The 62,349-nt window shown below is 42.6% G+C and overlaps 2 protein-coding genes across 2 annotated transcripts; one reads left to right on the forward strand and one right to left on the reverse strand.

Annotated features, from left to right (window-relative positions):
* Positions 1-3,697: 3,697 nt before the first annotated feature.
* Positions 3,698-18,395, forward strand: LOC121952950 (beta-galactosidase-1-like protein 2). The gene is made up of 19 exons (XM_042499836.2): positions 3,698-3,817; positions 4,684-4,869; positions 4,952-5,020; positions 5,927-6,022; positions 7,247-7,355; positions 7,453-7,545; positions 7,689-7,770; positions 8,224-8,288; positions 8,383-8,467; positions 13,456-13,593; positions 13,803-13,883; positions 13,977-14,086; positions 14,187-14,333; positions 15,925-15,996; positions 16,120-16,198; positions 16,300-16,387; positions 16,472-16,583; positions 16,705-16,821; positions 18,269-18,395. The coding sequence occupies exons 1-19, from the start codon at positions 3,726-3,728 to the stop codon at positions 18,353-18,355; spliced, it is 1,908 nt and encodes a 635-aa protein (XP_042355770.2). The 5' UTR covers positions 3,698-3,725; the 3' UTR covers positions 18,356-18,395.
* A 99-nt stretch (positions 18,396-18,494) lies between these two features.
* On the reverse strand, positions 18,495-50,074 carry LOC121952766 (galactosylgalactosylxylosylprotein 3-beta-glucuronosyltransferase 1-like). Its single transcript, XM_042499593.2, has 8 exons — positions 49,834-50,074; positions 32,095-32,357; positions 28,468-28,560; positions 27,218-27,360; positions 25,010-25,515; positions 23,420-23,716; positions 22,981-23,086; positions 18,495-21,154 (listed from the first exon to the last, which is right to left on the reverse strand). The coding sequence occupies exons 4-7, from the start codon at positions 27,327-27,329 to the stop codon at positions 23,000-23,002; spliced, it is 1,002 nt and encodes a 333-aa protein (XP_042355527.1). The 5' UTR covers positions 27,330-27,360; positions 28,468-28,560; positions 32,095-32,357; positions 49,834-50,074; the 3' UTR covers positions 18,495-21,154; positions 22,981-22,999.
* Between the last annotated feature and the right edge of the window lie 12,275 nt (positions 50,075-62,349).

A 62,349-nucleotide genomic window follows, 5' to 3' on the forward strand; every position in this document is an offset into this window, starting at 1 on the left:
GCCACCAGACAAGAAGGCGGCAGGGATTGTGTCAGGTGCGTCGGTTTCCTCTTCTACCAGACCAAACTGCCTTAAGAGGGCATCTGGCTTAATGTTTTTGCTACCGGGACGGTAGGTGAGGGAGAAGTTAAAATGACCAAAGAATAAGGCCCACCCGGCCTGCAGAGAGTTGAGCCGCTTGGCGGACTGGATGTATTTGAGGTTCTTATGGTCGGTCCAGACCACAAAAGGTGTTTTCACCTCATCCAGCCCATGTCTCCACTCCTCAAACACCAGTTTAACAGAAAGCAGCTCTCAGTTGCTGACATTGTAGTTCCTTTCAGCCAGTGCAAGTTTCCTGGAGAAAAAAAGCACAAGGAAGTAACCTGTTGAACGCTGAGAAAGCACCACTCCAACTCTGACGTTTGAAGCATCCACTTCATCGATGAACTGGCTGGAAGGATCCGGTTGGACGAGGACAAGCGCCAAGGAGAAATGGTCCTTTAAATCCTTGAATGACTTTGCAGCAGCGAGGGACCATACATACGGAACAAAAGGAGAGGTTAGTCGAGTCATGGGTGCAACCACCTGACAGTAGTTGCGAACAAAGCGGAGATAAAAGTTGGCAAATCCCAGAAAACGCTGTAGCCGTTTCCTGGTTGTGTGCGTAGGCCACTCCGCGACTGCTTGTACCTTTGCCAGATCCATCTTCACCTGCCTGCTCTCAACGATGTACCTGAGGAATGACACTGAGGAAGTGTGAAACTCACATTTCTCTGCTTTCACATATAACTTGTTTTCAAGCAGTCTTTGCAACACTTGGCAAAAATGGATTATATGTTCCTAAACAGATTTGGAAAAGATGAGAATGTTGTCCAGGTAAACAAATACTGACTGGTTGAGCAGGTCCCTAAGAACATCGTTGACCATGGCTTGATAGACAGCGGGGGCGTTAATGAGTCCAAAAGGCATGACGAGGTATTCAAAGTGACCAAGGGGGTTGTTGAACGCTGTCTTCCACTCATCTCCCTCCTTGATTCGGACCAGGTTGTAGGCTTTGCGAAGATCCAGCTTGGTAAACACTGTGGCACCATATAGGGGTTCAAAAGCAGAGTCGATTAAAGGCAAAGGGTACTTATTTTTCACAGTGATATTGTTCAACCCCTGGAAATCAATGCGCAGGGTCTTAGGGTCTTGTCCTTCTTGGCAACAAAAAAGAAGCCTGCACCTAGAGGTGAGGAGGAGGGACGGATAATACCAGATTTGACGGAGTCACTGATGTACTGCTCCATGGATTCACGCTCAGGTGCTGATAAGTTGTAGAGTCTGCTGGTGGGTAACGGAGCTACAGGCAACAGGTCAATTTGACAGTCATAAGGTCGGTGAGGTGGTGGTAAACAGAAGGTACAGTCAGGAGGTTCTGATGGGCTTGATCTTGCGACATTAGTACAGCTGGTCTGGGCTGATCGTAAACACAAGGAATGACAGTGACTGCTCCAGCAGCTAACCCTCCCAGTGGCCCAATCATGGACAGGATTGTGGCAAAGGAGCCAGGAAAGGCCCAGAACTACTGGAGCATTAGCAGAGGACATAACATGAAAACTTATGAGCTCATGGTGATTGCCGGCTAGTAATAAAGGTAACGGAATAGTATCATGTGATATGCGAACTAGGACCTCACTGTTCAGCGCTTGTAGAACAAGGAATCTAGTGGAATGGTAGGAATCTGGTTTAGCCTGGCTAGTTCTGTGTCAATTAGGTTAACGTCAGCACCGGAATCAACTAAAGCAGTGAGGGACACATCTTTACCATTGATACACAGAGTAGCGTCAAAATGTACTATTTGGGAAATAGGAACCACAGATTGACTCACCAGAACCCCGTCTGTGACTGGTAAGACCAGGCATTTAACTGGTAGGGACAGGTGGCAAGTTGGTGATTGGGTTCCCCGCAGTAGATGCAGAGCTTTTCCTTGAAGCGATGGTTCTGTTCCTCAGGGGTTAGATGGCTTCTACCCAGCTGCATGGGTTCCGCTGTAGACGGCTCGGGGGAAGAATTAACACAGAGAATTGAATTGGTTAGACAACCTGGAAGCTAGGTCTTTAGCAAGGGTGGCTGTTAATGTCCTGGCTGGGGAAATGGCCGTCTTTTCTCTGCATGTTTCTCGTTACCTAGTTTCAGACCTCCCAACCAAGCTGTCCTTCATGCTCTAGTTCAGCCCCTTTAAAAATATATTCCGCAAAGCCCTGTCATCCCAACACAACTCAACTGCCAATGTCCTGAACTCAATTGAGTAATCTGCAGCACTGAATGAGCTCTGATGTAAATTGAACAGGCGGTTACTGGTGTCACTGATAGTAGCGGAATGGTCAAAAACAGAGGTGATTTCAGAGGTAAATTGGGGAAAAGTGGAGTTAGCTGTTAGCGGACTGTTCCAGAGGGCAGCACCCCAGGCTCTTGCCCTCCCGTGAGTTAACCAAGCACATATGCTATCTTGGTTGAGTAATTAGCACAAGTGAGTGGCCACTGTTCAAACACAAGCAAGCACTGAAACAAAAATGTTTTACAATCACCCAAACTGCCATCATATCAGTTGTTGAGGCAGAGGAACTGGCGAAGGTTGGGGAGCATTAAACCGTAGTCCTTCAATGCGAGAGACGTTGGACGAGAGCTGGTGGAGTGACTCCATTATGCCTTGGAGCATCTGGGAGTGCTGGCCGAGCAGGACCCCCTACGAGGAAATTGCTTGACGGAGAGAAAAACCTTGTGGGTTATTCTCTGTGTCTGCTGGGTCCATGTTTTGGCCAGATCATTCTGTTAAGGAACGACTGAGGAACACAGGACCCAAGTGCAAGACAGAAACATGAATATACAAATTCAAGTGATTTAATGTGAACAGAGATATCTACAGTGGGATTGTGCAAAGGGACGGGTGACGTGTCCGGGGATCCAGTGGTACATGGTGAGTGGCGGTGAGCTCTCCAAGCGTGCCAAGTGAGTCGGTGTTCCAATCAAAGAAACATGGCGTCCTCAACGTGTTAATGGCGTCCACAGTACAAACAACAATGAACACAGACCAGAGGGGGATCGACAAGTGGCAAGCAAGCAGGCAGGCAAGCAGGCAGACAGGTGATGGTAATGAGGCGTGGAAGCACGAACAAGGCTATCTGCAGCAGAGAAACACAATAGAACATAACTTCACAAGATAGGCACACAGGGAAATGCACAAACCAACAGGGAGCCAGGATTAACAGTGGAGTTTACCACAAGTAGACAGAACGATCTGGCGACGAGTGAGTCTCAAGCCGGTCTTCTTATACTGGAGGGTTGATTGCTGGAATGAGCTTCACCTGGAACAGCCTGCCAGAGAAAGCCACGCCCACCAAACTCACAGACACAGACACAGAGTAGGGGGAGAAACATGAAGGATCACACACAGGTGAAAACAAACAATAACCACAGAAGGGAAGAGGAGGGCTGCCATGATGCCATAATGACAAAATAATTATTAAGAAAATAATTTTATATGCACTAATTTTGCATCCTCACCTGTACATTTTAAAAACAGATGTTCAACAGATGCACATGCAAAGCTTGTTATGTTATGAGGTGTGTTTGATTTCCATGGCACTGCACAGGGGCACTCCCATGAGGTGGTGTGTTGGCGTTGTGTTTTTGTCTGTGCTCAGCTGCTGCTGCTGACTTGACTGCTGCCTCTGTCACAGGACAACGGCTCACATTCATCCATGGTTGTGTTGAGGATAAGAAATGTGCACAAAAGGAAATGTGCCCTTCTCTGTCTGTGCATTGTTGGCTTCATCATGTACAGATATCTCAGGTAAGTCATGTTCACATTTGATTGTTTCAGTTAAAGAAACTGTGAGGCTGCTTGTATCTACTGCAGGATCTTAAAACAGACAAGATAGCATGCTGCAAGTCTTCACAAGACAAGGTGTGATACTCTACTATAAACTGTCACAGACACTTTACAGGAAATCTTGACAAGAATATTCTACTGGCGACATGACAAACCTGAAGCTACTATGAAGTAAAACTATTTCCCTGTACCTAACAAATAAGCATCACTGTTGTTCATAGAACATGTTTAAGAAAAGTATACCAAGTGAACATGTATATATAACATTTAAACTTACTCAAACCTAGAGCAACATCACTTTTTGATTTTATTCAAAAACATGGAAAAAAGACAATGAGCATCTTGAAAAAAAACTGGATTCATACAATTAAAAAGCTAGGGAAAAATGTCTGGGGGAAAAGCTATTACATATTTAAAATTCTATTAAAGAATTACCATAATTTTAAAAGCTTTTTCCAGGTCAGTTACATCTTTGTATGTTTCTTGGTTTTCTTTTTTGTTTTTTGTTTAAATAATTTTCAGGTAATTTTCTTGTGCTCTTTACTATTTTCCTTCTAATTATTTTCTTCTGTCATTGCACATTGCCTTCTTCCTGTTTTTGCAAGAAATAAAGCTAATTTGCCCAGGTTTCAAAGGGCTAAAATGTGAAAAACAAGTGCTAAACTTATCTGCTAAAATCTATCTTGCCTTTAAACTCCAATATGTTTTTGTGCTTGCCAACACAAGACGTCTGCAGATTCCTGTCCAGCATGCCATGTGCTCTATTCAAGCACAATAGCCTGTGTGTTATTTTATGTGAGGGTGACACAAATGAAGGTCTCTTCCAGCGTGCCAGCAGGAGGACGGAGAATGAGCAGGAAGGTGGGTCTGTGTGCAAACTCATCCCAGTTCACCCTGGAGAGAGAACGCTTCCACATACTGGGGGGAACCATCCATTATTTCCGGGTGCCCAGGGCCTACTGGAGGGACCGGCTAATAAAAATGAAGGCCTGTGGCATCAACACACTCACAACGTAGGAAAACTACTTTGGATGTGTTTTGTTTTCCAAGAATGGCTTGAATGTTAGAGACAGAGAACATTTTGCATCCCTGCAGGTCTGTGCCATGGAGTCTGCACCAGCCAGAGAGAGAGGTGTTCAACTTCCACACTCAGCTGGATTTAGAGTAAGGAGTGGGGGGGGGGTACATAAACACACTCATCATTAATCAGCATACAGCTTACTGCTTATGAGAGGGCAGCCCATGCTCTCATTAAACCACATATGCAACCTGAACATGTCTACAATAAGAATGAAAACACCTTACACCTCCTCTCTAGCTCTTCCAACAATATTAGCAGCTCTGAGGCGTGTTGGGAGTACTTTCCTTTCCTGCTCATTGTCTAAGCCTAGTGCTCAGGGGAGAAGCTAGAGGCAGAGAGGTCCCACCTGACAACAGCAGCATCTCTCTTACAAGAGCTGCTTATCAAACAATTAACAATACAGCAGTGATAAGTGACGCCTCAATGTTCTTTTCTATCATTGATATAACTGCTGCTTTTAATCACACTGTTGTAAGGCAGGTACAAGTTTAGTAATATAAGATAATAATAAGAGAGTCAAGATGGTCACTATTGAATGTACAGTGCTATGCTACTATGCCAGCTATTACAGAATAACTAACCCCCCCACTTTTGACTTGAGTGCCTCCTCCCTGGAATATGAAAAAAGTCTCAAAAATGTGCACGGTTGGGAGTGGGTTAAGACACAGCACTTCCTGCAGGACCATTCTCATTCTATACTCATAAATTAGTGAGTGCTTTTGGAGTAAGAGCAGGAAGCTAAAAGCTATCTTTCGCATCCACATGAAATGCTCCTGTAGCTCCTGTAAATAGCAGATATCGAAGGATACCTAAATCATAATATGTAGATGCGGAAGTCGGCTCTGTGGAAGTCCACTGCAAAGCGGCAATATCTGACAACTTGCGAAGAGATTGTGTTGATTTTGCCGCCTCTCGCCCTCTTACCATATGTGTGACTTTGTGTTAGTGCAGACAATACTTTTTCATTGTCCTCTCTCCTTGGGTTTCAGAGCCTTTATTAATCTTGCTGCTGAACTGGGATTGTGGGTGATTTTATGTCCAGGGCCCTATATTTCTTCTGAGCTGGATCTCGGAGGACTGCCAAGGTAGTGTTAGCATTATTTACATGTAACATGAAAAATGTATACATATTGCACTGGTTCCCAATCTGTGGTCTGGGTATGCAAACTTCCACTAGTAACACATGAAGGAATCTTTGAAATATTTTTAAAAATTATTTTAAGTTATATGATGCTATCAGACCTAGTACACATTTCAAATGAAAATACCTATACTATGTGATATCTGAAATGTAATTTATTTTTACCTTTCCTGTAATATTTTTGTTTTGATACTGACATTCAGGAACGTAGCATGTACATACGTCCATGATTACATACACATGCTAAACTGTGATAACAGGATAGTGAGTGGAAGTAAAAACATGGCAACTGAGGCTCCAAACAGGAACTATTTATTAAATAATCTGATTAGAATCAACTTGCCTCTGTCCAGAGCAGAATAAGGTACACTATGGTATTTCAGTGTCAGTCACAGTCGTGGTACTTGGAGAGTCCAATATTTTATGAGGCGGTAATGTGGTGTAAAAACACTGAGAACCACTGCATCATTACATATATACATTCAAACCTACTCTGTGTATTAAAATAGGATGTAGATTTAAACCCAGTTTAACCCTTTGAAACCTGACCAAAACAAAACTAAACAAAACTAAAAAACAAAACAAAACAAAACAAAACAAAACAAAACAAAACAAAACAAAACAAAACAAAACAAAACAAAACAAAACAAGTAAATGACGTGGAAAAAGTGCGTAAACAATTATGTTTGTAAATATGAAGACTTTAGTATGCAGTTATTATAAATATATAATTTTTTTTTCTATTCCCCCCCCTAAACTGTTATCCCTAGCTTTTAAAAAGAATAATTTTATAAATCTACAATTTTTTTGCGATTTGTGGAACATTTCTTACCGGGTTGCTCATGACCTTTTTCCTTGCTCTGTGAAAGCAGCGCAAGAAAGGTGATGTCTGTTTACGTTTCAGAGGGTTGAATCTCAGGGTTAATGCTAAGCTCAACAAGCTCTGACTATTTTGTATCTGTGAAAAATTTAAATGAAATTTGTAAGTGAATTTAAGCGGCCAGCACCAAATCATTTTGATGGGACCCACAAAGTGACAGTGCTCTGGTGGGTGCAATCAGGACAAAGCTCCACACAATGCTCATGTTGACTTAACTATGCCTCTGTTGTGCTTACAGCTCTGGAGCTTTAGTCCTAACTCTGCAGCTTGTTTTCTATCTCTTTGTAGTTGGCTTCTCCGCGATGACAGCATGAAGCTGAGGACAACTTACCCAGGCTTTACTCAGGCTGTCAATACTTTCTTTGACAAACTTATACCGAAGGTGGTTCCACTGCAGGTAGCACTCTGTCACTAAAGCTGTGAAGAACTTTGTTATCACTCCAGTTTGTTAAACCTAACAATTTTCAAAAATGTTGCTGTTGATGTTTTTCCAGTTCAAGAAAGGAGGTCCTATTATTGCAGTGCAAGTGGAAAACGAGTATGGATCCTTTGCAAAGGATGACAGTTACATGCTCTTCATTAAAGAGGTAATGTCATTGGCTTGCTTTGTTTAAATGTGCCCTTAAGACTGCATTTAAACACACAGGTATAAAAAGAGGGAATGAATCGATCTGTGATGCTCATATCCTCTGTTGGGACATTCTGTTTTATTTGTTTTATCTGTTTTTAGGCTTTACAGGACAGAGGGATCAGCGAGCTCTTGCTCACATCAGACAACCTCAATACAATTAAGTCGGGGAGTGTCGATGGAGGTACAGTCTGTTAATCCTTTGAAACCTTAACAACATTAATTTTCATATTCTGCGTTGACACACCTTCCACTTGCATTTAAACAATTGAAACCTGAGCAAATTGGTTTGATGTCTTTTGGAAACATGGCTAAAAAGGCAATGAGAAAATTGACAAGAAATATCCCAAAAATTGCAAGAAATTTAAGAAAACAGACCTAATAATGAGAAGGAGACAGAGAGAGACAGAGAGAGAGAGAGAAGAAGAGAGATTATTATAATAATAACTTTACCTAAAACCTTCCTTTGTTTTGGTTCCTTTTTTTGTTTCCTTTTTACGTTTTCTTTTCTTTTTTTGTTTTTGCTGAATTTCAGGTAATTTTCTTGCTAGTCGTGTGTCAAAGGGTTAACACACACACACACACACACACACACACACACACACAGAACGCTTACCTTGTGTTTTCCGTCTTGTAGCCATCAGATCAGTTAAGTTGCAGAAGCTGAATATGAAAGACATCCAGGATCTGAACGCTATGCAGGTGTGTATCTGACAGTCAAGGAACCATTTAATAAAATACTGCACAGTGAGCTGTGTGAACCAACTGTGTCGATCTTCTCTCTGCTGTTTGTCAGCCCAACAGCCCCACCATGGTGATGGACTACTGGACGGGCTGGTATGATGTGTGGGGTGACCTCCACCACGTGCTGCCCCCAGAGGGTGAGAAAGCTTCTTCATGTTTTCATTGGCTTTATAGGTGAAAAAGACTCTATCAGTGTTAACCGCTTATATTGGAATTCCCCAAAGAAAATAATGTAAGTTATACATAACGTAATGCTGCTTGTGGCTTTTTGAATGCACCCACTTTTTAATATAACTATACTTTGATTTACATGACATTTACATGGTTTAGTCTAAACATGATGTAGACCAAGATGACATACATTTTGTGTGGTCTCCAGCGCCATCTAGTGGCCACAGGAAGTATTATCTCAAATGAAATATCTAACTGAAGGATTGAAATTCTCTGCTTGTTCCGACTTTCACTGAAACGAAAGTTCATGGGACATCAAAAGCTTTTCAAGTCCTGAGTTTTTGTCATACCCTGTCGGTGTGGCTAGGTTTTCAACTTTGATGTTTTGCCTTGAAACAGGAAGTTGTAGTAACTCGGTCAGACAGACATTGTCCAATCTGCCCCAAAGTTTTCATGCTTGATGAAGCCCGACCTGACCACATGTGTTTGGCTCATTTGACTTATCAGCATACTGCCACCTACTGGAAACAGGAATTCACGATTTCTATTTTTAGCTGCATCCACTTACAGGTTGACCACATTCAGCTCAAACTTGGTACAAAAGCTGCTTAAGACCTCCATGATGCCTCCTTGTGAAGATCAGATGTTTTTAATAAACACTGTTGCCATGGCAATGCCGTATTTGCCACCAAACAGGAAGCTGTAACTTCAGTTCACATTAACCGATTAGCCCCAAATTTTTTAAGGGTGCGATCAGGTTGCAGCCCTGAACACATCAATATGTCAGTAAAGCATGATACACAATGTGCCACCTACTGGCAACAAGAAGTATACCTTGTAAAACAATTATTGTTTGATTTACATGGAATTAACATGCTTTGGTCTACAAATGATGTAAAGTCTGATGACTTTTTTTTGTTCTCCAGCACCACCTAGTAGTCATAGAATAATACTACACCGTGTGAAAAAAAATCTCTCAAATGAATTGCCTTTTTGAGGGCTTTAACATATTCAAAAAGTCATGAAACTTTGCAGACCAAAGACTTTGGTCTTGTGCATGGGTGGGAGAAAATGTATCAGTTGTGCCCCCTACTTATTTTCAACGAAGCAGCCCACGCATCACATTTTACCTAGAGCTGTGAAACTTTGGAGGCCTGTGCAACACCCCAGTACCTACAAAAAAGTCTCTTGGGGCCATACCGTAAAAACCAACAGGAAGTCAGCCATTTTGATGTGAAGTTGTAATTTTGGTGTATTTATATATACTTTTCAGGGGTTGTAATTTTTTGAACTTGCCCTAGAGCTTTCATCACATTGACTTCAAATGTTATGGCTACCTTCATAAGACCTTTGACAGCAAAAGTTATTTAAATCATGAGTTTTCATCACACCGTGTGATCTGTATGAGGCCTCTAATTTGCATGCTCTGCCATGAACCAGGAAGTAAACGGTCCAATATGACCCAAACTTCACGTTTGATAGGAGTCCCACCCTGAACACATCTATATGACAATTTTAAGTGATAATGAGAGGGCCACCTATTGGCACAAGAAAGGCAAAGTTTTACACTAAGACGTCTAGCTCCTAGTAGGTTGACTCGATTGATCTCAAAATGGTTTCAAAAAAGTCAAAAAGACATAGATGATGCTTGAAAATAAATATTGTGAGTTTTCGTTGAAAGGTGTTAACGAGGTCGGGTGGACAATTTCAATGGTTCAACATGACATCAAAAACTGTTGTAACCTCACCCTAGATGGTCAGAACTTTACAAAATTTGTGAGATTTTTTTATGAGTCCGGGCCTGAAGACATCTGCAGTGCAATTTTGAATCATAGTCATAGCGCCACCCATTGGTAGCTCTTTGATTTTTCCCCTGTAGCAGGTTAACTCAATAAACCTCATGTTTAATCAGAATACTGCAAAGACCTTCATGATGCACAAAAATTCATCTTTTGAGTTTTCATCAAACGCTGTTGCCAAAGTTACACATTATTTGCCATAAAACTAGAAGCACTTTTTGAGGGGCAAGGCATGCACCAAAACTCAACAAACATGGCTAGAAACATCAAAAATCACTAATTGTGATAGTTGATATGATTTCTTTGCATTGATCTGTCAAAATGGCTCTGTAGCGCCCCCTAGAAATTTTCAATAAAGCAGCCTCCTCGGCGCATTTAACCGAGAGCTATGAAATCTGGGTGACATGTGTAACATACCAATACCTACAAAAAAGCCTCTTAGAGCCATGCCCTAAACCCAACAGGAATCCCATCATTTTTTATTTCATTGAAATTTTTGGGCGAATTTTTAGTAGAGCCCGACTGATTTTTCAATTCACTGATATTATCAGCCGATGTGTTTTACAGACATAATGGAGCGTTTTGACATCAGCGTTTATTTTTTCCAATATCGCTGATAAAAAAAAAACTTTGTTCACAGACCATATAATGCAGAAAATGATGGCTGGTGGTTTAGAAATTGTGTCTACAGTTTGTCCAGCAGAGTTCGCTCTTACTCTATTTTTAAACTACTCTCAGCACTCAAGCACCTTGTGACAGAGAGTTGCAGAACAGTGGAAGGTGGTGCAGTCAGTCAGTGTTTTCACAGTAAGCAACATTGAAATACATACTGTGAAATTAATAAACAATGGCCTCATCATTCTGCGAACATATAAGACGATCTAAGGTCCCAGGGTGACAGGAGGAGAGGACTTTTAACGTCTCCGCTGCGTTTTCACGGGCACACTGCTCTGTGCCGCCGCTCCTGTACCTGTCTGTGTCACCTGCGCGGTGCGCCAAGCCGTCTAGAGCTCTCCTTGTTCTGCGGCTCTGTTTACAGCATGAGACATCAGCTGATCACTAAACTATCACCAGCAGCCGGTATGCTGCGAGCATACTGATGAAGGTTATGAGATATTAAGACAGAGGTCCCCGTAGTTTGAAACATCACAGCAAACTCTTTTTGGCTCTCACATTGACAGTGTCAGTGCAGTAGCTGCACTTTTTCCGTTCTTACCTTTCACAATAAAAGCCCTAGACAGATATACAGCATCACAGCTTGCCAGAGGGAACACATTTATGCACAGATGTTGTGGTGATGAGATGTTCATAATATTTAATAATTTTACTTCAGATTTAGCTCTGACCTCTTCTTTCAGTTTGCATATTATCTCAATTACATTTACTGAAATAAATGTAAATGTGAAGATAAAAGGGCTTTTTATTATTTTGTCTGCAAAAAATATGCTCTGTTAGTAGATTTTTTCTTCCAGCCAAATTGGCTGAATCAAAAAGTTAATTGTGGACAATGACTGTCAGCTGTAGTGGGCAGCAAATTTCAATATTCCATAATAACACAGGAAGTATTGTCATTTGACTTTGCATGGTTCAGTTTGTCTTGAACGTCACATTCTGCTTAAGTGTCACAGCCTGAAGACATCTACATGTCAATATTTGGTTATAGCTTTACCATTCTACAACCAAAAAAAAAACAGGCATCTCCAGCTTCAACACTACATGGAGGAAACACTAATTCACTGCTGCGTGGAGTATTCCCCATTCTCAGAGAAACACGGTCACATCAGTCGGTGTCCTGCCAGAAGCCCTGACATGTGCGGAGATGCGAGAGCCCATTCATCACTACTTGCATCTTTAATTATAATTGCAGTTGAAGTTGGCGCTGAGTAGAATCACAACATTGGTGCAACCATGACCATGATCCAGACGCAGCCATGATCCGGAAATCTAGGAAACAAGGGTGCACCAGAGAAGAAGCCGAGTTAGTGTTATGCAGTAATAGGACATGGCAGATATTATAGCAGATGTGGAATATTTTATTTGCCATGTTGCACCGCCATGTTTCTACAGTAGCTCAGACTAGACAAACCAAATAGAGCCAATCATGTTTTGTGTCAGCCACCGTAGTTAGCAGCCCCTCTGTGACTAGCAGCATTGGAAAAACACAGATTTTTTGAAACCGAAACTGCTTTATTCAGCTCTTTTACCTTTTTAAATCACCAGGGGTCTCATTTAAAAAACAGTGCATAAGATTCATATAGTATTAGAGGATGTGTATTTAACACTGTTGATTCTGTGTTTTGCAGTTATTTCATGCTTTTTTATGTATGCATTTCAACATGAGGGGTGCTCCACAGCCCAGCGTGGGCAGGCATCACATAGTCTGATGCTCTCCTCTGCACTCTGGTAGGATATGTTATTCTGAGACAGTGCTGATGATGCTTATGGAAAAGTTAATGCTCACTAGAACAAATCAAAATGGCTAGAATGAATGTTTATAGTAGACTGGATCCACGTGAGATGATAGGTGAAATTTATTGTGAGTGGCATCATGACACATGTAATGATTCCTCTCACATTTAATGTCTACAAACTGGCCTAAATACATCATCTCACCAGCTGCATCTCAAATGTCCCCTGTCAGTTCCTCTACATGTGCACACATTCTCCCCTCAAGTTTTTTGTTAGAGATCACAACTTTTGCATGGGAAGTGGCTACTTTCAGAGCTTGTTTTGTGTGTATGCAAAGTTTATAAATGAGACCACTGGTCAGTTTGTCTTGCAAAGGAAGAAACCTCTGTGAATAATTCAGCTCAGGGTGAAAACCTCCTTAATGTTTCGATCTTATCTTGGTTATCAGGGGAAAAAGGTGAGCACACATTAGCAGGACCTAGGTTAGCGGCCTGTCTGAAAAGACCCAAACAGCATTACAGAAACACTGATTTGTAACATGACACAGCTTTATTCAGTGTTTTATTGGTTTCGGGGCCAGCCAACTTTTGAGTCGTTGCATTGCAGCCTCTGGGAAAGAGACCAGCAGGGCATCAAAAAGTTCTCAATTAATTGTTTTAAAAACTGTATTAGGACTTTCCTGTTGCTTCATGTTTTTAAGGAGTCAGTATTTTGAACAGCGATCATGTTGAACTTCTTGTCATTAGATATGGTGTCCACTGTGAGAGAAATGCTGAGGCGAGGCATGTCTGTGAATCTCTACATGTTCCACGGAGGTTCCAGTTTTGGCTTCATGAGCGGAGCGCTTGCTGATCCTTTCTACAATGCGCTGGTCCCCAGCTACGGTTGGTCCCTCTGTGTGGTGTACTCTGTCACAAAAAAACTTGCAGTGTCAGTGATGCAAATTTAAAAAGATTTCATTGTAACAATGAAACACTGCTATGTCAGAGCTGGGGAGTATGTTCCGTCATATCTACAGAATAGCATTCACCTTCACACCCAGCAGGTGGCAGCAGAAAACAGTTCATTGATATTACATTATGATGTATTTCAGATTATAATGCTCCGCTGTCTGAAGCTGGGGAGTACACTCCAAAGTACCATCTCCTTAGAGATGTACTTTCTCAATACAACAGTAAGTGACACACTAAATTCAATGAGAATAAAGTATGTAAATACATGCTGCCACTAACCTCAGTGCCTGATATTGTCTGTGACCACTTTGCAGGAGGGGGCAGCTTCCCTGACATGCCGGCCCTGCATTTCAGGGAGGCTTATGAACCAGCTATCATGTACCAACACCTGTCATTATGGGATGCCTTGAGCTTTACTGAGGGGGTATGTTTTGTGTTAGACTATATGTTGTCAATATGTGGAATGAAAATCATTTTGCTTCAATCAAAGTGATCTATTTATTCATTTATATATATTTTTGAAGCCATTTAAGTCAGCCAAGCCAATAAGCATGGAGAATCTACCTGTGAACAACAGGAATGGCCAGTCCTATGGATACACACTGTATGAAACTACCATCACCAGTGGAGGATTATTGAAGTCTGGAGACAATGTCCGAGACCGCGCCCTCGTGAGTCCTCATGGTACATGACACAGACATGTATATAAATAACCTTAATATACAGTCTATGGTACATGATGGCATGATGTCACTCTCTCTGACCTTATGTTGTTTAGATGTGATTGCCCCCCATTAATTAATTTTAAACATCCTGATCATCGATGTGTTGGTTGTTATTGAAACTTTTTTTTAAAATTATTTTTACAGGCTTTTTTGCCCTTATTGGACAGGAAAGATATAGCGTGAAAGGGGGAGAGAGAGGGCATGACATGCAGCAAAAAGCCAAGGCTGGACTTGAACCTGCGGCTGCTGGGGTGCCCATTCTACCTACTGAGCCGCTGGACACCCCATTGTCATTGAAACTTAACTTGAAGAAAAAGTTGGACGTTTTGAAGATTATGTTTTCTTAACACAAGTTAGATGTTAAATTAATACAACACATATGTAATGTACACAAAATATGAAGCTAGAGCAAGCAAGTCTTCTGGCTCTGTCCAAAGGCAAAAAGGTGTACCAGCACCTCAAAAAATCTCTTATTATACCCCATTCCCACCAAAATTAGTGCCTGCAAGTGGGTTTTTCAAACACCAGTAAACCCGCTAAATATGGACAATTAGCTGTATTCCCACTGCCAGTGAAAATCCAGATGTTAGTGGGTGTAAGTGAGTTTTTTGTGGAGTGGGAATGAGGCTTTGTTTACTAGGTTCAAGTCTCAAGGTTATTTTTTGTCAAATGAACAACAATTACAAAAGCAGTTGTTACTATCAAACTCCCTTTACCAATACCATGTAAACATGCAGTACACAGTGATACCACAGGGCAACAGGCAGAACATAATATCTATATCTATATATATATCTATATATAGTGATTTAGGGAGGGAGGAGGTTATGAAGATTTTGACTAACCACTTGAAGCACTTCTTGATGGTGGAGGTGGGTGCCACTTGGTGGGAGTCATTCAGGCAGAAGGCTTTGGTATTTCTGGGGGCAACTAGGGACAATGGTGGTCTTTGTAAAACATGGGGATTACAGACTGGAGCAGTGACTTGTTGAAAATGTCTGTAAGGGTGACTGCCAGCTAGTCTTCACACACACTGAGAGCATGGCAGACAGGTCCAGGCACCAACAGGACTTGCCCCTGTTCTTAAGCTAAGTCAGTTGGAACTTGGCATTCTAAGTGCTAGTTATACCAGTTGCACCATCTGGGCTTAAGCCTTCTTCTTACTAAGACTGAGTGAAAGATTTATGCCTGGTCCAGAGCAGGCATAAAAAGTCAAAATATCAACTGTTTGGATATATCAGCAGCCTGACACACAAGAGCCACAAAGGTTGAACAGCAACCCACGTTGGCTTTCCTGCTAAAGTCACCTTTTTATTCAGCTAACATACAAACACAAGTCTTGTCCTTCACCTCAACTTGTTGAACAAGTAACAAAAAAAAACACTCACTGGTAAAATGTGCACTGTTAATGTCCGTCATCAAGCTAGAAAGTTAGCAAATTAGCTGTTACACAGCAGTTCATTTATTTCAGAGCTAGAAAGTTAGTGAATTAGCTGTTAAACAGCAGTATGTTTATTTCTAGCTTTTTTCTTCCTAGGTTTTTGTCGATAGAAGTTACATTGGCCTTTTCAAGCGCCAAAGCCTGGAACTGGCCGTTTCTGATGTTAAGGTATGGCTATAATGGCAAATGTCCAATAAAATCATTTAAAGTTATGGGATGTGATGGATGCTGAAGTGTTGGCTGTTTGGCTTTTGAAACTTGCTGAGACATAAAGGAGCTCAATCCCTACAGGGACGGCGTACCCTAAGCTTACTGGTGGAAAACTGTGGACGAGTTCACCAGGGGAGGGACCTTGACAAACAGCATAAAGGTGATGAACAGACATTATGCAGTTCATTGTTGTGCCTACTACTAAAGCACTCCAGCACTCCGTGGGTAGTGCACATACCAATTTGATTTATGTTCTTGCAGGTCTAGTGGGGGGCATTTTATTAAACAATATCCCCTTGCACGATTTTACAATGTACAGCCTGGATATGAAACCCAGCTTTATTGATAGGTTTGTATACTTTATTGAATCTAAAGCATTGCATATCACTTTCATTACACTGTAATAGTGTTTGAAGTGGATGCCTTTTTTCAGTCTCTATCAGGCACCTTGGAAAACTTTCCCTGAAACTCCCAGCTTCCCTGGATTTTTCATAGGAAGGCTGTTCGTATATGGCTATCCCAGTGACACATTTGTGAAACTGCCTGTAAGTTAAATTTAACATATCATTTTTATTTTTATGCTATGTATATAATTGGGTGTGTTGGGTGTGAAAAACTTACAGTATGCATATCAATCAATCCATAAACCTGTCTGTGGGCCCACAGGGCTGGGAGAAAGGTGTTGTGTTTATCAATGGTCTGAATCTGGGCCGCTACTGGTCAATAGGCCCCCAGCAGACTCTCTACCTCCCTGGTCCCTTTCTCAACAGCGGAATCAACCAGGTACAGCTCTGCACACATGACAAGTTGTTTGCAAATTGAATAAACATGCTTACAAAAGTACTCCTTAAAAAGATAGTTTGGGATTATTGAAGTGGGGCTATATGAGATACTTATGTATAGACACTGTGTTACATACAGTAGCTGGTAGTCGGCACGCTCCTGGTTTGCAGAAACGGAGGTAACTACCACTTCAAAGCTGAGCATTAACCTGCTGTGGAGGGGAGTTGACATCAAAACATATTTTAGCCACTTTAAAAAAAGTCCTCCCTAAAAAAATCAACATCAGTCTAAATGGACGCTGTATTGAGAAGTCCAATTCAGTCATGCACTGTATTACACAGGTTAAGCAGGTCAGCTGTTTGGGTCCCAAAGTGCTTTTACTGGCTGTCTCACAATCTGACTGAAACAAAACTTTCATTCACTTGTTTTTTTCAGGTCCGTTCAACCCACAGACTATATATAAAGATGGAAGACATGACAGCTGCCCCAAAGTGTAACTTTTCAATCTCAATCGCCCCCTGGTGTCTCTCTGCAGTATAGGTCTTAAAGCCCGCCCTTCCATGTTAGTAAAAGGGACATAGTCCGAACTAAAAACTCAAAGTGCACACCCAAATACATTTTTCCCAAAGATGGTTTCTGTCACTGAAGGTAGTTCTCATCACCCAGATTTTTGTTCAGCTGAGTTTTTATGATACGTTTGGATTTAATGAGTTATTCAATCAACAACGAGAGGGTTTTCCGCCATGATTGACAGCTGTGTCAACTAATCTATGCGCTTGCACTCAATGAGACTGCTTGTAACTGGTCAGAGTGTTGCCACCTTCTGATTCACAAAAATCCTGAGGCTGTGTTATAACAAAGTCCAGGCAGCCGCAGCTCTCTGTGTTTACAGTCCACAGTGAGGTTTGCCTCCACACTCACCTTCTACTGAAAAAGTTCTTCTTCTCTCATTCATTATAGGCTACCTTTGTCTCTTTGTCTCCATGGTGAAACACCATTTTGCTATTGCTGTCATAATCAGTCCTTTTTTTTTCTTTTTTGTTAAATTTTATCGTATTTGTTGTCTCTTCTATAAACTGCTGAGACTTTGACTCAAACAGTTGATCCATGGCTTGATACAGTTCACAGCTGGGCTTCTGTGTAGGGACATGGAAGTGATATGGTTGAGAAAATGTAGCGCCAACAGAAAGGGCTGTGTTATGGTGACTTAAAGCAGTCAGAACACACTACATATAGCGTCCACTTTGACTGATACTGATATATTTTTTTAGGTAGGCCCTTTTAAAAGGGGCTTAAATATGTTTTAAGCATTGTATTGCTGAGCCCTGGGGTCTGAGATCTGGGCTTTCCTTGCATTATAGTGAAGATTAAGATTAATTCCAGAACCACTTTTCAAAACTGTAACTCTCTTCTTTGTCTCTCACTTTTTTCTGTTGAAATGAATCAGGTCCTTGTATTTGAAGAGCAAGAGGGGGACTATAAGGTCCACTTCGAGGACACGCCTGATCTTGGCATGGCAGCAGATATCCAGTGACTGTCATCACCTCTTCAGACAAAGATTCACTTAGTGCCTGTGGTAACTTTAAAATGGAGACATGGTCGATGTCTGTATAATACCTTCATAAATATTCATACATACACAGATTAATGTAAAAACAACAGAGAGAGGCGTGTTTGTGTGGGAGCACTTTATACATACAGTCGCCTTTAGTTTCAGTGACTACACATGGAGCTACTTATAAAGCTTATTCTCTGACCCATGGATATCCACTTAAAGGCTAAAAATGTCTGTTTGGGGACAGCAGTTATATTTGATATTGTAGTTAGATTAGAATTTCTTGTGTTTCTGCAGGATGCAGATTTTGAAACGGACACAAATTAGCCTTTAAAACATAACTTGACTGACTTGTGGGATAATCTGAATTGAGGCAGGGGTGATGTGAACAGCTTTCAAATTAAACACAGGCGGCACTGCAGCAACATTAGGCCTTATGCCTTACCAAGTGAAAGCCCAAGGTTTCAGATGACTAGCACATTGATAACCGACCAAACTCTGAGCAGTCTCAGTCTGAGGACATTAACATTTGTAAGCAATGCAGTGCAAGTCAATGGGGTATAAAATTATCACTTGCAAGCCGACCAGCCATTGTGGGGCTAATTTGTTAAGACAGTTTAATACAGCTATTGATAAAAGATGCACCAGTGGCGGTTAGCACATTTGGTGCCCTGGGCGAGCCTTCCCAAAGTGCCCCCTGCATCCACAACCACAAACACAAAAAGAGCTCTTCACTCAAAAGCACTGCATGTGAACTATCAAAATGCAAATAAACAACTTGGCTAACATTAAAAAATACAACAGAATATGTGCTAATTTGCTTTCAGTAACATATTGTACATGTTACTGAAAGCAAGTAATTTGATCTGAAGAATTAACATTAAAACAATATGTGATCATTTGAAATAATAATAAAAGCTACAAATTCATTTTCTGATTGAACTGGTGAAAGTTAAATTCTTGGTTGGTACCAATATTTAAAATAACAATTTGGGCGATAGTAGATACCAATGCGCTATAAAGAATAACTGACCTGTTTTAACGTCATTAAGCCCTCATTATACTACTACTAAATGAGCACAAGTTTAGTGATGCACATTTATAAAACAACCTTTAATACAGCCTTCTTTTACAAGAAAAACATCTCTAAAAAATTAGCGAAAAGCCTTTTTACTATTTAAAATATCGGTTATCCCCTCTCTGATATCTGTTTCAAATTACTATGAAGAGATCAACAAATTTCTCCTTCAATCAGCTGTATTTATTGTGTGTATTGTGTCAAATGTCTCACCATAAGATACATTTTACAAGATTACATGGAATACATCATGAGAATGTTATAATTAAACTTCACCAATATTCATTTTCACTGAATAGAGCTTGAACGCTTCACAATGACCTTCAGTGCAACCTCAGCAGTTGGTTGCGGCCACTGGCTGCTTAGAGATAACAGTAATTAGCTCTCCCCCTGAAGATGTCAGCAGGCATTGGTTGATATTTTTCTTGTTTGTTTTCATTTACTTTCCCTCCACATACACTCTTCTCAGTGGTGTAGTGGGAGCTGATGAGGTGGGTGTACTACAGGCAGATGGATGGGTTACAGAGGAGGAAGTAGGTATAATCTTGTATGTATTCCAGTGGCTTTTAGTTGAAAAAAAAAAACAGTTGTCTGATGTCCTCTTGACATCAGACACTGTTCAGACTGTTATTTTTTTTCTAGGCGCAAGCCTGGCTCCCTTGAGATGGCGCCCTAAGTAGCAACCTATATCGCCTATAGCATATAACAAGTGAATGGTACCAGTTATTCTAAGAGAAATAATTGTGCTGAGAAACCTTCAGTTACTCAGTGAGACATTAATTAGCTGATGATGCTTTGATGTGGACAGGCCCCCAAGGATACTGAATCTTCTCTTAAATATGAGCAGACCTAAGTGGTGTTACAGCATATCAGTAAATTAACCAGAGCTTGGAGTAAATGTCTGTAAGTGAGGACATGGCTTTCATTCTGCAATAAACCATTTCTCTGTGTTTTTCAATGTGTGCGTGTGTGTCTATGTGTGTATGTGTGTGTGTGTGTGTGTGTGTGTGCTAACTGTGTGCAGTGTGACAGCTGAGCGTGTGTGCGTGTGTAGGTGTGTGTGTGTGTGTGTGTGTGTGTCTGTGTATGTGTGTGTCTGTGTGTGCTCATTGTGTGCAGTGTGACAGCTGAGCGTGTGTGAATGTGTGTTGAGGAGTATCAGGACTCCTAATTAGTGCTGGGTTCAGGGTGCTATCTAAACAGCTCAGTGTTTTACAGTACAGTGGGGGAGGCTGGAATCTTCCCAGTGCAGTCTGTCAGTCAGTGCTGACTCAACGAAGACAAGAGCCCCCTTTATTCCTGTGTGCAGCTCTGTGCTGGATAGCCAGCTTGCTTCAGAACAAAAGGGCCCTATTTAATGCTGATTGGAGGACTGGCTGGTGTTGTCTGTGCTCAGAGGGCTGTGCTTGCTGTGCTGAATCTTCCTGCAGTTAAATCATGTAACATCCTTTGTCACCAGTATCTCCCATCAGCCAGTGCTCTGAGCAGAACAGGCTGGCTTGTGTGCAGTTGTGCTTTGATACTCTGCGGCACGTCGAAGCACATGTCTTGTGCTGCCCTCTCTGCTGGACAGGTGTGCCTTCATCTCTAGACAGTGGTGACGTCACAGCTACGTTACTGTGCTGAGATCATATCTTTAAGACTGGCTTATTGATCTGAGGTTGGTTTGAATCCAGGTAGAATCCAATGGAGAAATGCTCCTGAAAGGATAGAAAAGGAAACAAGACACATGTTAACAGCGCTAAGTGCCGTCTCTGTGAGCTAAATGCTAACTTCTGCATGCTAGCATGCACACAATGAAAATGCTAGCATGCTGATGATAGCAGGCAGGTCTAGTGTTTGGGATTTAAGTGGCATCTAGTGGTAAGGTTGCAGTCTGCAACAAAATGAAACTTCTGTCATGTAGGTCAGGAGTGTCCAAACTTTTTTGGGTGCCAGCTGCCTCTGCATCATGTAGGTTATTTAAAAAAAAAAAATCCATAAAAATAAGACAAACACGACTTTTCATCTCCCAGTGAAGAATTCACTGTTGCCTTACACTTCTTTGCTGTAGGTTTCTGTATTGGCAAGAATGTGGCGATACAATAAAGTACATACCACATCACAGATTACGATTCAGTGTATCAGGATATATATCAGTACTTAAAGTGGGGTGAAATATTGTGGTATTTTTTAAATCTAATGTCAAGGAAAAAAATGTCATAGAAACCACTCCACCAAGTGCATACAATCAGCAGAAAAAAAAATACTTTTTTAATGCAATCAGGGCAGTAGGATCTGTATTTATTACAGCCCTGTGACATGCTGGGAATAAATTGAGAGGTTGGAATGGCAGAGTTATGTTACTGAAGACAGATTACAGCAGTGCAGAGGTTTTTTAAACACAACACATGTAAACTATTAATTACTTAATTGTATTGATTCTCTTGATCTGAAACCCTGTATCACAAAGCATACAATCGTGATACTCTGATACTCTGATATTTTTTAACACCCCTTCTTTGCTGTGTTCATGTCTGCTACCGAGCAGGAAATGTCAGCTGTTAGGTTACTCCTCATTATCTTGTTTGTTGTTTCTTCATGAAAACACATTAGTTCCTCTGTGGGGTTTCCACTTGGTTCATGTCCACAAACTGTATGATCGTCCTACCATCGTGAGGTGAACGGAAAACAAGTGATCTGGCTTTATTAACCAATAATATTTAGGGCCACAACAACAAGCTGTTGCTGCTGTAGGTTGTTAAAAATTGCTCCTTAAGTAAATTTTCAGCTGATTATACAATAAAAAAATGCATATTTGTAATTCTGCCATTACACCCTCCTAAATACTCCACACTGGACATTTAAGCATGTTTATCATCTAAGTATATTAACATGTTTGCATGCAACATTTGATGATTAGCTCTCAACAAAAACTACAGCTGAGGCTGATGGGAATGTCATTAGTTTGCAGGTATTTGGTCAAAATCCAAAGTATTAAACACATTCTGATTTTTATCTGATGACTGTGCAAGAGGAGAGGTCAGACCGTCATCATGGTCATTAGGATTTATAATCAGGGGACCATGAATACCTGTACAAAATATTCAATTCATACAGTAACATATTTAACGAAGAAATACAGAATGCCCTCATTGTGTCGCTAAATGAAAGATTATGAGGATCTCAAAGTCAGTAGGATACATCCTCTGGGGATAGTGAGTGGCTGCACATTAACACAGTAACAATTTAATGGATTGGTATAAAGGTCTGAGTTATTTCAGTTTGGATCAAAGTGGTGAACCGATTCACAGACCAATGTTGCCAATCGTTAGGCCACACTGTGAATAGATAAAATGACTTCTCATAAAACAATCTTAACAAAATGTGGACGAGACAATCCTTTAAATATGTTATGTAAAGGTCAGATATCTATTTCAAGTCAGGTCTGTTATGATGCACATATGAGATGCTTCCTTTTGGCTCATCCCCGAAAAAAAATCATTGGGTGGAATTGCAGCAATTTACATTTCTAAATCTCTATTACCTGTGTCAGATGGAGTCTGTCATATCTCCACATTTGAGTCTGTAAATCCCTTCTTGCCCTCATTTACCAGCAGAGGCTTCTCTGTCCGTGTGTGCCATACTAATACCTACAGGAAGGAGGAGAGGGATAGAGATGAGCACAAATACAGCCAACATGATAAAACACCTACGCACAAAATTTGTCTCACAGTGCTATGCAATTGTAATATACTACATCATACTTGCTACGGAATGTCTAGAAGCAGAGAAGAGCATATTTTAAATGGGCTTTAAGAACGTAAGAGTTGTCCATAAGCTGAAAGTTTGTTGTTTAAAAACAAATTGTTCTGACAGCCAGAAAACCCAAGAAACATCCTCTAACACCAGCAGAATGTACAGATGCAGCTTGTTTCATGCCACTTCACAGCATTTCAAACATGCAGAGAGCCTCTTTTTCTTACCTTAGTGCAGTTAGCAGCTTTAGGCTCCAAGTCACTGAGCGTGACCAGCTCCTTTAATAAACTACTCTCCTGGTAACCTCCTTTCACCCCACGTAACTTGAAATAAGCCTGAGGTTTAGACAGAAGGAGATGCAGGTTCACTGCAAAGCCAGCCATGTCTATGGCGAAGGGTCGGTGTGGGTCAAATACAGTCTTCCAGCCGTACACTTTGCCCAAGGTGTTCACTTTTGGAGACTCATAGCGAAGACCACCCACAAAGGCCACAGGCCACACCGATACTTTTTTGGTTGAACGTATCTAGGAGTTGAAAACAGAGATACACGTCTCTCATGTCAGTAATTTTAAATTCCATCAATCCCAAAATGTAGATTTAGTGGAAGACACAAAACACAAGTCAGATGAAGAGGATACATGCAGCCTCATGCAGGAAATGGTATGCAAACAAATATTCCCTTATTTTTGTTTGTATCCTTGATTTGTTCTTACTTTGTTAGTACCCACGGATTTTTGGGATTCACCAATGTTTTCCTTATTTTTTCTCCTCTCTTAGGTAAGAGAACATTTTATGAGTGGTTGACAGCACTCATACCAAGATTAAAAAGAAAAGAAAAAAACATCTCATTTTCACAGACTTTTGCTCAGCACAAGGAAAATAAGTTTTATATTTGAGGAACATTTAAAAGATGTATGACTATCACTTTATCATATTTAGATGATGATGCTGCTTTAGAGTAATTCTAAGGACTGGATTATTTATTATCAGGGCTAAAAAGTTACTACTTCATTGATCCCAATGACTGTAATTTTGTGACCGTCTGCTGACCAGAGCTGCAATGTAACTAAATACATTTACTCAAATTACTTCAGTACAATCTTAATTTCTTGCCACTAGCCACTTCCACCCCACTACACTTAAGTATTGTTTATACACTTTTTACTCAACTAGGTAACTACTTTATAAATTTAGACTTGTGCACAGCCCATATGAAAATATACAAGTGCAGCAGAAACAATTAGTCAATTAATTAGAAAATTAATTGGAAACTATTTTTTTTATCATCCTGTAAGTTATACTGTATGTATGAGGACTTGCTGCTTTTCTTTTACTTCTTTTAACTGTATTGATTATTTTGATTTATCAAATTTATTTGAACCTTTTTGCATGCCTACCTTTACTACTTTACTACTTTACTACTGACAATTTCCTGAAATCACATATGGTGTAATTTTATTTAGCAGTAGGCCCACATCAGTTTCACTACTGTAGAAGTTCTTCCTCTTACAACCTTTTTTTGGGGGGCTTTTTGTAGTCTAGTGCACAAAATCTGCCCTAATATGGTGTTTATTGTGCTAACAGGTGACGTATGATCAAGTGGGATTCATTATTCAGCACTCCTAGTCAGAATAGATTTGAATGGTTAAGAATGTTTGTGTGCATCTGCAGTTGACTTTTCTGATATTTTCTCTTGGCAGAAAATTAAGAGAAAATATGAGAGAAATTTAAGAGGATGTTGCTGCATGAGGCCCAATATTATCTTAGAGAGAAAGTCAGCTCTATGTCTTGTTCCCTCTGTTTTATTATCTCTGTACCTCCTCAAACAGCTCCAGACTGTAAGTGTTGTCATCGTCTGCAAAGTAAACAACACCAGGCTGGCTGCTGTTTGCACCGAAGGTCTCCCGGAGCCAGCGCAGGGCGAGGTTCCTCTGTATGGTACCCCGAGGTATTCGGGGATCCCTAGTGTCTCCACGCACTTTATAGTTCCTAGGCGTCTCCACGTTGAGGTGGGTGTAGTTGAGTCCTGTGTTCTGGAGGAGACGGCTGACCAGAGTACTCCTCCTCTGGGAGTCCTCCACCAGGATCCAGTGAAGGTTGGGCACGTGCAGCAATGTGTTGGATAGACGTGTCAGCTCTGCCTTCTGTACGGGCCGGCTGTAGGTGGGAGTGATGATGTAGATGGGAGGCAGGATGTCGGACCAGGGTGGAGGCCGGCTGTAGACATACTCAGTGTGCACTGTCTCCATGATGTCCTGGCTCTGAAGTGAGCAGAACTCCTTAAAAGCAAAAGTATTCCTGGAGCGACCATCACGTCTGTCATCTAGGCAGAGGAAATGACCACAATGAGCCTCTGTGTGCTGTCAAATACTGACCTACATATCACGATTTTATATTCAGATTTATGTTTTTTTGTTGACAGTTGTCTCAGACAAGACAGAATTTCATGTGTGGACAATCTGATGCTTAACACTTATAATGTAGGCAAACAGACCCAACCCTCAGAGCACTACAGCCTAGCTTCATGGCATTTCATCAACATGGAAAGAGATTCAAAAAGTGCAAAAGACACACACATCCCATAGTGGGTGCTGGATCCAAGATAAACTAAAATGTTAAAAAATAGAGGTCCACACACCGGGGAGCTCCCCTTAAAGGTTTTTATTTTGCGAAAATAAGTAATGTTTCAAGCTAAAAAACACTCTTCCTCAGACTCATAAGTTTTTGAGTGAGTCACCATCTTATATACACGTCAGCAGTCACGTGACTCAAAAAACAGCTGAGGTCACTCAATCATGGGTGAGGAAGTAAATACAAATATACAAATCACATAAAAGATAGTGAGAATAAATACTATATATTGTGTGTAAAAAAAAACAACTGACAATAGATATGAAGATTCAATAATTGTATTGATTTCATGTCGATTGTCAAATATATTTTTTGCATATATTCTGTGAATGTTCTACTGTATAGACACATTGTTATTAATCTACATACATACTTGTGTGATTCAGAGATGAGTATATGCTTTATTGAAGATGTTTTTTTTCTTTTTACACACTATATATACTATTTATTCTCACTATCTTTTATGTGATTTGTATATATGTATTTACTACCTCACCCATGATTGAGTGATCTCAGCAGTTTTTTGATTCACCAGACTGTTGAGGTGTATTTAAGATGGCGACTCACTGGAAAACCTATGAGTCTGAGGAAGGGCGTTTTTTAGCTCGAAACGTCACTTATTTTTGCAGAATAAAATCCTTTAAGTGGAGCTCCCCGGTGTGCAGACCTCTATTTTTTCACATTTCATCAACATGTAACATTTTTTCCTCAGGTTAGAACACATTAGGCAGATTTTCATTACAGATTTGTGCAAAACTTAAGAGATATTTTAGAAATGTCAATAAACACATTTGCGAGATGACTGCGTCTCCACTGCGTTTTGCGACTTCTCGTCTCGTGATAACATTCCAAGAAGCATGGTGATGGATGTTCAAAACATTAGCACGTCATTGTTTACAATAAAAGGTTACGTAGCTGTGTTATATGAGTGATAACGGAAAGGCAAGCCCCCTAATACGTAAGAGCGGCCACATATGAGGGATTTCTGGGAGCTGATAGTCCACGATTTCACAGAGGAATTGTGGATTCAAAGCTTCCAGGTGATCCGCTCAACTTTTGATGAGTTATGTGATGCAATAACACCTCTTGTAGCTCCTGCTGCATCGTGAGGGAGCCAGTTCCTACTGACAAGCACACAGACACAGCATCATGTGACCTAGAAAAGACTAAAAAGTGTTTTATTGCAGTTTTGTAAAATATGGCTTTTTTGAATCGGCTGAAATACCAGCTCATGCAAACGTAAAAACTTTTTTTTTTCAAAATTGACGTATTTCCATCAGGTGTATTTTATATTCGCACTTTCCATTTACACAGTTTTAGTGTTAATGGAATCCCACCTACTGGAAGACCCGCTGCTAAAAATGATTTCATTCTTTTACCTCTTTCCTTCTTACCCTTTCGAGTAGCAAGTAGAGGAGTGATAGTGCTCTGGTGCCAAACAGTGATGAGCAGTGTCCAAGGCAACACAATCAACACAATGGCGACGATGTCTCGTCTCTTCGGCATCTCCAAGGTCACACCTGAGTCATGTTACTACCTGCAAGTCATATAACATGATATTGTGCAAAATCATCAGAGGCAGAGAGCAGTGAAACAATTGTCTTTAGATCTCACTGAAGAGAACAAGCTGACAACTGAAGGCTCTGTTTAAAAGATTGTTTTAACTGCTGTTAAAAGAAGAAAAGAGTTTTCGGTAATTATTCTGTTGTACAGCTTTTCATTTCCAATACCTGTCTTTTACTTATTTTTTTCATAATTTTTCATTTTCTTTTGAGTTTATTAATTCAATAAACTATTTTGAAATTTTGAGGCATTTTATTTATCTATATAATAAGAGAACAAACTTGAAGTTTGTCATTTTTGTGTAGTGTTGTATAATTGTTTAAAATATGTATTGTTATTTATGCTGTCAGAATGACAGATATGTATGTATGTATGTATGTATATGTATGGCTAGAGAAATTGTGTGAAAAGTCTCTTTCACGGGAATCAAGGAAACATTCACAACTATCTTATTCAGCATGCTGTCCACATTATTGAGCAGAGTGACTGGCTTTCCCAATCTAATGGCCCATTACTATATCCGAATTGCATTTTGAAGTCCATGTGTGGTGGCCCTCTATCAACATACTGTAGCTGCAAGGCACACGCTACAAGGGAAGAGACAATGGTGTAAAGAAACCACCTCAGCCTGCTGGAGCTGCTCACAACAGAAAATAGGTCAGAAATGCTGAGAGCTTTCCTTTGAAAGCATCCTGGAGAATTACAGAGAAGGTTTGAGCTGATGATTTGATGAGGGCTCCAGCTGACTGAAACGGTCAGGTAAACTGTAGTTGCAGATATTGGTGCTGTGAAAGCACCTCTGTGTAGGTTAAGATAAACCTGAAAGTATAACGATACAGCTAAGGTCTATATGTTTGTTATAGTTATATACCCTAAATTCTCAAACTTCAGTCATTTGCCACAGTGGCAGACATAACCAGGCCTTTATCTGAGCTTATAATAAAGAAAGGCCTTTGTTCCTGATTGCCCCTCCTCCCCAACTCAAGCAAATTCCCTTATCAACTCCTCTTGCGCATTTCCCCTGATGGTTTGGCTTTAGAGCTTTGCGTAAAAACACTAAATGCAACACATATTATCTTACCGATGTTTACAGCCAACACACATGGCCAGCTCCAGGACTGATCCTGCAGAGAAGAGGAGACTGTGTCTCGGTGGATAGTTGAGTTGATTATCCCTGCAGAGAGGAAACACATATACAATTAGAATCTGACTGACAGTCTGTCACGTATCTCAGGAAAGTTTTCAGTCTTAAAATCTGTTGAATATTTGGTGTCATGTTTATGTGATCTGTCTGTATGTATGAGTATGCAGTCTCAGTCAGACCCAGCCCTCACTGCTCCACAGCCACAACTATGGAGGTCCACAAACCAATGGGTGACTTCACGTTAGCTAAATTCATTATTTTACAGAATATATCTACAAACCCACCCTAGCAGCCACAAGATGTGCTCACTGCACTATTTCCAGCCTTGCCAACCCTGAAAGAGCACGTTATTTCCCCCCACTTGCCCCTTGCTTTTACAGCCCAGCTCCAGATCTTTTAGTTAAAGGAGTAATAACTGAGTGTGGTCTTCTATACTGACATGGTGCACAGGTATCTGTGATAGTCTGGCAATCTGTCCAGGATGTATCCTGCCTCTCACCCTAATGACACTGACTATTGGTGCTCAGGGCAGCACTTGTCACACATCAGTGTGTTTATTTTGTAGGGGATTTATAATCAAAACCCACTACAGAAAGCACAAGTACAGACCATATACTGTGGTAGGGACAGATACAGTATCTGGTAAACAATGACACTGAGTACTCTGTGTAAATGATAGATGACATATGTTCTTTATTTTCCACCCACCACCTGTCCTATCGCCACCTCCTCATTTCCTGTTATCTCCTATGACAACTTCCTTTTCGGGCCTTTCTCCTATTGAGTTTCCAACCACATGACCTCTTGATCCCATCCATACTCACCCTCTTTAGTCTATCACTCCTGACCTCCTTTCTTTTCTCACCCACCTCATCAAAACACCTCTGACAGCTAGATGTTTTCTGAGCTCTCTAAAAGCAGCTGAGTGAACGCACACTCAACCCATCTGATGTAAAAGACAGATCGGTCTCTCTTCACTTTCTTTCTTAAAAATAAGATGTGTGTTGTTTGTCCTTTATTCAACTCTCTGCAAAACTCCACCACAACAACCTTCTTCACCCACACCTGTCTGGTTTCAATGCAGACCTCTCAGCTGAGACAGGCCTCCTGCCGTCTCAGAGGAGCTCCACACTGCTCGAGAACTCACTCGAGCACTCTGAAAGTAGCAACAATATTTCTCTTCATTTAGCTCTAAAACCTAATTAAAAAGAGGTGTGATTATTTCAGTCTTTTTTTAGTCACATTTAGAGCAATATTTGCAAACTGGTTTTTTCCTGCCCTATATGCACACCAAATCAGAATTCTGCCCATGCTTTTGGACCTGGCACACTCAGTTCTATACCCCCAAACTTGATGAGTCCCACCCAGTGCTCACTGATGATAGACCTGGACTGGATCAAAGAGCCAGGAGTTGAAGAATGGTGAATGGACGATGGTGCCAGCCTCACTCAGCACACAATACAAAGAAAGCTTCTCACTGTTTGTTTAGAACTGACAGCTCATGAACACAATACGTAGGTCTCTCTTGATTACAAACATCTCAGAGATGTGGCTTTACGCTTAGCCAACTGGGAAATCTGTACTACTGTTGTCTAGACTAATGACAGTCTGATGGCAGGGGCTGCAGGGAGCAATGAGCCAGATACAAAGTTATGGCAGGCTGATGAGAAGCCTCTGTGTAAAGACTAACGAGGCTACAGAATAGAACACAAATCTACCAGAAATATGGGCTCCAGGTAGATGGATCTAATGATGCTGAACCACAACACTAATGACCACACCTTTGCATTTCTCTGCTTGTGTCAACCTCCACACATCCTTCACTCCAACAAACAAGTGACAGACAGAGTGACAAACGAACAAAACAATCATTGTCTTCTTTCAGTGTGTATTGTCAGTAACCGAAATATATTTGATACAAATAAATTCATAACAGAGGGAGATAAAGCACTTGCACAAACAAATTTTCCTAAGAGAAGGGAAGTGGCAAAAGTGAAACACACAAAAGGGTCTCTGCATGGGGGTCCTATCAGCATCACACTCTACAGCTGCATACAGTTTGCCCCATCATGGTCTCATCCCAAGTCATGACATGTTTCTGCTTTGCAGTGGGTTTCCACATCTACATATTATGCTCTAGGTATCCTTCTGTGTCTGCTACTTTCATTCCAGGATGCCACCACTGGGATGTCATCACAAGCACATGCTATGTTTAGGCAACAACAGCACATGGCAACCAATGCTGGGACATCAACAAATGCACACGCTGGCATGCAAGATTAGGGGAAAGAGGTACATGGTAAGATGCAGGAAAAAATCAGATTTCATTAGATTCAGATAGGAAGCGAACAACGAACTCCCTCATTGAAGTCCGGGTTTGATTGATCCATCCACCGCCCCTCCCCCCCGCCTGCCCTTTAGGGACTTTGCACTCTTTATACTACGTTATTACATGTAGCATTTTAAGTTGACACTGTCCAGTGGCGTATCATGCGGACACGACAGGTTTCGTCCAGCCATGTTTTCAACTGATACTGACCATCCTCATATCACGCTGCTGTGGCAGGTGCCTTCTACCAGCCTGGCGGTGTACAATAATACAGTGAATGGTTCTGTTCAGCTGTGTTCTTCTTTTTTACTGCTTTACCTTGCTGTAAGACAGCCCTTAACAACAGGAATTTGAAGCTGTTATATCAAAAACACCAGACTCCATTGAGAAATACATCTAATTTACTCCACTAAACAGTTGAGCTGCTGCTCTACTGCTGCCTCCATCACCTGTTGTGTATGGTAAATATTCAATATAATGTACATTTAAAACTGATACTGATTCTTTTTAGGTGGCTTTAAATATGTTTTGCTGTGGCCCCATCCACAGCAGGACATTTTTTAGCTTCTGTGCAGGTAGATTTGGTTTATTGAAGACATTATCAAAGCAACACAGTTCATCAAATAATCACAACAGAAATGTCAGATAAGTCGGACCACTATGTTTAACTCTCTATCTTTATGTGTTACAGTTATGTCTAAAAATGACAACAGAAATAAACAAGTTTGCAGAATTCACATATCTCTGCAATATAAAACTGTAGCCAGTTTTCTAAACTCAAGTGACATTTGTTGTTATCGCGATATTGCAGTAATTCGGTCTAAACCACACACAGCTCCATGTAATGTGAAATATCATTGTTTCTGGTGTTTGACGTTGTAATATTTGCACTATCCATTTCATTTGGTTTGAGATGTAAAAGCTGAATCTTGTGCTTTGGTGTACGACTGGTTTTGAATCCTAATATTCAGGTGCTGTGGGATTTTAGGGATAAGTTTCTCTGAAATAGTTTTCACTTAAGAAGCTGTCATCTCAGCTTAACTCCTTTTTCTGCTCAACTTTTATATTTTGTTGTGCTTTTGTGGCCAAGAGAAACTTGCCTCCTTTCCCCCGTTAGACCATTGTTTTAACAATAATGATTTAACTGAGCATTGACTATCAGCTGAGTTAACTACAATATAGTGTTAATTCAATTATAAAATATGAATAATAAAGCGTAAGCGATGGATACTTACAGAAATTTGTGATGATCCACTTTAGTCACAGAGTGTAATCCTGTTGTACTGTGTTCATGAGGAAGCTGCTAATAGTGTTGCTGGGCCTTGATGTGTCAGCTGTGATGACTGGAGGGATCCATCAAGTTCTCCTCCAGGGAAAGACAGTGTGTGTGGTGCACATATGAGCACCAGAGTTGAAGTGACAACTAGTGAATTTGGTTCACAGCATCCGGCGGGCGCTATGTAGTCGGCGGGTACGGTCGCGTCCTCAGTGCCAGCCCCTACAGAGACAGAGGAGGTCATCCCTCTGGAAGAATGCTGCTTCTCATTGCAAAAACAAAGGCAGGGATTGTCAAAGCTGATGGCAAGGGGATGGGGTGGAGGGGCGCTATGGCCGGAGGAGTCAGGACAATAGAATAAATCACATGAAAAAATATCACTGGCAGACAAATGGAATGCTTAGTTGAGATGAAGCAGGATTGGAACAATTTAGAGAGCCATGCATTATGTGTTTGTTTTTGATCTCATGCATAAACAGGGTCCAAGAGTGACGACATTTCTAATTATTTTGCCTTCATTTCCTGACACGCCTATGAAAGTAGTGCATTCTGAATGGACCACTAATGGGATAGGCTAAAATATGCATTTATCTAAAGAGCTCCAGTACAGCTCATATCTGTAATCAGAGAGGATGGTTATATTTTAGCATGTGCAGATTGAAATACCTGTAAATAATGCTGCTTATAGCAGGTGGCTAGGTGACAGTGACAATTCAAGCTTGTAGAGAATTAGGTAAGTTTAAATTCCACCTACTAGTGTACACTGCCTACATTCAAAGGTGTCAACATTCACCAGTTAAGTTAATCTGAGGGAGGCAAATAGATGTTTCCCAAGTCAGACATGCCTTGATGTAGCTGTGGCTCAGAAAGCAGAGTGGGTCTTCCACTAGTTGGTAAGTTGGGGGTCTGATCCCTGGTTCCTTCAACAAAACTAGGTAGTTATAGAAACAAAATAGGCAGTTGCCTTGAGGCAAGGGCGGCGAAATGTGGGTCAACTGTTCATGACTAAAATCGATGAGTAACCAATAGCAGTAACTGCAGGCTCCTGGTATAATAGGCTTCACACAATGAATTATTGAGATGTGTCACTCGCGCTGCACCTGCAGCCGCCTCCCCCCCCAACTCCTGCCCTCAGATCCCACTAGTCTGATTGTCTTCAAAAACAACAGCAACAAATCAATGTGCATGTATGTGAGGATAAGGAAGCAGGTAACGTTACTGACTGAAAATTTTTTGTCTGCCATTAAAGTTGTATGTTAAAGCCTCTGGGAATATAAATTGCCAAAACTTTCTTAATATGTAATCAAGAGTCTTACAAGCATAATAAAAAGCATGAAAAATGATCAGACATTGCGCCCTCCGGCACAATTTGGCTGTTGGTAAATTCAGAGCGCTGTTGGAATCTACCGTTCAGTTATCCAGAGCACTGCGCTCCGGGAGTGTCAGAGAAGGAGCAGCAGAGTGTGATGTGTGATGAACTTAACCTTCATTAATTCATGGAGAAACAGAACGCTCTGTGGCTTCAAACAACAGCTCTCTCATTTTAATGCCGAGCGTCAGATTGGAGTCAGAGGGCAGAAACAGATAGAGCTGTACCACACTGACTCTGCTTTGCCCCATGGCTGTTATCATGGAGATGAAAGACAGTTGACAAAGGTGGGAACCAAGAAGGGGTCAATCAAAACATGATCTGAAGAAATGCCGTTATCCTCAAAATGAGCAGTTTTAAACTCACTTTTTTAATAGCGGAGAACTTTTTTTTAATCAGATTTTTGTTGGTTTGATATAATATGTGCATTCTTACAGTTTCAAGTCACGTTTCCAGTAGCTTTAGAAAATGGATAGAATCTGAAAAGGCCCTGACTTGTTTATTCTGCAAGCAATGATGTTATGTTTTGTTTCTGTTGGAAACATTTTTTGGAAGTGAAAGAAAGTAAGCTCTTGTAAGAGACATTGTTGAAGACTGTAAAAAATTTTATCGCATACTGGCGTGTGTGTTATTACTGGTATGGTACACTGGAAATAAATGTTTTTTGCCTAGGCAAAAGTGCATGTGCAACTTGTTTAGCTCATGTTCTCACAAGATATATGAACATAAATACATGAACATGTTTGACTCATAATGATCCACTGACAGGTCTTCATTTGCACTCTCCTCTCTTATTTAATCTGTCCCATCATTCCATCAACATTCTGTCTGCATCTGTTTAAAGGAGCTATATGTAAGATATGGGCATAATCTTAGTTTAAAACAGTGTTAGACCCAGCGCTGCTGCCTACTGTGACAGCCCTTGCTAGGTTAGCAGGTTAGCTCTGACTGAATTCAGCTGCTACAGCGACTCTGTCTCTGCCTCTCCTGAGGTGCATGCAGCTCTCCCCACAGCAAAAGTTCCTCATATAAACCAAGTCAAGTCAAGTCCATTTTATTTATAGAGCCCATTATCACAAAACCAGATGTGCCTCAGAGGGCTTTACAGTGCACGACATCCCTCTGCCCTTAGACTCTCACATCACCCAAGGAAAAACTCCAGAAAAAGAACCCCTGTAATGGGGAAAAAAAGGAAAAAACCTCAGGAAGAGTGGCAGAGGATGATGAGGGATCCCTCTTCCAAGACGGACAGAAATGCAATAGATGTCCTAAATGTAGCAGGATGAAGTGCTCTCCCATGGGTGAGTGTGCTGCGTTGCTCTCCCTACCTTATTAGCCAATCCGCATCTGAGGCAGCCACCGTAGCGTCATGTGGGCGTAGTTTTAGGGGGCGTGGTTTATAGGAGGCGTGGTTTGTAGCGGCTGTGGCTTGGTTCAGGGCTGCAGTCAGATATTATTGTTATTTAGGGAGGCAGTGTCCATCTCGCCTTCCTCTTGCTCTTTGGCTCTGAGGCCCGTCCACTTCCTCCTCTTCGCCATCGCCTGTGCAGACGTCCGACGGGCGGACGCTGCGCCTATGGGGCTGGCTCGCCGGTAATCTGCCAGTCAGTCAGCCACGTTTTGCCACTGCCGCTGGGAGACCTGAAGCGCTCCGACCCTCTCCAGTGTGTGTGCGTCATCGACGCTGCCTGATCGATGTTAACTGATGTGCGGTGTGACGCTGTTTGGAAGACCCGCTGCTGCTTTGCTGCATGTTTTGCTTAGTGTGCTGCTCGCATCACTCCTGTGCTGGCTTTATTCTGCTGGGCTTTGCTCGTGCTCGCTGTAGGCCTACGGCTTGGCCGGACAGGATGTTCTTTGCCCACCGACAGAACTTCTTCACCCCTATTTAGTTAGCTCCTTTCTTTTGCCTCAGCCCTGATGCTGCATGTGTTGGTTTTGATTTCTTTATGATGTTGGGTTAATTGTTGTTGTTTTGGTTTTGTTTAATCAGATCTTATTTTCTTTTTAGATTAGTAATTAATTACCTTTGATTGACTGTAGCCCCTTTGTTGTTTGTTCTCTTAAATTGGGATTACTTTGTGATTTGTTTGGTCAAGGTACCTGAGTTTTGTAAACTCTGGTAGCTGGACTTTCATCATTTGATTTATTTTGTGTATAATTGTTATTTCTAGTAAATCATTTGTTTTTCTTTTGCTTATTCACTTTTGCCAGCTCATTTTGTTAATCATTAAATTGAGTTAATTTTGGCAGCTACAGTGACTATTTTGTTAAGTTGGTTAATTTGTTACCTTGGTTGCTGCCTATCCTTAAGCCTCATTTATTTATTTGGTTATTTTGTTTATTGGGTTGTTTTTGTTTGCTTTGCTTGATTGTTTTGAGTTATTCCTTTCGTTAATACTGTTTCCTGTTGTTTTTCAGGTGCTGGACACTTACGGTGGCAGTCCCGATGTCCTGGTGGTGGGGTTCCCCTTTTTGTGTGTGTGTGTGTGTGCTGTACGACCCCTCCTCATTTACTTGGTTTTGGTGTTTGAGTGACACGAGCGAGTGGGGTGCTCTTCTCCCTGGGTTCCTTCACCTCCCCGTTCTCCTAGTCTCCCCCACTGGTAAGCTCCAGCCCTGACTTGTGCACTTTCTTCTATTTAAGAGTGTGACGGCCTCACTAATCTGTGCCTCTCTCCTCAGCTTCTTCCTTTGCTACAGCCCCAGAGTAGTTGGGCCGTCTAAATGGCTGGCCACACCTATAGGCGGGGCCTACCTCTATAAAAGGGCTGCTGGAGTCACTCTGCTCTCTCTCTGGTGGTTGAGCAGCTGACGCCACATGGCTGACATGGTTTAGTTAGTTTGGTTTGTTGCGCACACACACACACACACACCTCATTCCACCTCACACACTGATCTACGGATATGCACCTTATTTTCCTTTTAATTATGTTCAGGTAAATAAACATCTCCTTATTCCCTGGCAAACTTTGTGTGGACTCTCTTTGTTGCAAACCAGTGAGCCAGGTTTGTAACAAGAGCCACGCACAGTCTCTTTTAATATATGTCGGTTTTATGAAAATTGGTAATAAAAAAATATATATTTTTATAACTGGAACCACGTCTCCTGCTCCTTAAGCAGAACGAACCTGAGTGCCTTGGTATTAGCTCCAATAAGGTAAAACAAAACTATTTCCTTGGGTGAAGTTCCCAAGGTGGCGTTGTCTGGTTTGGTTGGTCATTCCCTAATACTCAAACCTCCCACTCATATGCTGATCGCCACATAAATAACAAATGAAATACAATCATGGCAAAGGGGAAAGAGAAAGAGAGAAGGGGAGGAGAGGGGGAGAGAGGCACAGTGTTAATGGAAACAGATGCATGTCATATTACAATAACGATATGTGTGAAACTATTAAATGATTCTATGATGATATTGTGGATGTTGATAAGAGTCTCATGCGTATATTGATAGGGAGGTGTCCAAAGGCATGACCACGGCATTGGTGCAGCCAGAACCAAGACCACAATCAGGGAGAGCAGGGGGTACAGTATCAGTGCAGCCGCAGCACAGCACAGCTATCACCATGGTCAGGCACAGCCAAGGTTGCAGCCAGGATCCCGGAAAACTAGGAAACAAGGGAGCAGGAATGCTCACGAGAGGCAACGGGATTAACGTAGCGCAGTTCAACAGACCTAGGTTCTGTAATCGCGAGCCCCAGGTAGTTACAGTCCCTCATGGCTATCACAGATGCAAGGCTAAGCAAAGCAGTAAGTGTAATGCAGTAAACAGACATGCGTGATTTTCAAATGGCGGTAGTAAGACAAGTTAAAGGAGCTTAGCGTATCATAGAAAGTCCCCTAGCAGTATAAACCTATGTCAGCCTAACTATGGGCTGGTGCAGGCTGCCAGCCCTAATTATAAACTTTATCAAAGAGGAAGGTCTTAAGTCTACCCTTAAAAGTGGAAAGGGTGTCTGCCTCCCTGAACGAAACTGGGAGATGGTTCCATAAGAGAGGAGCATGGTAGCTGAAGGCTCTGGTTCCTATCCTAATTTTAGAGACTTTGGGAACCACAAGTAACCCTGCATTTTCAGAGCACAGTGATCCTGAGGGTTGGTAAGGAACTATGGTAAGGAACTAGCTGCGACAGATAGGATTGAGCCTGACCATTTAGAGCTTTGTAAGTAAGGAGGAGGATTTTAAATTCAATCCTTGATTTCACAGGGAGCCAGTGCAAAGAAGCTAAAACAGGAGAAATATGGTCCCTTTTCTTGCTTCCCATTAGAGTACGTGCAGCAGCATTCTGCACCAGCTGGAAAGACCTAAGAGATTTGTTGGGGCAACCAAATAATAGGGTGTTACAGTAATCCAGCCTAGCGGTGACAACTGCATGTACTAATTTTTCAACATCTGTTTGGGATAGGATATGTCTAATTTTTGCGATGTTACGCAAGTGAAAGAAAGCAGTCCTTGAAGTCTGTTTTATATGGGAGGCAAAAGACAAATCTTGATCGAATAAAACTCTGAGGTTCCTTACTTATGTGCTAGAGGCCAAGGTAATGCCATCTAGAGAAATTACATCATTAGAAAGGGAGTTTGGGGTCAAGAACAATAACTTCAATTTTGTCTGAATTCAGCATCAGGAAATTACAGCTCATCCAGGCTTTTACGTCCTGAAAACATGTTTGAAGTCTACATAGCTGATCAGTTTCATCTGGTTTCATAGATACATTTGCGTATTGTCAGCATAACAATAGAAATTTATAGTGTTTTCTAATAATGTTGCCTAGAGGTATAAAGTAAAAAGGATTGGTCCAAGCACAGAACCTTGTGGCACTGCGAAGCAGACCTTAGTATGCACGGAGGATTGATCATTGATGTGAACAGACTGTGAACGATCTTATAAGTAAGATTTAAATCAGGTTAGTGCTGTTCCTTTAAGGCCAATTAACTGTTCCAGTCTGTACAGCAAGATTTGATGGTCAGTGGTGTCAAAAGCAGCACTGAGATCTAAAAGGATTAAAACAGAGACCAGACCTGAATCATAAGCAATCAATTGTCACGATTCCTGCTCCTCTCCCCCTCCTCAGTACTTTTCCATTCACTCTTTCTCTGCTCACTCTACCTGCTGGCCACACCCACTCTGCCTGCTCTACTCACCTCCAGCTGCATCTCATCAGTAATCAACCCAGTATATAAGCCTGCCACACACACACTCTCATTGCCAGATTGTTCTACGCACTATGCAAGACTCTCCAGCATTCTCCTGCCAGATCTCCGAAAGCCGACCCTGCCTGTCCCCGACCTGCTCTCTTCGCCCGATCCCGTAAACCTACCTGCCTTCTGTCTCGACCACGAGCTCTATTTTGGCGTCCCCTGATCTGCCCGCTGGTAAAGACATCTCCGCCTGGCCCCGGCGATCCTCCTGGTCCATCCCCCATCGGTACCGCTGCATCATCGGACTGCTCACTCGGCTTGGAACCTCCGCCTGTCCCCGACCACGCTTCCGCCTTCTCCTCGTGATGGTAACTCCACCGTGCTGTCGAGCTGTTGGGCTCTGAGGTTTCCTCCACATCCACGCCGAGTGACGTCAGCTTCGGCTCGTTGCTTCGATCTCCCTCCAGAGACTGTGTCGTGGGTTCCGACCCGAAGAACGAACTGTTTGCTGAATTACCTCATCCTGCTTCGTGTCTGAATTGTGTTGGTCTGAATAAAAGTTATTACCAACTAATCCTGGTTACGGTTGTACTGCATCTGGGTCCTCACCACCCGTTACAGTACAATCTGGCTAAACATGGACCAACGAACAACACCGCTCTCCAGTCCCGTCTTGCCAGCGTCGAGGGAATGCTGCAACAGCACGGCACAGCTCACTCGAGCATAACCCGAAGCTGCGCCAATCGGCTTGGCGTTGGGCGTCGCGCAGTTAACCACCCAAGTGCAAGCAGATGGCTTCCTCGCTGACTCAACGCGCTCCGCCAACACCAGCCCCAGCTTCACCTGTTTTGCCACAGACACTCAGCCCGGCATCCGAACCTCGGGTGGGGCTCCTGAAACGACTCGCCGGGGATCAGAGGGTTGTAACCCGTTCTGGCGAACTATTCGATCCTGTTTGCCCTGCAGCCACACCGCGCCACGGAGGGGGCCAAAGTCGCCTTCACCATTAACCACCTCACGGCAGAGCTGGCTTGTGAGGAGCGGCGGAATGGGAGAAGCACGCAACAGCTTGTTCCTCCTTCCAGTCCTTGGCGGAGGAACTACGAAAGGTTTTTTTGGACCAGTACCAGCAGGACCTGGCGCCACTGGGGTCTTCTGGGCAGAGACAGGGGAACCGAGCGGTCGCTGATTTAGCCATCGACTTCCAGAACCGGGCTCGACTGAGTGGAGTGGAACATGCGGCTCAATCTGACGCCTTCCTCAGCGGGCTAGCTCCATTACATTAAGGAGACGGCTGGTTTAGATTGACCTCCCCAACTCATTGGATGGCTTGATCGAACTGACCACCCAGAGGCTAGACAGGCAGTTCAAGCCAGAAGGAGAGCAGCGTTTGGAGGGGCTGAACACGTTTCTCCGTTCATCAGCATGGGCCACCTGCTAACCCGGTCTCCATTCTGAACCCACCTCAGGGGCGAACCCATGCAGGTGGGCGCACGGTTTGTCACCAGAGGCAGGAGAGGCGGCGTCGTGGGAACCTCTGCCTCTACTGTGGCCAGGCCGGCCATTTTGTTTCACAGGTGTCCAGTAAAGGGAGGGCTCAGCGGTAGATGGGGCAGCATCCTGCTGAGCCGATCATTGAACTCTGCCCCTATCAGCCCCTGTTCAATGTCCAGCTTCTGTTGGGTGAGGTCCCACACTCTGGCCTCCTTCATAGACTCTGGAGCTGATGTTAACCTCATTGATGAGGAACTTCGCTCGGCAGCTGGAGATCGAGCTGGACCCTCTGCCCGTCCTGTTCCGGCCAGCGCACTGGGCGGCCCACCTCCTGGGAAGAGGTCACCCACCAGACCACGCCCATCTCCATGCTCCTGCTAGGCACACACCTGGGAGACCATCCGTTTTCATGTGCTGAGGTCTCCCTAATCTTCCCTGATCCTTGGGTACCCCTGGCTGCGTCGGCATAACCCCCCATCGACTGGTCTCACAGGGGTCCATTTTGGGGTGGAGTCCTTCGTGCCATCAGGTCTGCCTTCAACAGACGGTCACGCCAGTACCAGCTCCTGTTCAGTTCCTGCTCCTGCGCCAGATCTCTCTGGTACCCCCAGAGTATCATGACTTTCGAGAGGTCTTCAGCAAGATGAGGGGCCCGCGTCACTGCCTCCACATCGTCCCCTCTGACTGTGCCATTGACCTTCTTCCTGGCTCTGTTCCCCCCCAAGGGACGTCTGTATTCCTTGTCGGCACGGAAAGAGAGGGCATGGACACTTACATTAAGGAGACCTTGGCATCTGGCATCATCAAGTCCCTCCTCCTCTCCCGCTGGCGCGGGGTTTCTTCTTAATGAGCAAGAAAGATGGCTCCCCTGCGACCCTGTATTGATTACAGATGCAGGTCTCAGCGACATCACCGTGAGAACCGTTACCCTCTCCCTCTCATCGCCTTGGCGTTCGAGCTCCTACAAAGGTCCACTATCTACACCAAGTTGGATCTACTGCGCCTACCACCTGGTTGGATCCGTGAGGGGCGAGTGGAAGGCGACCTTCAACACACCAACAGGACATTATGAATACCTGGTGATGCCGTTTAGGTTAACCAATGCCCGGCCGTTTTCCAGGCTCTGATCAATGGCGTGCTCAGAGACCTGCTCAACAAATTCGTGTTAGTGTACTTGGGCAGACATCCTGATCTTCTCCACTTGCCGAAGCAGGAAACCGTTCTGCACGTCCGAACCGTCCTGCAGCGCCTGCTGAGCAACTCCTCTTTGTGAAGGCGAAGTGTGAGTTTCACGCCATCGTCAGTTTCCTTCCTGGGCTACATCATAAGCCATAACCATATGGAGATGGACCCGGCTAAGGTCTCTGCAGTCACCTCTTGGCCTGTTCCTGATTCCCGCCGCAAAGCAACTTCAAGCGTTTCCTGGGTTTTAGCCAACTTCTACAGGCGGTTCATCCGGGGCTACAGTGCTGTGGCGGCTCCTCTCCTGACCCTCACCTCCTGCAACATCCCCTTCCGTTGGTCTCCGGCCGCGGAGGAGTGTTCCGTACTCTCAAGGGCAGCTTCAGCTCGGCTCCCATCCTCCTGATCCCGGACCCTGACCGTCAATCCGTCGTGGTGGGTGGGCTTCCAATGTGGGTGTGGGGGCCGTTCTCTCTCAACGATCTGCCAAGGACCAGAAGCTCCATCCCTGTGCTTTCTTCTCTCGTCGTTTGTCCCCTGCTGAGAAGAACTACGATATTGGTAACCGTGAGCTGCTGGCAGTTAAAGTTGGCCTTAGAGGAGTGGAGACACTGGCTGGAGGGAACCAAGGTCCCCTTCCTCGTCTGGACTGATCCACAGAACCTCAGGCATCCGCTCTGCAAAAGACTGAACTCCCGTCAAGCCCGGTGGGCTCTGTTTTTCGCCAGATTCACCTTCACCCTGTCATACCGACCTGGTTCCCGAAACATCAAGCCTGGCGCCCTGTCCCGTCAGTTTCTGGTTGGAGAGGGGACTCCTCAACTTTCGGACAGTATTATTATTCCTGCTTCCCTGTCTCCTGGCCGCCTCACCTGGGCCATCGAGAGGCCAGGTCAAGCGGCAGTGGAGGACCAGCCGAGGCCCAGTTCCTATCCGCCAGGTCGGCTCTTCGTTCCACAAGACCTGAGGTCCAGGAGTTCTGCAGTGGGCACACAGTTCCCTGCTCACCTGTCACCCAGGCATTGCCCGTACCAAGGAGGTGGTGCAGCAGCCGGTTCTGGTGGGCCACCATGGGCGAGGACATCTCGGGCCTCAGCGCCTGCCCAGTCTGCAGCCAGAATAAGGCTCCCGGAGACTCCTGCTGGTCACCTTCAGCCCCTGCCTGGCCTCATCGTCCCTGGTCCCACATCTCCGTGGACTTTGTAACGGTCTGCCACTGTCGGGAGCAACACCACTATCCTGACAGTGGTAGACTGGTTTAGTAAGATGGCTCACTTAGTGCCTCTGCCTAAACTTCCATCTGCTAAAGAGACTGCTGATTGTTCCTGGAACACGTGTTTCGTCTCCATGGTCTCCCTACTGATGTGGTTTGGGACCGGGGTCCCCAGTTCACCTCCTCATTCTGGAGAGAGAATTCTGCGCCTCCTGGGTGCCTCGGTCAGCCTGTCCTCCAGTTACCACCCTCAGTCTAATGGCCAGACTGAGCGTAAATTCAGCAGATGGAAACAGCACTCCGCTGTGGCATCCAGACATCCCGCTTCCTGGTCTTCACATCTGATGTGGGTAGAATACGCTCTAACACCCTCACCAGCTCTGCAACCGGCATGTCCCCATTCCAATGTCGTATGGGTTCCAACCTCCTTGTTTCCCGACCAAGAGAGACGCCTTCCCTTCTGTGGAGGCCTTCATCCGTCGCTGCCGCCAGAGTTGGACCAGCCGATCTGCTCTACTGGGGTCCGCGAGCGTTACGCCCTGGCCGCTAATCGGTAGCCGTTCCGAACTCAGCCTACCAAGTGGGGCAGAAGGTCTGGCTGTCGACAGGATCTCCTTGAAGGAGGATTCAGAAGTTGGCTCCCAAGTTCATCGGTCCGTTCCCCATCGACAGGTGATCAACCCAGTGGCGGTCCGATTGAGATTACCCCGGTCCATGAGGGTCCATGCCACCTTTCATGTCTCCCGTCAAAGCCCGTTCCGGAGAGCCCTCTGCAACCTCCGTCCGACCTCCTCCTCCTCCCCTGCATCATAGATGGGACCCCTACCCCTGCCTCTGATACGCGCCTGCTGCGCTCTACGCCGTCGTGTGGTAGGGCCTTCAATCTACCGTCGATTGGGAGAATGCGGTCGGAGGAAGCGATCGTGGGTTCCAGCACGCCAGATCCTGGATGACAACCTGGTGGAGAGTTCCGCCGGCAACATCCCGACCAGCCCTCCGGATCCGCCTCGGCGTGGGGGTCCGGTTCTACTTCCGTCCTGCTCCTGTGTCCGCACCGCCGGGGGATGACAGCGTGGGTTCTGCCTCGGACTCCGGTGATGTCGGCCAGGAGTGTGTCTAAGTCTCGGAGGACCCTCCTCCGGTCCCCGCCGCCCGCCCTGCCCGGTGGTTCGTGGTGGGACGTCGTGAGTGGGCCGTCCCTTGGGGGGGGGGGTTCTGTCACGATTCCTGCTCCTCTCCCCCTCCTCAGTACTTTTCCATTCACTCTTCCTCTGCTCACTCTACCTGCTGGCCACACCCACTCTGCCTGCTCTACTCACCTCCAGCTGCATCTCGCTTCGTGTCTGAATTGTGTTGGTCTGAATAAAAGTTGTTACGGTTGTACTGCATCTGGGTCCTCACTACACCCGTTACATCAATAAGTCGTTATTAATTTTTACTTGTGCCGTCTCTGTACTATGATGAAGTCTAAAGCCTGACTGAAAGTCCTCGAATAAACTATTATCTTGAAGAAAGTCACAGAGATGATGAGTAACCACTTTCTCAAGGATTTTAGAAATAAAGGGTAAATTAGATATTGGTCTATAGCTAAAATCTCAGGATTGAGAGTGGGCTTCTTAATGACAGCTACTTTAAAGGACTGTGGTACATAGCCTGTTAATACAGACACATTGATTATATCAAATAAAAAAATGTCTAATAAGGGTAAAGCTTCCTTAAGTAGCCTAGTTGGGATGGGGTCTAGCAGGCATGTTGATGGCTTAGATGCAGAAATCAAAGTAGAGAGTCAGTGACGGTCAATGGGGAGAAAAATGGTCCAAATAAATTCCAGGCCTTGCTGCCATATCCAAGCTGCCTGTGTCCGGGGTCAGGTCAGTTAAGGGCAAGAGGGGATGGATTTTATCTTGAATAGTTATAATTTTATCATTAAAGAAACTCATAAAGTCATCACTGCTTTGGGCCAAAGGAATACAAGGCTCTATGGAGCTGTAATTCTGAATCAGCCTGGCTACAGTGCTGAAAAGAAACCTGGGATTGTTTTTATATCCCTCAGTCCTCCTACAGGACTGAGCAGAGAGGAACCGCAGGGTATCAGCTTGTTTTGATTTTCTCATTTCAAAGCAAAAATCCCTTGGCCCACAAGTACACAGACCATCAATACATTAAGGTCTTATTTTGGCACTTCCGCTAAGTGGCAGTGTGAATTTGCATATTAGCTTAACATTTAGAATAGTGACACAGAGATTTAACTTTTAACATTTAGATTCGACATTTAACATTTAGATATATCATTTAACATTTAGATCTAACATATAACATTTTGACTTAATATTTAACATTTTGATGTAATAAACTTTTTTTTACATTGACATTAACTTTAATATATTTTTTCACAACAGAATAAATCTGACAAAGATCGCAAATATTGCTCTAATTGTGATTAGAAAGTGACTTTGAAAATGTCACACCTTTTAAATTATGTTTTAGAGCTAAATGTGGAGAAATGTTGCTGTTCTTTCAGAGTGCACAACTTGACAATCAGCACCTCATAGACAATAACTAAGATGAAACCTTTTAAACCTACTGGAATTCCATAGGAATCTCAGTCGTAACACTGAGAATGGGTGAAATAACTGCCTCCTCAGTTGGACAGGGGGCCTGAAATTACAGATAGCTGCTTTGAGTGCTGAGGCTGAGAGAAATTCCATTCAGTGTTTGAGAGATGGATGATGTATGACACAGTGATGCAGTTTTAGAGGTGTCACATACAGAAAGAAGTGGAGGTGTGCTATTAAAGTGAAAATCATCAACATTCACATTCAATTAATAGCTTGTGATGAAAATACTGTGAAGCATAGAAGCTCTTTCTTTGTAAGTGTTATTTCTTACATCCTGGTTTACACAGAATACACTATATTACCAAAAGTATTTGCTCACCCATTCAAATGATCAGAATCAGGTGTCCTAATCCATTGGCCTGGCCACAGGTGTATAAAATCAAGCACTCAGGCATGCAGACTGTGAAACAAGACATTTGTGAAAGAATGGGCCGCTCTCAGGAGCTCAGTGAATTCCAGCGTGGAACTGTCATAGGATGCCACCTGTGCAACAAATCCAGTCGTGAAATTTCCTCGCTCCTAAATATTCCACAGTCAACTGTCAGCTCTATTATAACAAAATGGAAGCATTTGGGAACAACAGCAACTCAGCCACGAAGTGGTAGGCCACGTAAAGTGACGGAGAGGGGTCAGCGGATGCTGAAGCGCATAGTGCAAAGAGGTCGCCGACTTTCTGCACAGTCAATTGCTACAGAGCTACAAACTTCATGTGACCTTCAGATTAGCCCAAGTACAGTACGCAGAGAGCTTCATGGAATGGGTTTCCATGGCCGAGCAGCTGCAGCCAAGCCACACATCACCAAGTGCAATGCAAAGCGTCGGATGCAATGGTGTAAAGCACGCCGCCACTGGCCTCTAGAGCAGTGGAGACGCGTTCTCTGGAGTGATGAATCACGCTTTTCCATCTGGCAATCTGATGGACGAGTCTGGGTTTGGAGGTTGCCAGGAGAACGGTACATTTCAGACTGCATTGTGCCGACTGTGAAATTTGGTGGAGGAGGAATTATGGTGTGGGGTTGTTTTTCAGGAGCTGGGCTTGGCCCCTTAGTTCCATTGAAAGGAACTTTGAATGCTTCAGGATACCAAAACATTTTGGACAATTCCATGCTCCCAACCTTGTGGGAACAGTTTGGAGCGGGCCCCTTCCTCTTTCAACATGACTGTGCACCAGTGCACAAAGCAAGGTCCATAAAGACATGGATGACAGAGTCTGGTGTGGATGAACTTGACTGGCCTGCACAGAGTCCTGACCTGAACCCGATAGAACACCTTTGGGATGAATTAGAGCGGAGACTGAGAGCCAGGCCTTCTCGACCAACATCAGTGTGTGACCTCACCAATGCGCTTTTGGAAGAATGGTCAAAAATTCCTATAAACACTCTCCTCAACCTTGTGGACAGTCTTCCCAGAAGAGTTGAAGCTGTAATGGCTGCAAAAGGTGGACCGACATCATATTGAACTCTATGGGTTAGGAATGGGATGGCACTTCAGTTCATAGTATGAGTAAAGGCAGGTGAGCGAATACTTTTGGTAATATAGTGTATCTCTCAACATGGTGGAGCAAGTGCTGCTTTTTAGAGGCTGGCCTCAATGTTGTTCAGGAGCTGGGATGGGCAGCCTAGTCACCAGAAACAAATGTTGGCATTGTATGCTATCACAAACTACAAATACATTACATTAGCACTTTTCATATGCATCGTAAATGTTTCTAAAGTGACGTAGTGTATGGATTGACTTTGACATCAGATTGAGGTGGATGGCGTGTCACTTAGGTGAGATACCTGCCAAGCCAGAGATCAATGCAGATCACTGTTGCAGACCAACAAACAACAAAACCGGTTGTGATTTAGCAAGTCATCACTGTGTTTCTCAACCAAGGGTTTTTTGGTGTCTAAAGCTAACCACATGTTAACCACAGTGTTATTGAAATGTAAATGTCAATGTATTATAACCATACTAGCAACTCTTCTGGTGCTTTAACCTTAATGCTAACAGCAATTGAATTGAAGACACATCCCCTCTTCATAATCTGGCTGCATGTTGATCACCGCCTGGACTAGCTCTTTCTCAAGAGCAAACTCATCCCCAGCATCCTATAATTCCATTGCTGGTTCAGACCTCCAAGCCACCACCTCTTGCTTCAATGGTTTTTGGTGATTATATAGAAACATTATATAAAAAATGGCCACAAAATGTTGCTTCCTTGGAGCTAATGTTTCAGACAAGTTTCAACAAATCAGGTCTCCTCTAAGTCAATATTCTCATGCCAGAATTGTAGATATTGGCACTAATGATACTACCCATCAGCAGTCTGAAGTCCTGAAGCATATTTTTAAAGTCTTTTTTAATTAAACAAGGACTGCAAAAAAAATCCATTTTTATTTCTGAGTGGATCCCATTTCCATCAAGCTGAGAGGCGTTTAAGCAGGCTGCTCAGACTCCATACATGGCTAAAATCAGAATGCTCCACACACAACTCAATGTTGTAATTGATACATTTTACCTTTTCTGGAAGCATTTTTTTTTTTTTAACAGAGGAGGCATTCATCCCGGTCCACAAAGCACCTGTGCCCTAGCTGCAAACATCCTTCATGCTATCTCCACTGCGAGATGCACATGGCACATCATTCTTGCAGCATACTAGGACACGTCACCCATCACTGAATGTAACGCCTCTTCAATGCCACTGACGTTCTCCATTTTTACAGCTAAATGACTCAAAATAAGAAATCATTATAACAGCCCCCTTTGGTTAAAGCACTACTACCATAAACAATATCTCTTGTAGACTGGACACCCTGTCAAATAACGTCAAAAAAGAGGCCTGTAACCTGGCAGTCATTTTTGACTTAAAGCTGTCCTTTGATGCCCAGCTTACTAAAGGGGTGATGTCCTGCTTGCCCATTTGAGATGTTTATCATTTCTTTCCTTTGCTGATTTAGAAAAGATGATCAATGCTTTTTTTCCTTCTAAAATTGATTACTACAATGCACATCATTCTGGCATCAGCAGGTAAAAGATCCAAAGACTGCAACTTGTACAAAACGCTGCTGCCAGGCTTTTAACTCAACCTAAGAGAAGCAACCACATAACAGCAATCCTTGCTGCCCTTCACTGGTTGCCTTTGAATTTTAGAATTGATTTTACTGCTTGTTTTTAAGGCCTTCAGTGGTAAGGCTCCTGCTTGTATCTACCATGTTCTCATCCCAAGTCATCACATATTGCAGCTTTGTCAGTGGACTTCTGGAACTGCATGACATTTTAGGTATCAATCTGTGTCTGTTCTTTATGTTCTGGGATGCTACTACCATGATTTCAATAAATGCACATGGTGGGATGACACTTACAGTATGTTTAGGCAACAACAGCATATGGCAACCAACGTCAGGTGGCAACAAGCTTGCAGGGATAGCTCAGATTATGGGAAGGAGGCACATGGTAAGGTATAGAAAAAACATCACTTTCAAACAGAAAGCGAACACAGGACTCCTGCATCAAAGTTTGGGTTTGTTTGATCCATCCACCTCTCCTCCCTTCCTGCCCATCCTACATGTTCCCATGTGCTCCTTATTGTACTTCGTTACCGGCAGAGTTTCTACTTGATGTTGTCCTGCTAGGTTTCAAGCGAACTTGACAAGTCCCATCTGGCCGCGTTCTCAAGTGATGCCGCCCGTGCACGTCGGGTTGCACTCTTACACCAAAAACAGTGACAAAGCTGCGCTATTTTCAGAGTTGGGAATGACAACGGGCTGCTATATCTGTGATATGCTAATTCCCTATGAGATTGATTGCGGCCTGAGATCCTCCTACAAGGCTCTGCTCATGTTGCCTAAATTCATCTTGTCACCTCCTTGCCTGAGGATCTCAGGCAGACAAACTTAGTAACCTCTTTTAAATCTCTCACTTTTTATCATTCCCTATCCTTGGGCCTTTGGCGAAAAAAACATGTTTGAAAGGATTGCTGTTAATGATCTCCAGCTGCACTGTATATTCACTTACAGAATGTGATCACATTATGATCACATTCTGTGTTCTAGCAAATCACAGCACAGGAGGGCAGGACTTGGCCCCTCCCTTACTAGCATAGTGAAGAAGGAATGCATGAAGAAATAAAAAAAGAAATGAATAAAGTAATGTATAAAGACAACAATACAGAAATAAACAGGTTTGGGAGAATGATTAAGGCTGGTAGGGATGATACAGAGTGAAAATAATACATAAATAGTTCAATACAAGACCTCTGAAGATTATTCAAAGTCTAAGTTGTACAGAGCAAAGGATGACATCTCAGAAAACTAAAGTTTTATGGTAACAATACACACGTCATATTAAGGTATCAGTCTTTTCAACCAGATATTTAGTGTTACTGTAGTGACGGGATTTCTCCAGTTAGAAAAGATTTAATGCTGTTGAATAACAACAAAGGGACAAAGGAATAAGCACAGATGGTTAACAAATCTGCATTCTAATCTCAAGATTCTCAACACACCTAAATAACTTATCAAAATAAAAGTTCTCTGTGATTTAGCCAGCAGAGGTTTTGACATACTCCTCTCTGTTATAGCTTATCTTACTCAACATACACTATGATAGTAGACCCAGAAAACAGTGAGAAAGCATATCCTTTCCCTGCTGCATATTCAAAAGGCTGACAGATCAAACAAGAGAAAAGGTCCAGACCTTAATAGTAGAGCAGAGCATCTCAGCATCCACTTCTCTGAATGTCGCCCTCTCCTCTGCTGTCTCTGCCTCTGTGCTCAAATGATTTCATGCAGACACACTTCAAACACTCATTGCTGCTACGTCTGCACAGTGTCGCTGCTCTTCATACAGTGATGCTGCAGCCCTGAATGAATGAGGAGGGCTTTAAGGTGTACATGCTGGGAATGTGCTCCAGAGCTCACGCTGTGCTCCATTGCTCACAGACTGATGTGGGAGAGGAGAGAGCAGCTTATTTGGTACTAAACCCTCCCTCTCTCTGTTCTACTCTCCTCCCATCACGGTCCCTTTTTCTATCACTCTTTCTGTGTCTTATTTCAGTTTACCTTTTTGCTGCTGCTGTTTAGCTCCCGTCCTTTCCCTTCGCACCAAATGAATACCCTGGGTATCCTCTTTCCTCCTGTTAGTTTTAATGCTTGTGATTGATTGCTGCAGACAGGAGAGAAAGAGAGAGAGAGAGAGAGAGAGAGAGAGAGAGAGAGAGAGAGAGAGGCAGACACAGCTTGACTCAAGACAACTATAAGTGTATTTAATTTATGTGGAATTGAGGGAGACTCTGCTTTGAGGACAGGACCAACCCCCATCCTCCTCCTTGAAACAAGCAGCTATTGGCATGTAATGGAGAGGAAAGCCTGCACAAGCACCAAAGGGTGAGAAGGAAATTTAATGGGGAGGCAACATAATTTTATCAGCAGCATACTGTGGTTTTTAAAACACAAAGAGGTGGTGGAAAGAGACAGAACTGAGCACAAAACCTCCTTCAAAATGTGGAACACAATTACATTGTTTGACTGTGTAAGATCACCTCTGAGAAACCTTTAAGTGGCACTTTTTCTCCTTTTAAAAGGTGTGACATTTAGAATAAATGCTTCATGACAAGGGTAATTGACCGAACTTGAGCTTGACCATTGCCAAAAAAATTTTTGGCTATGCATCATGTGACACCTCTGTAATTATAAAACTATATTAAATAAGTGCCTTCCTGTAATGATTGTAAAGTTGTGATATAATGTACTATATTTATTAATGGCAAGAAAATAATGTTTTATGGGTCCAGTCTGTAGAAATATATTGGCAGAAATGGAATTCAATAAAATAAGTATGTTTTCTTCAGTGTAGGCCTGTAATCATCTGATAATAAGAATCTCTGTCTTTTTGATACCTTAGAACAGGTATCAAAAACACAAGTCAATCTAGACAGCAAGTCAGCAAGTCTATGGTCCATTTAGAATTAGCAAGTTAGTTAACGCTAGTGGGTGTTCATGTCATAGATATAGAAACGTAGATACCGCATTTCCCGTTTGACGTGTGTCTGTGCCATATTTGCAGAAGTCAAAAAATACATGTGTATTGAGAGATGCAGATTTCTCTACAAAATCGACAAAACAAATTTCATGAAAATCAGTTATTATTAATTTGTTTGGTTCTAAATTAATTAATTCAGTTACTGGAGGAAATCTAATCAGCTCTATTACAAAACATAAATCTTCTGAGTAGTCACAACACTGGGACATGCAGGCTTCGACTTCTGAATAAGCAACATCCAGTAATGAAGTGTAACAAAGTACATTTATTCAAGGACAGTACTTCAGTACAGTTTTGAGGTACTGGCACTTTACCTGAGTATTAGTATTTTCTGCTACTTTAAATTTAATGCAATTTCATTTAGTTTAACTGCTCCACTACATTTCAGAAACATTATACACATGTAATAATAGAGCTAGCATGTTTGATTGTAGCAAATCAATTCTCCCTGCTGTTGTGAAATTGCACCAAAGGCAGAAAAGAAGAGTGCAAATGTTGAACGCCACCGTGACACAAAGCACAGACATTTCCAACAGCAATACCCTCAGAATACAGGGGTGAGGACAACAAAACTTCAACAGTTAAAATCTTCCTATGAATCAACAAACAAGTTGTTTGAGAGATCTATGACACAACAAGAGAGAGCGACTGATGCCTCTTTCTGAGTGCCAAGGAAAAACTTATCAACTTATCACCAATCATTCCGGACCTCTGGCCTTGACTAGAAAACAGATTTGGATGTTTGAATATTAAGTTTGAGAACCCCTGCCTTAGAATAAGCCGCTAAAATCTACGTAGGGAGCAGATCCTGGTCCAAAGAGGTCACCATGTTACACCACCATGTTTCTACAGTAGCCCGGAACAGACAAACCGAACTTTGACTTGAGCAACACTTTCTCATCCCAAGTTGTCACAGGTGCCACTTTGTCAGTGGACTTCTGTGTCATCATGTTGCACACTAGGCATTCTTCTGCAGCTGCTCTTTATTTTTTTCTGTACTTTATTTTATTCTGTTTCTACTGTAATGTCAACACAAACAAATAGTGAGATGATTCTATATGTGGTTATGTTTAGGCAACAACAACAACACGTCAACCAACGCCGGGACATCAACAAATGCCGTGCTGCCACGGATGGTTAGGATAAGGCAACAAGGGTATATGGAACTGCGTAGGAAAAAAACATCACATTCAGATGGGAAGCAAATACTGGACTCTTGCATGAAAGTCCAGTACCCATCCACCATCCCACCCACCAGATTTTATGTTGTTACTGGCAGCGTTTCAATTTGATGCCATTCTGTACGTCTCATGGGGACACAAAAGGTTCCAAGCGGCTGCTTTCTCAAGTGCCACGCATGCACATATCGGTCAGATGTGGCAGGTGCAGTCCGGCCATTCACCAGTGTATAATACCACCACGATTGGTTCTGTTTCAGCTGATACCGCCCAGGAGTGTATCATGCACACGCGAAAGATGGCTTTAAGCATTGGGACCATACAACAAAAGCACTGTCAAAACGGTGGTATTTGATGACTTTGGAATGAGAATGGGCTGGCTCCAGATAGGGAGGAATAGAAGTTTCAGCTGGTTTCCATCTGCAGTTCTTACCACTAGATGCCAGTAAATCCTCCTTAATCTTACACACTGTTCCTTTAAGTAAGACAACACACCTCAGCCAAGATGTAATGAAGTGAAATAACCCACCCTGCATCAGTCAATCCATCCATCCATCCATTTTCTGTCCTTGCTTTTCTGTTCAGGGTCACAGGGGTGCTGGAGCCAATCCCAGCTGACATTGTGTGAAATGGAGTACATCCTTGAAAGGTCCCAGACTATTACAGGGCTGACACATTGAGACAGGCACATTGGTCCTCATTTATCAATCTAACATGAAAACCTGCGCAGATCTGATCACGGAAATCATCCTATGACAGGGTTCACATGTGATTCATGAAATGTTCTTATCTCGCCAATCAGAAAGTACAAATGACAGGCTGTCGATAAATGCAGCCCCTGAAAGCCATTGCTATTTTCTTATACCCATACCCATTATATTTTGGAATAAGAGGCCTTGCCCCGAGAGTTTACAACATGGAAGGGAAAAACATGGTCAAGACAAGAAAACTTCTCTGAGCTGGGGATGAAAACACATCCCGGGTCTAATTTGACCAATAGGTTCTGTTTTACAGAATGAACAGTATCATCAAGGGAAATTGAAAAAATGCAATACATAAAGAAATTACTGCTGCGGTCAACAGCGTTGAGTTTTTTCTCGTCCTCTTAGAGAGTTTGGGCTGGGTCAGGAAAAACTGCCAATGTTGGATTAAAAAATTAAACAGCTGTCATGATATTGGACTATACAAATAAATTGGCTATACTTTGATTTGCTGCTTCTGGTGTAAATTTTGAGTAAGGCTGTTTCAGAGCCATGTATATTCAGTATGTCTATATGGACATAGGTGGACTTTGTGTTTCTTCAGTATAAAGCTGTTGAGTTTTGTCAAACAAGTCCAAACTTGTCTTATTTGTATAATGTATTGGGTTTATTACACTTGTAGAAACACCACTTATTGTGAAACATATTTATTTGAAGAAACTATGTTTCTTGTAATCAATAGTACAAATATGATATTGCAGATACTTGAGTATATCTGATTACTAGGCTCTCTAAAGCCACAACAAAATGTTTAATATATGATATCAGTAGAACAGGTATAATAATAGCTAATTTGTCATTAGAAAAAACTGTGGGAAACTGACAGAACATGTAAATATAAACCCAAAACATTTTTTAAAAAAAATAAAAAAAGTAAAAAGTAAAAAAAGTATAAAATATCACAGAGGCAACAATGAGCTGAGAGAGGAAATCACAGGTAGAGCATTTCAGTAACAACTGCCACCTAGATATCAGAACAAATAGACTTTACTTCTGCATATGTTCAAAATATAAAAACATTAGAGCAATTTTTTTTCCAAAATTCTTTTTTTTTTTTTAAAAAAAAAAAGGTCCTCTAAAAGAGTTTACTGAAATTAACATCTGTGAAATGAAGCTTCTGACATAATTTGTGCTTTTTTGTTTCTACTTGTTTCTGTTCTCTTATGACAGTAAATTGAATTGAACTCATTTCAGAAATTAAGATATCTACAATTAACATAAACAAGGTGCAAAAATATATTCAAACATTTGTCATCAGAAACCTCTAGTTGAGCTGTACCCAACTCAGAATTATGTCAGTTGAATCAACACCTGCTTGACTTGAAGCAGTCTCAGTCAACTGATGGTCTCTAACTGATGATTCGAGGCTCTGACTTTCAAGTGGCAGCCTTACTTTCTACATTGCAATGTATATTAATTGAATTAACTTGAACATAACAAAAACAGTTTCTTCACGACTCACAAAACCAGGGAATATAATTAGCTCAGTGTGTGTCTGTGTGTGTGTGTGTTCCTGTCTAGGACTCAAATTCTGCTTCATATAATATTTTTTCACAGACTATAACACACAAACGATACAGCATGTGTACAGCCCCTTATAACCCAATCACAAAGCATGGCTCAATGGGCAATAATAATTTCAATCATTTCAATTGTCCCAACTGTCCTATATATATTGTATTGAACTGTAGTTATTTGGTGACACATCTGGGCTGACAAATAATTAATTTTTAAAATCAAAGGAACTGCATGAGACTAGCACAAAGTAGGAATGTCTGCAAAGGGAGACTCACTGGTACCCACAGAACCTATTTTAATTGAGATATCTTACGCTCAGAGGTCAAGGACCCCTGTGAAATGACTATGCCATTTTTTCATCACCAAAATTCTGCCTAACCTTGGATTGTTATTCCGCTCCTTTACTGAGAAGCTGGCATGGCATGGTTGGTATCACTAGATTCCTCCGGTCTTACAATTTCATGACACAATCACTATAGCTTTAAAACTCAGCCTGGTGCAGCCTTCTACAGAAAAGAATGTTGGCGGCGATTAACTTGATTTACAAAAAAAGAAAAAAACAACAGGTTATGTATTAACATATGTTAACATTGATGGTCGTTATACATATATATGTAGTATACATAGCTTAGCTATGGCATACTCCTGATGTGGTCAAAAGTGCAATAGTCCATATGTGCACCTCTGAAATCCTCCCAGTACCCTAAATACTAGTTGGAGACTGGTCATCAATGATGCAGGGGGGACAGTGGTTAGGTAGAAACTGTTTTAACTGGCTGGTGCGCAAAGTAGGATGTGGGGTGGGAACTTGACAGAGGTGAGATTAATGATGAGGTCCATGACACAGGGACCCACATGATGGGGTATGAGTGTTTTGGAGGTAGCTGTCAAAGGTAGGTCTTTAGAGGAAAGCCAAACACGCTGAACTGGTTGGTAGGCGGGAGCTGGTGGCGGTAAGCAATGTATTGGTTTCAGTCAGCTGGGCCAGAGGGCCAGATTTGGCGAATTGCAGATGTGAGAGGTGTTCTGCTGAAGAAACAGATCCGCTTGTGCGCGAGGTAAAGGCGCAGGATAATTAGCGGAAGCAGCAGATATCCACAAAAGCGGCAGAGGTAAAGCAGGCATGAGAGGACCTAGCGAAGCAGGTTCCATCATTTTTTGGAACCTCCAGAACAGCCTTACAATGCAGAAAAGTGTACAGTGATGTGAGGAGGAGGGGTAAACAAAGCTCAGCGATCAGTGTTAAAATCAAGCAGAAACAGGAGGAGCTGGCATATTTGGGTTAACTGGAATCGGCACACAGTTCAGCCTCAGGTCTTCCTGCATCCTGTAATGTGCCCCCATTTATGTCAAAGAGACTTCCATAATGCATATCACTGTTGTGCAATGTTGTGTGTGTTGTGATGTTCCACCTGACTTATCCAAACATCTGAACCGCATGCAGGTGTAACGGAGTTAAGAGATAATGTGATCCCACTTGCCATATAAAACACACTACAAAACACGGGAACTGGGGTCTCCTATTGTAAGTAAAGGCAGCACCCCTGTGGTTTAGGGTCGTGCACCCCGGGGGGTAGCAACAGTCGGACCTCGCTGCCTCCGGGCCGTGTATGTGTGTGTATAAACGGCGAACTGGACTGACTGTGTGTTAAATCTCCATGCCAGGTCAGTCCAGATGAGAAATAAACGGCGAGCGTGCCAACGGTGAAAAAGTCTGCCTTGTCACTAAATACACAACGCAAGAGGAGTACAAGGACCGCTACACAGGCACATTTTGCTATCTGAATAACCGCCCTTTATATAGCAGGAAACAAGACTGCGCCTTTGACTGCAAACCAGCTTTTATTTTGTCAATGGCACATTCGCTTTCTGTCGCCTTAAAATAGCAATCCACCAACAGTGCGCCTGACCACACCTTACTTGAAGACCGACACGTCCAGGGGAGCACAGATGGGCACAAGTCCATTTGTTACTTAAAGGATGTGGGCGCCAGGCGTGAAAATGACAACTGCGCCGGTGTGACACGAGCAATGATGCTTGCGTAAAATAGATCCCCATGCGTCTAAAGGACACAAGCTCATAACAGTACATATCATCCACTGTAGCCAGGGTTGGTGTCAACAAAATAAATAAAGAAATATGGGTCTGAAATACAGAAAGAAAAGTCTTGATCCATATGTACACAAAGAGTCAGATAGAGTCACAGTGCTGCAAGAAGGGATCCCAGGATTTTTCCTGTTTATCTTGACATTTTAAATTACTGAATCACAGCTTCTCCATGTGCATAACTGAAATAAGTGCAGCCATTTTCTAAAGCATGGTAGGATTGGTGTCTTCCAGTATTTGAGGATGAGTTTTTTTTTGCTATTACCATGCCCATCTTCAGGGTTGTTTGAATGCACAAAAGGAGCATGAAAGAGTTTTCACAGCATCTAAAGAGAGCCAAATCTCTGTCCGAAGAGAGAGTCTTATGGTAAATCCAGAAGCAAACTTAAGTGCAGTGATTGACGAAGGGTGACCAGGGATGGGCACATGATGGAGCAGGCCAGTAAGTGGCTGATGAGAAGATGTGGCTTGAGCACACAATGTGCAAGCAGACAAGAAGGCCCATGTGTCTGCACTTATGTAAGGCTACCAGAAGTGTTGTTGAAGGAGATCGAAGTGCGGTTGATTCCAGGATGGCAGGTAAAATGGAAGGTATGGGCCCACCAGAGAACCTGAGATCGGACAGTCAGGCAAAAAAGAGAGTTAGGAGGTACATTATCTGGGTTTGGCTGCGTCAATTGAGGTCCTATAATGAGGGATGTAGTCTGGCCGTGGCAACCGTACAGGAGACAGGGAGAATATAGTCAGGGCTGGAGGATATACCTTTGGAGTGTGGGTGGTCAAGCAGTCAAGGGATCATGAATTTATTTCTCCATACTGTTTCTTAAGGCAGGACATATCAAACAGACAGCTGGGAGGTAGGGGAGCTCCAGGTAGAGGGTCAATAGCACAATCATAGGGACAGCGTGGGGGCTGAGAAAGGGCTTGTTGCTTTCTCAATGCCTCATGCAGATCATGGTAAACAGAGGGAGGGGTATTTTGGATGACTGGAGAATTTCTGAGGATGCAGTGACCTCTACTGGACATTGGGCAGACTGCAGGCAGGTGGATGACAGACAGAGCTCCAACTCACCACCTTGTGAACAGACCAGTCATGGTGGGGATTGTGCTGATAAAGGAATGAGTTTATATAGAACTGAAATTTGCTCAAAGTGATTGTCAGAGATGATAAGACGTAGGGCCTCACTGCAGTTAGTGGTGCAAACAAGAACTTTACTATTGCGGGTGTTGGCATTGGAGGGGAAGCAAGACTTTGGAGGGTTTAGCCAGTCTGGGAGGTAACGTCAGCATCCAGGAAGTTATCATCCTTCCAAAAGTCTACTCAAGCATGTGATGGCAAGGCCCTCGTTTGGTTAAAGAGGACAGGAGGTGCAACTACACAGATCCATCCGGACTCTGCAGAAGAATTCAATTGGTGAAAGGTGGGTTCAACCCAGCTGCATCGGTTCTTCCCTGAAGGACGCAGAAGGAGAATCTGGACGAGTATGATGAATTTAGTACAGGATTTGCTTCACAGAGGAGTGGTGGAGTGGAGTTTTGTCTCTGCAGTGACCATGGAGCATCAACGCTAACTCATCCTTAATAGAGTCATGCAACCCATTAAGAGATGCCCCCAGGTGAGACTCATTATTCCACCCCTATTCTGCTGCTACAGTCCTTACCTCCATCAGCTATTTTATTACTTTACATGAGCCTGATAGATCAAGCACAGTTGTTTATTAGCTTCTCTGCCACTGACTGGGAGGTATCTTTCTCATCTCACAAACAACTTTAAAAAGTGGGAAGAGCAGTAGACTTATCATCCCAAATAGCTCATGTCCACATTGATGCAATCCTGCTAAGAAGATCCATAATCAGTCAGTCAGTCATTTTCTGTAACCGCTTGTCCTCGTAAGGGTCGTGGGGGGGCTGGAGCCAATCCCAGCTGTCATCGGGCGGAAGGCGGGGTACATCCTGGACAGGTCGCCAGACTATCGCAGGGCCGACACATATAGACAAACAACCATACATGCTCACAGACACACCTAAGGGCAATTTAGAGTCACCAATAAACCTGACCTGCATGTCTTTGGACTGTGGGAGGAAGCCTGCCCATGGACCGAACCCCGTTCCAACCGGGTTTCTTGCTGTGAGGCAACAGTGCTAACCACGACGCCACCGTGCTGCCCAAGATCCATAATATGGGTCATAAATATTAAACTAATCTGTAGCAAAAGTTAATGGCTGCTGCTCAAAAATTAGGAAACACTAATTGAGAAAAAAAACCTACACATAAAAACCTGCTAACAACTGCTAACATCTGGCTTTTTAATGCAATGGAAATGTGTACAATCAGCATTCACACCTGGGTAAAATGACACTGCAGCAGACACAGGTTTTTATCACCTCCGGCTCCGATTGGCATTGATGGGAACACAAAACACAGGTGTATGCGCTAGTTTCAGCTCTTTAACCAGTGAGACTCAATGATGCACCATCACTAATTACTGTCCATCTCCTCCTAAGCTGAGCTACACCAAGTTTGAAAGAGAGACTGAATAAGTTTGAAAGAAACCCAAGTGCACATACTGATCTTGGTGGGAAAGGGGTATGGGTCACCATTTTGAAAATACGCTGGCAGAGAGGATCTTTAAGATATCCTTGGTGTCATGGTGAGTTTGGTTGTGCTGACCCAGGGGAACACCTCTGGAGACAGCATTGTAGATGTGGTCCGTGTCGACTGGGTCTATGATGGGCCAGAATGTTCTGCTGTTAATGGAGAGTTTGGGCTCTACGAAGTGCACATGCACTTTATATTGTGTGAAGAATTACTGACACAATAGATATGTTTAAAAATAAACAAAATGTTTCATTGGATTTAGAAAAAAAGCCAAAGCAAATAGGCAGGGCCTGGAACTGCTGGGTAGAAAAGAAAACAGCCAAATGAATACTGATACAAAAAAGGGAATAGAATAGCATTTTATAACAATTAGCTATAAAAAATGCCTTGATAAAAAAAATATAATACCACAAACTGAGTAAAATGTCATGGCAACAAAAGCTAAACTAAGCAAAACTAGGGAAATTGAGCCCCTGCCACACAGAGCAATAAAATACAACACATTATAAAGGACATAGATTTACAATAAAAGAATAAAGAATGACTTACAAAAAAAACAAAAAACAATTCTTTAAATAGTAAAAGTGCTGACCAGAGTTTCAATGATTAGAAGAAGAGATGAAAAGATTATTTTAAATGATTTAAAATCAAGTTTAAAAATATGTTTGCAGTCATTAGCAGATGGAGTAGACAGTGTAAAAAAGGAACATTTTTAGCTTTGACTTGAATAGTGGCTGACATTATCTGGGAGGTTATTCCAGGTCTGTGCTGCATGAAAATAAAACGCTCCTTCACCATGGTTAGTTCAGACTCTTGGGGCAGTCAATGGGTTCATATGTCACAAGCATGTCAGAGATATAATTATATTTAAGCCACATAGTGATTGATACAAAAGCAGCAAGACTTTGAAATTAATTCTTTGAGTGACAGGTAGCCAGTGTAAGGATTTCAGAATGGAAGTAATGTGGTCATATTTCCCAGATTTCGACAGGATCCTTGCAGCAGCATTCTGAATATTCTGAAGTTGCAGAACAGCTTGTTTTAAAAGGCCCACAAACAGTCTGTTTAAAAATCTAATCTACTGGAAATACAGGCGTGGGTGAGCCTTTCAAGGTCTTACTTTGACAGTTACTGATTTGAGGCTACTGTGGAAATTCAAATCTGAGTCCAGGATAACCCTAAGGTTTCTTGCTTGACTCCTAGAAGAGAGAGAGGTTCAAGGTGAGAGCTGACACTTTCTTTCCATAGCCCAAAGAAAATTATATCGGTCTTATTATCCATAAGATAGAACAGGGCTCACCAAGATGCGTATTAAAATGATGATGTTGTGACCCTACTCATCACATCTGGTACAAGGTATTACAGCAACATTATACAGCTGTTGGTTGCTTGTTGACTCTCTTTTCCAGGTTGACAAATAATTACGTGTTTGGTTGATGGTCGGACTAAAGTTGCATAATGTTGACACACATCCAATCACAGTTGAAACAGACGGCAGTCAACTAGGTATGCAGTGTTTGAAGGACTGACACCAACCACAAATAGCCATAACAGGGACAGAGGACAGGAGCCAAAAGAAGGAGCCCTTTTCTTCCTCCTCTTCTTCTGTTGTTCAATGGCGATTGGCAAACAGCTTTTAGGCTCATTACCTTCTGAAATGGAGAGTGGATCAGAGCAGCCTTATGACTACACACTAACCTCCTGATAAGTTCTGACTTTCCAAAAATGCAAATATTGCCCTGCAGTCCACATGTCCCGAGTTCAGCTGTAGTACTTCCTTTAGTTCCAGTTTGATGTGTTCTTTTTTTAGTCTGTTTTTGAGAATTAGCTTTTATGGGCAATAAACTTCTACTTATTTTTTTGTGGAGTTTTAGGGTAGTTCATATGTCCATATGTGTTACATTACTGCCACCTACTGGACTTTGTCAGTTTCACAGTGCAAACAATTGCTAGTGTCCACCCAAAGTGCTCCCATTCTCATCATTCTCTGCTCTAAAACCCAGATTCATTTGTCTAAGCTGGTGCCTCCCTCAGTGTATTGTTTACTCTATATCCTCTCCAGAAATGTCCACAACCTCTAGCACCATCTTTATTCTTTCTGATTTTTCCTGTATGTAAACTGAGTTATTCACAACCATGGCAATGAATACCAAAACCCTTTGGTTCAATGCAGATATTCTGATCTGCTCCACCTTTTGTACTCCAATCATTTATTTGTTTCCTGGCCTTCTTCATACAACAATCCCTTACTCATTTTATTGTGTTTACTTTGTAGTTGTTTCTTAAGTAGCAATGATGTGTGGAAGATGAAGAAACCTCCGCTGACACTGTCTTAGTTGCATAATAATCAATTTATTACAACAAAGTTCAGCATCCACCAGGCACCATGGTCTGCCTGGGAGAGGATTCAGGACCAATGCGAATCTCTCTATCTTACAGCTCATGCAAGTCTCTTATATAGGTACAGGCATCAATACATTTGTCAGTAAAGCAACTTCTCACCAGCTGTGATCAATCACAAGACCCCACAAATATGTCCTTTTATGAAAGGAGCCTCATTCCATGTTACTTTTAGCCTGGTGCCAGTATTCTGCACACTTGGCTCCCAGGCCTAACCATCCCTAGACCTTTGACCTCGAGGCCTCCTTGCCTAACCCAAATAAGAACCTTAAGAAACTGAGCATAATACACCTCAACTTGTCCTTGGACACTGTGCTGACAGTGCTGACTTCCCTCACAGTGCAAGCGCTACGCTTTTTGTTTTTCTTCTTTGCGTACTTTCACACAATAATTTCCCTGGAATAGAATGGGAATTGATATTATAGAAGTATTTGTGATTAATCATTATTCATAGTAAAAAGGCTTTTTTTCTTTTTAAAATGTTTTCATGTAAAATAACTTTTCTAAAATGTTGTTTTGTAAATGTGTATCACTGAATTTGTGCTTATCCAATGGTGGTAAAGCTTAATAACTTTATGTATATATATATATATATATGTTTGTGTGTGTG

Source organism: Plectropomus leopardus, chromosome 15 (assembly GCF_026936395.1).
Source record: "Plectropomus leopardus strain MGB_pleo_1.0 chromosome 15, ASM2693639v1, whole genome shotgun sequence".
Classification (NCBI taxonomy): Eukaryota; Metazoa; Chordata; class Actinopteri; order Perciformes; family Serranidae; genus Plectropomus; species Plectropomus leopardus.

Coding starts and splice junctions, on each gene's coding strand:
- LOC121952950 (XM_042499836.2), top strand. CDS start 3,726: ATGGTTGTGTTGAGGATAAGAAATGTGCACAAAAGGAAATGTGCCCTT. Junction 3,818..4,683: donor ATCATGTACAGATATCTCAG/GTAAGTCATGTT, acceptor GGTCTCTTCCAG/CGTGCCAGCAGGAGGACGGA. Junction 13,594..13,802: donor TGCGCTGGTCCCCAGCTACG/GTTGGTCCCTCT, acceptor GATGTATTTCAG/ATTATAATGCTCCGCTGTCT.
- LOC121952766 (XM_042499593.2), bottom strand. CDS start 27,329: ATGCCGAAGAGACGAGACATCGTCGCCATTGTGTTGATTGTGTTGCCT. Junction 23,717..25,009: donor GTCTGGAGCTGTTTGAGGAG/GTACAGAGATAA, acceptor TTCAACTCCTAG/ATACGTTCAACCAAAAAAGT. Junction 23,087..23,419: donor AAGCTGCTAACTGCACTAAG/GTAAGAAAAAGA, acceptor TCCTTCCTGTAG/GTATTAGTATGGCACACACG.